Here is a 72,089-nt window from a genome sequence, read left to right as displayed (position 1 = left end):
GCTTTTCAAATGAGGTATGAGCACTATGAGTTCATAGTTATGCCATTCGGTTTGACGAAGGCACCAGTAGTTTTCATGGATCACATGAATTGAGTTTTCATTAATAACTGGATAAATTTGTCCTAGTTTTCATAGATGATATTCTCATCTATTCGAAGAATGAGCAGGAGCTCCAAAACATTTGAAAACGATGTTGGAAACACTAAGAGTTGAGAAGCTTTTTGCCAAATTCACCAAGTGCGAGTTTTGGTTGAACAAAGTAACTTTACTAGGACATGTTATATCATCTGAAGGAATTAAAGTTGACCCCGTCAAGGTACAAGCTGTACATGAGTGGAGATCACCAACTACGCCTAACAAGATTCTCAACTTTTTAGGCTTAGCAGGATACTATCAGAGGTTTATTGAAGGATTTTCCACGATAGCAAAACCGATGACACAATTACTTAGAAAATAAGCTAAATACAATTGGAAAGAGGAGTGTGAAAAGAGTTTTTAAGAGCTTAAAGGAAATTGACTACAGCACCAGTGCTGATAGTCCTAGAAATGGATAAAGAGTATACCATCTACGCAGATGCGTTAGAGAGTGGGCTAGGATGTGTTTTGATGCAAGAAGAAAGAGTTATAGTCTATGCATCACGACAACTTAGACCCCACGAGATAAATTATCCAACGCATGATTTAGAGCTTGCAGCCGTTGTGCATGCCCTGAAAATTTGGAGACATCATCTCTACGGAGTTAGATGTGAGATTTTCACGAACCACAAAACTTTGAAATACTTTTTCGAGCATAAGGATATTAACACGAGGCAAAGGTGATGGCTCGAATTAGTAAAGGATGTTAACTGCGACATTAATTATCACCCTGGCAAGGCCAATGTAGTAGCCGATGCATTGAGCCGAAAGGTCTCGTCAAAGTTAGGATGTCTTCTCACGAGAGAGGATGAGCTTATAAAGGACTTTGACAAGATGAAGATAGAGATGATAAAACCACCAGGGACGATAGCGAGTATTGTTGCGACGATGCCTAGTTTGAGGAAAATGGTGATTGAAGCACAAGGAAAGATGAGACAATGAACAAGTTACGAGAAAGGATAAGAGCAGGAGATCTCAAGAGTTACCAAAAAAGCATCATACAATGCTATCTTATTTGAGGGGAGAATATGCATTCCCCGCGATGATGAACTTAAGAATACGATCATGAGTGAGACTCATGACACGCCTTACACCGCCCACCCAGGAGACACAAAGATGTATCAGGTTGTAAAAAAAATAGATTTTTGTGGGACGGAATGAAATGAGACATAGCTTCGTTTGTAGAGCGATGCTTAGCTTGTCAGCAAGTGAAAGCATTACACCAACGACCATATGGGAAGTTAAAACCGTTGGAGATTCCCGAGTGGAAATGGGATCACATAGCGATGGATTTTGTGACAGCTTTACCCAAAAGTCAAAGAGGAAATACAGCAATTTGGGTGATTGTAGATCGACTAACAAAATCTGCACATTTCTTACCGATCCTAATCGCGTATGGACCAGATAAGTTAGCACAATTGTACGTTCGTGAGATTATAAGATTGCATTGAGTACCGGTGTAGATCACCTCAGAAAGAAAAAAAAAAATTTACATCACGTTTTTGGATGAGTTACAGAAAGAGTTGGGTACAAGGATGAATTTTAGCATAGCAGGCGATAGAAGATATTATAGGAACTACTATCCTTGATAGAGGAGTACATCAGGAGAATGTGTTGCCACTAATTGAGTTTGCCTATAAGATGTGAGACAAAGTTTCGAGATTGGAGACAAAGTTTTCTTGAAGGTTTCACCCTCAAAAGGGGATGAATAGATTTGGAGTTAAAGGACAGCTTAGACCCAGAGTTATAAGTCCTTACGAGATATTGCAAAAGATAGGTCCAATAGCGTACAGGTTGGCTTTGCTACCTAGCTTTGGAAATGTGCATAACGTGTTTCACGTGTCACAATTGAGAGGATATATATTTTCGACCCAAACCATGTGGTTTACTAAGAAGAAATGATCTTAGAACCAGACTTGAGTTATGAAGAGAGACCTCAGATGATGCTAAATCATAAAATTTGGCAATTGAGTAATAAGTCGATTGCATTGGATAAGGTTCAATGGAGATATGATAGTTAGAAAGAAGTGGAAAGAGAGCTTGAGGATAAGATGTGAGAGAAGTATCCGAAACATTTACAGGAGGTACAAATTTCGGGACGAAATTTATTTTAAGGGGGAGGGTATGTAACACCCGGGCTTTTGATGACGTGTTTAATTGCTTAAGTTTGAGTAATTAGGGTATAGATCCCTTGTTTGATTTACTTTGTAAAGAGATGAAGAGTTATATGAAGTTTTGTTGTTATATTTTAAAGATGTTGAGATGTTCTTTTGATGATGTGAGGATGATGTGGGATTTTATATCCGTATTTGAGTTTGAGTATTTGAATAATTCTAGATAATTATTTGAATGAGAACGGTGAACTCGGAAGTGAAATCTGAGTCCGTTAAGACGTTTTTGAAATTTTTGACTTTTTGACGATGAATAGTAAAGTACGGCTATTTCGTCTTTTTGTCGACTTTCAAAATCTTACGTGCACGTCGTCGAGAAATATTCTTAGTTTTTCGATACGAGTCCAATAATGAAAGTTTTTATTTTTGGACGACGAGTGAATAGTAAACCGGGATTTCTCGATAAACGAACCGAGCTCGTTTATCAGAATTTCGAGAACGAGCTTGTATTTTCTATATTTATATAGAATTACGAGTGTAATGAAAGTGAGTAGAGGTTGAGAGGGCGAGTAACGAATAATATGGGTAGTTAGTCGTTAAAACGAGATGAAACGAGATATTTAACGACTAACGGGTTAATATCCTAAATATCTAACCTACCCTACCCCTAACCACCCCCCAACTGCCCACTATCCCTCTATCTCACCTAACTCACGCTATATCAGCCCACACCACACACACAACTCACATATTCACACACACAACACCTAAAACACACACTACACACGCCATTTTCCATTTAAGCTTGGACGGAGCTTTTGACCTCCGATTTGAGCACCGAGACGAGCGCCGATCATCTTTTCGATCACGTATCTAAGTAGGTAAGATCTCTACCTACGTTTTGATGGTTTTCTTTTCGATTTTCGTCGACGTCGAAAAACGTCGATTCTCGACTTTATTTTGAAACGACGTCGGATCGTCGTGAAATTTTAGTATGTTGTTCTTGGGTAGATGTTGAGCATGTTTAATGAAGGGAGTAAGAACGGAACGAACCGTAGCTATGAAACCCATGAGGGCAGCCCCGTTTTTCACATATTAGCTTGTCTTTCGATTTTTGTTTGATCGTTTTGACTTGATATTTGTGCTTAGGGGTATGCTAGAATCGATATATATTAAATTCGTATTTTTCCAAGCATGAAAATTGTATAAGTTTTTAGAGTATGATTATTTAAATTCGTGAAGTTTGGGACGTTGCATAATGAATATTATTGCGTATATGTGTTCTACGATATCACATGAGCATGCTAATTGATTTACAATTTATGGATGATAATTGTTGAACGAAATTAAAACTGGAATTCTGTCAAAATTTTACAGCAGTTTCAAGCTTATGTTTCGATGAGTTTTCATTGCTTGATGGCTCTGAAATTTTAGTATGTTTATCTATGATATGTGTATTTCGTCGCTGCAAAATTTCATGTCTTTTGGATGATGTTTGCTATTTTAAAGATATTTTGAAAAACCCTTGACAGAATCTGTCAACTGTTGGTAGACTTCACAAAAACGTTTATATCTATTAATCCATGAAGGATTTTGCATCACCGTTTTTTTTAAACGAAACTAGACTTCAATACTTTTCTGAAAACATAAGATTTCGATTTTTATGACCTCTGAAATAGAGCAGTTTATTATTTCAAAAATGCCCTGTTCTGCTGTCATATTTGTCCAACAGTAAAAGTGTATGAGTTTCATTGTTTATTTGGCAGATCATATGAACGTTTTCTCTTGTGAAATTTTAACCAAATCTTCAAGGATACCTTTAGTTTTGGATGATTAAATTTGATGGAATTTTATTAAGGTTTGCCTTGGTTTCTAATGGCCTAAACAAAATTGGCAGAAACTGTCAATCTTTGACAGCCTGCACTAAAAGAGCAATATCTCCAAAAACCTTTAACCTTTTTGGTTAACTACCATTTTTAGAGTGAACTACACTTCATGAAGGTTTTGAGATCAATTGGTATGAGAGTTTATGATGATTGAGTTGGTTGTTATGAATTCTTAAAGATGACACAAAAACAGCAAAACTTTCTAGAAAACAACTTGATTATATTTGTTTTGATGGATGATACGATATGACTAAATGGTGTGAGTTGTGAGAGTTATGATTAACGCACATAAATGTTGGTATCTGACACTCGAACAATTGGTGTCGAGTATAAATGATAGTTTACTGATAAAGAGTTTTGATGATTTTGAATTGTTTGGTTTGCGTTGAAAAGATGTCAAGATGTTAAGTTTTGAGTCGAGAGACGAGTTCACGTAGTGAGATTCACGCGATGAAATCTCGTGGCTGACATTATATATGAATGGGTCATGCCGAAATTTTTAGTGAAATTAGGATTTGAGCATAGTCAATTCTTGTTGACCCGTGACTCAAATACATGCCTAATGGAAAGTTTAACTTTCTAATTGGTTAATTAGACGAGATAAGAGCGAATAGATCTGCTAAGAAAGTGGACTTTTCGATGTGTTAAATATTTCTTTTAATTGAAGTGCTGTTAATTATAACATAAGGATGTTATAATTAATGAGTAATGACGAGAGATAATAATTGTTATATTGATTAACAATCAAGAGAGATGAACATTAGAGATACTAATGTTTCATAAAAGAGATTAGATTATTAATCGAGGTTTCTTTTATAACTTCTCACCAATTCTTCATAACGATGAAGGTCCTTTTTGGGAAGTAACGACTTGAGGGAGAGAGTGACGTTACTCATTGATACAGAGACACAACGAGGTGGGCATTACTTTTACTATACGTATATAGAGATCCCCTGCTTGTCGTAGGCCTCTTATACGAATGAATGCTTGAGATGATTTAACTGTTAATTTCAGTTTTATATATCTATCAAATGAGTTTAATGTTACATTTGAGCAAGTTATTTCGTTACAAAATATTTGAGTTAAAGTTATTTCAAGTATTGTCTTGCCATAAAATGTTTAAATTTTAGTATGATATCTATCTGCTTTGGCTTTGCCAATGATGAAATCGAATTCGGGTCCTGAGCAGTTGATAGCTATCCTGCCAGGGCTAGTGTACACCAGTGACCGTGAGTCATCTAGCGGGTTGGCCGGTCAAGTGACCGTGAGAGGTGGCCACCTCTCCGGCACAAAGTTCCAGATATGATAGATTACAAAAGAACTTAGTCTGATCAGACGAACTTTAAGAATCACAAATGAACTTAGTAAGCTTGGGCCTTTTTAGCGAAAAACTCCCTTGCTGTACTGTTTATGATGGCATGACAATTTACAGTTTTGAAGCATGTATTTTTATACCTAGGCATACGTGCCCACTGAGTGCTTTTGTACTCAGCCCTGCATATGTTTTCTAAATGTGCAGGTTGAGCTGATGTGATGATGGTGCTGCAATGAGCGGAGTCTCCAGGGTTGTTAATAAATAGTTAACCTGTCTAGAATATGTCTTCATACATATGTCTAGCTACTTTCCGCTGCAAGATGTTGTTGATGTTATAGTATGTTATGTCATACTTTGAGTCTTAAGAGAATGGTTTCATACGATGTATAACTTGATTAATGATATTAATTAAGTTTTATGCTGTCTTTCATAGACTGTTTTCAATTGAGTATTAATGAATAAAAATGACGAGTTTTATTAAGATGAGTAAGTTTTACGGCTATAAATGACGCCCCTTTTCTTCCCCTTCTTCTTTAACCCCATCCCTAGTCGTGGATCACTCGGCCTAACTATCCATAGTTAGGGCGGGCTGTGACAGACAAAACCAAGGTCCTAGAGGAAATCAGGGGCAACCACAATACGCTAGGGCCTATGCCATTAACCAACACCAAGCAGCAGGAGATCACGGAAACGTGGCAGGTACGATTAATGTTGTCGACATGTCAATTATAGCTCTATTCAATACTGGAGTATCCTATTCTTTCATTTCATATGCTGCTTGTAAGATATTAGAATTGACGCCACAATCGTCCATAACAACGTTAGAAATTAGTACAACTGACGATGAAAGACTGCTACTAAGGACGTCACCGCGAACTCAGAGCTCGATATAGGCGCCGAAACATTTAGACATACTTACATGTTATTCCTATGATAGAATTTGACGTAATCCTCGAATTGGTTGACTTACTCAAGTCAGCGCCACGATACTTTTTAACAAGAGAATGATCCCTCTTCAATCTTTAGGAGAGGACGAGACAACCTTCCACGACATAACGACGCACCAGATTTTGAGGAAAATTTTCTAGTTTGCTAAACGATGTCGCGCTGTTAGGGAATTGAGTACATATATGATTTAGTGCCGCATAAGAGTTGAGTGGAATGAAAGTCTAGTAACCAAACTAGATGACCCAGATATGCAATTTCGAGGACGAAATTTTTATAAGGAGGGAGGAATGTAACACCCCGCCTATTTATATTAAATTTAGAATTATTTTGAACTTAGATTAAGATGATTTATGCCGGAGAAATGAAAATGAGTTTATTCCAACAAAATTATTTTCAAAAGCTTTTATAAAATTTAGTCTTTTGAATTTATATGCATTGCATATTTATTTAATTTAACATTCAAGTATTTTCAAGAGCTTTTAATTAGCAAACCCTGAAGCATTAAGTACAGTCTCGACGATTTTATCATGAGGGATTTTGGAGTGTCCAATTATCACTCATAACCTATTTCCTCCATCAGTCACCTTACTTACCTACTGCAGCCCCAAAATTCAGGCTTTATACCATGCGTGGCAGAGGCAATTAAATGCCCCATTTTCAGCCTCCAATCTCATCCCCAAGTCAAATATTGCAGGCAAATCTCCATCAAATCTCCTCAAATCTCATCCCCACGTCAAATATTTCAGCCCAGCTGCCCTATTCACAACCCATGCTGCTACACTACTCATCAATCCATTCAATTGTTAACTCATCATTTTTTCTTTAAATGATCTTTCCTCAATTCACAATCATCCAACATATTGCATCTCTCACAAGAAAAATCCGAAGCTCAAGAATTCCAGCAACTAAGCATGTTCAGAATCTGATCCAACAGACACCTTATTAAAGGTTTCACCTCCAAATTCTACTCTATAAATTGTAATGTTTCCTTTCGTTCATTCACAGAGAAACACATATGCATACATTCATTTATATATATATACAAACTCATATATGTGTTTAAGCAAACATATCAAATGTTTTACAATGATTAAAATCGAAAATGAATAAAAGAGAAGAAGAAGAATGCTATATGTTTGTTGGGTGTGTGAGCCGAGTCTGGGGAGTGATACGGCGGTCGGCGGCGGCTCATCGCTGTTGTCCGTCCGGCGCAGCAGAGCGAGAGGGAGGTGGCGGCACCCTCGCCGTTGCCAAGGAGGGAGGCGGACGAGGGGTGGTGTCTGGGCGTGAGCCCATAGTTGGTGCGATGAGGGAGATGAGAGAGGGGAGAGCCGAGCGTCGTCAGCGGCTGCCGCTGTTGCTCCGGCAAGCTTCGGCGGCGATGGTGGTGCCGCAGCTGGCGAGGCGAGGACGGTGGCAGGGGAAGAGGAAGAGTGAGAGGGAGACTTGAGGTGAGGAAAGGAGAGAGGTCGAAGGGAAGAAGAGAGGAGGCGGAGCCGTCGGCCTCTGGGGGCGATGGCGCGGCTTACGGCTGTGCGGTCGCCGGAGCAGCAAGAACAGCGGCGCTCCTCGCCGTTGAAGAAGAAGAGGGATGGGCGTCTGTTTGAGGGAGAGAGATGTTGTGCGTGCCGGGGTGTGGAAGAGAGGGAGGAGCGGTGGCGGCTGGGGCTGCTATCGCCGGAGGTAGAATCGCGGTGGCGGATTTCCGCCGGAGGAAATTCGCGAGAGAGAGAAGAAGGGGGGGGGAGGGAGTTTTGGGCTAGGTTTGAGTTGGGTGGGCTTGAAATTGGGCTAGTGCTGCTATTGGGCCGATTTCTTTTATTTGCTTGGGCCAAGTCAGTATTGGGCTCAGTTTATTTAATTAGTTATGGGCCGATTTTTAATTTGAAATTGGGCTAATTTTATTTATTCAACATGGACTCAGTTTTAATTAATAGTTGGGCCTTTATTTATTTAAAATTTTAGGCTGCCTTCTATTAATTAAATGGACTACACTTATATTAATTAATTAGATTTAATTAGCTTGATTAATTATTTTAAAGATGATTTGCGTAATAATATTATATTATTATTATGTGCATATTTTAAGTAATTACTTATATGCTAAGCATGACATGACATTGTATTTGCATCATGCAATAAAAGTATTTATGATTTAATTGGTTTTATTTATAATTCCAATTATTAAAGAAAGTCGAGTAAGAATATTGTTGGTGTTCTTAACTCAAGAGAAATGTTTTCAATTAATTATTTATTAAAGTTTAAAAACCCGGCTAAGTGAATCATAGAATATTAAGCACTACACCATGACTTAAATATTAGATTCAGGAGACCTATTAAGATTATAGATTTCTTGTAGGCTTTGTGGATCGTGAGGACTAGCACTGCTATACCAATTCAGAGTTAAGAATAAACGACAGGCTTTGCCTATTCAGGTGGGCTTATTTACCAAATGTATGGTTTAGCTATTGAGCTTAAATGTTTCAATGAAATAAAAAAAACTGTTTATCCGATAAAATATTTTGTGCACTCTGCTCTGTTTAAGGCTCGCAACAATGAATCGATCGAGGTTCTCTTTTGACCTAACACGTTATTTGAGAATTGTGTACACCTATTAGCTGACTCGGTGGGTTGATCTCCATTCGGGCACTAATCATGTATGAGGCGTTATAAGGGTGCTCGACGGGATGTGTTCCGGAGCATTTGGTCCCAAATGGGAACTTGACTGGGTTACGCCCTCAGTTCAAGTAAGCAGGAGTAATGGATCTGTCGGTGGCTAAAAGGTCCGAGATCACAGCGAGTAACGGAAAGGGAGTGTGACAATTGCGCGCAATATAATAAAATGTTTTAACATGCTTAGAAGTTCTTTCAATTTAAAACCTTCTAAGTCATGTCATGTATAATTGGATAAACTGCTCTTATGATTATGAAATGTTTATAAAAATGCTAGCCCACTAAGTACATTAGTACTTAGCCCAAAATTACTTTCAAATGTTTTCAGGTTGATTGGTCGGTGCTGACGGGGCAGAGCTGAGGCTAGAGTTCAACTCCGTATTTTGTCTTCCGCTGTTACACTAGCTCTTATTTGTCTTTTGTTTCTCCAACTTAAGACTTTTATGTTAAATTCTGAATTATGTTTCTTATCGAGTTTAAATTCTCAACTTCTAGCTCTATGTTATTAACATTGGTTATCGGAAGCATGAAACCGAACTTGTGATCCTAAGGCTTAGAATGTTGTTGATTGATTAATATCACTTGATTTTTGTCTTTCTTCACTCAAAGGCTGTTCCCCGACTTTTATCCTATTATTTGAATTTCACAAGGTCATTCCCTTGTTCATTTCTATGATTTTAATCGCACCCCGATTATAGTTTATTCCTTCAAGAATTGGGGTGTGACAACGGGAGAGTTGAGGCGGCGAATCTGAAAGTAACATTAGTTCCGGCCGTTTGTAGATCGTTTAGGTTGTTCCGGTGATGGCTCAAACAAAGGGTAGTAATACCGGTGAGATTTGATATGAAATGCCATTGTAATTCATGTGAATTTTTGATTTCTTGAATTTAATGAAAGTTAAATGCATCGTTTTGGGGGGGTACGAACTGTCAATTTTTTTGGTTTGGTTGAAGGAAAATTGATTCTTGGTGGTCCCTAATTTTTGTGGGGATGGAAAATAGACTAGTATCGTATAATTATTCAATATTTTGTGGTTGTTGAAAATCGATTTTCCCCTAGTATTTGATGGATTATGGATTTGAGTGTGTGCGTCGCAATTTTTTTTTGGGGTTTGTTGTTCTAGTTTGGATTTTTTTTGGTAGGTATTTATTGTTTTGCTTTACTTGTTAGTGTTGTAACAATTTGTGTGTACTGTAAATCTTAAGGAAATCGTACTAAAAAGGACAAGGGGAAAAACATTGTTGACGGGTCGGCAATCCGTGATGGTAGTATCGCTTCAAAAAAAGGTGACGAATTTTTCTTGGCTAGTATTAATTCAATGAATGATTTTGCCTTTTTTGGTGGCTAGTGTGCTTTTTAACTGATTTATTATTGTTTAGGGACGCCCAAAAGCAAATCAAAAGGGAAAGGTGTGAATGATGCTAGTGATTTCATTGAGGGTAGTCCTCGTGTTACAAGAGGTATTTTTGGAATTAATTGAACATTTCAAATTCTGTATTATGATTTATGTGTTGGCCAATTGTGTACGAACATATGAATATCTATGTATTCTGTGCGAATTTTCTTAGTTATTTTCATTCGGTTATATATATTAGGCATGGTTTAATGCGTGATTCGTGTTATTTGAGGTAAAATTCGTTAATTGGTTATTGTTTATGCCTAGGGTATATATTTTTTACTCTACGGTGTCGTGTGAATATTGTGCGTGGTGGGCATGAATATTATTTTGAAAATATACGTAAATGTCCATAAGTGGGCTATGTCACTGTCATTCTAATAATATATTTGTTTTGTGTGAAGTCGTTATTTCATTACTCCCACTGTTACATATCAGTAGCTTCATTTATGTGTTAGCAAACTGGTGACTAACATATGAATTTGATTTATTATTGAGTGATTTTTTTTAGGTATTTTATATTCGTAATGGTTCATTGCGTGATTCGTGTTATTTGGAGTAAAATTCGTGCGCTATTTTTTAGTTTTGTTTAGTTTATATATTTGTATTATAAGGTGTCGCGTGAATATATATGTTTGTGGTGCTAATATGCCAGTTACAGTGCGTGAATTTTTTGACATTCGGTATTTTGTTTTTTTTTGAACCATACTTGTTTTTCGTTGATTTAGTAATATTGTTTGTAGTGTTTTTTGTATGAATATTTATCAAACTATACTACCTGCTCATTCAGGTAGTGTGAAGGGAAAAGAGAAAGTGGCTACTGACAGAAACGGGAAGGAGGCGAATTTAGGTAATGCACATTTGAATGAAGGTGTGATATTACAATTATTTAATAATAAAGAATTATGTTATATAGTATAAAGTTGTACATTATACTGAAATATAGATTATACAATTAATTTGTTATGCAGTTCGTACGAAGTATCGGAATGATCCTGCATTATTAGCTTTTAAGCGATCCATACTTGGGGTTATGTTTAAATACTGGAATATGTATTTCATAATTATTTGTATTCATTGACTTATGTGCTAAGATGAGGTGCCCTATATGTATAAGATGAGTTTGAAAATTTTGGTTGAATGTTAGTATGTTTAACTTAAAGCATATTTTTCTTGTCAGGTGAAATATTGAAGAGGAAATTGGGTGAGACGTCGGGCAAAGATGCTGCTGGTAGTTCGGTTGTTCCTGATGTTGGAGTTGTTTATCCGGTAGCTCCTGCCAAGAGGAAAAGGATTGACAAGCGAAAGCTTGCAGTGGGAAACTACAAGAAGTTACAAGTGAAGAGCTATGATGATTACCCGTCTCTGTACATTCGGAGTACGCCATGCGTTCTATTGAAAGCTGTTAAGGAAATGAACGACGTCCAGAAAGAGGCTGTTAAATCATTGGGGTTCGGGTCTGTCCTTGATCTTACAATCCAGGAGATGTCGTCAAAGCTAGATTATTGGGTGCTAGATTGCTTCCATGCCCGAAGGTTGGAGATCGTGCTTCCATCTGGGAAGACAATTGAGGTGACAGATGAGGATGCCTATCGCGTGCTCGGATTTCCTCGTGGTGATAGATCGTTGGAACTTCTGGATAAGAGTGAGACTACAAACTTGTATGATGAGTGGGTAAGCTGTTTTCTGGATAAAAATCGAAAGACTATAAAAATCAGTGATGTTAAAGACGCGATGATAGCTTCTGTGGATGGGGGGCGATGGTTCAAGCTGCATTTTCTAGTGATGGTTACACATTGCCTGATAGAGAGCACCACGCATGGATCTGTCATTCCTAGGGTTATTAAGAGCCTAAATGATTTGACGGCTGAGCGTGACTTCAATTGGTGCGAGTATGTAGTTGATTCTTTGGTTGAGAGCAAAGGTAAATGGGAAAAGGATACACAATCGATGTACACTGGGCCTATTATGTTTCTCGCGGTAAGATGGCAATATCGACTTTTATTTTCTTGGTTTGGTTGCAAATTTTGTGTACTAATTTATGTAAAAACTGCAGGTGTTTTACGTGGATAGGGTTACATGGGCAAGAGTACGTGTAAGCAGGAGCTTTCCTTTATTTAAGAATTGGTGCACAAAGAAACTGAAAGACAGGGAGCTTGATGAGATCTTCTGTGGTGGTTTTGGTGATGGTATTATTCTCGATCCAATTGAAGTTGAGGATGAGTCCATTACTGCGATTATTGGGAAAAAGCTTAAAACGTTTGAACGTGTGAGGGATGAGATACTGCTGGCCATTAACTCAGCGGACGAGGAAACTTTAGCTTCGAATGAGTTCATCTTGAAATTAAAAGAAGCAAAGAATTTGCTACTTCATGCACCTATTACACTGACAGCGTTGCCTATCGACAAGGTTATTAATTTCGAGGATGGCAATGTAGAAGCTGATGATCCTAGCACGGGTGATACATCCTTGGATGCTGAAGTTGCACATGAAGTTGGACAGAGAGAGACCTCGGATCCCGACACTCGCACTCCGGATCAGAACATTGCATGGTTTGACGATGTTTGGTATGATCCCGAATTTGTCAAATCAGCCATAGAATTACTACCAAAGACGTCATCAGGGTCAGGTTTCATCGATGAGATTCCCTCTTTTAGTATTGGAGCAACACAACTGATGGAAGTGGACCCGAAGAATGGTGTGAATGTGGTTGATACTGAAACCGAAGGCTTGGTAAATGCAGCGTCAAAGGTGGTGTTGTGTTGCTATAATTCTATACTGTTTGGCAGTTTTTTTTCTTTTTTTTTCAAAAGTAATATAAGTTTAATTCGTGCCTTCTCACATGTTTGAGTTATAGTTGCTTATTAGGTAAAATATTTTGGTTGTACGAATTGATTGTGTTACAAAAATGTAAGTTAAATTAGTTATTATTGATCGATTCAGGGTGCCTTGATTGGTGGAAGCACTGGATCTGGTGGTCCTATTCCACATGTGCAGACACGTGTCACGGACGGATCTGTGGTTGTTGAAGTATGGTTTTGTAGTTTATTTTTTTTTCTTTTTTTTTACTGAACTGAATTGGTGAAAAATATGATTATTTCCAGGAACAAAACATACGAACAGCCGGCGGATCGATCGGAGTTCCATTTTCTGATGGGATTGATGTAAGTGTTTGACATGTATTTGTCGCAGCCCGCCCTAACTAGGGATAGTTAGGCCGAGTGATCCACGACTAGGGATAGGGTTAAAGAAGAAGGGGAAGAAAAGGGGCGTCATTTATAGCTGTAAAACTTACTCATCTTAATAAAACTCGTCATTTTTATTCATTAATACTCAATTGAAAACAGTCTATGAAAGACAGTATAAAACTTAATTAATATCATTAATCAAGTTATACATCATATGAAACCATTCTATTAAGACTCAAAGTATGACATAACATACTATAACATCAACAACATCTTGCAGCGGAAAGTAGCTAGACATATGTATGAAGACATATTCTAGACAGGTTAACTATTTATTAACAACCCTGGAGACTCCGCTCATTGCAGCACCATCACCACATTAGCTCAACCTGCACATTTAGAAAACATATGCAGGGCTGAGTACAAAAGTACTCAGTGGGCACGTATGCCTAAGTATAAAAATACATGCTTCAAAACTGTAAATTGTCATGCCATCATAAACAGTACAGCAAGGGAGTTTTTCGCTAAAAAGGCCCAAGCTTACTAAATTCATTTGTGATTCTTAAAGTTCGTCTGCAGACTAAGTTCTCTTGTAATCTATCATATCTGGAACTTTGTGCCGGAGAGGTGGCCACCTCTCACGAACACTTGACCGGCCAACCGGCTAGATGACTCACGGTCACTGGTGTACACTAGCCCTGGCAGGATAGCTATCAACTGCTCAGGACCCGAATTCGATTGCATAATAACTGGCAAAGCCACATCAGATAGATATCATACCAAACATTGAAACATTTATGGCAAGACAATAGTTGTAATATTTTCCAGTTCAAAGATTTTGTAACGAAATAACTTGTTCAAAGGTAGCATTAAACTTGTTTGATAGATATATAAAACTGAAATTAACAGTTAAATCATCTCATGCATTCATTCGTATAAGAGGCCTACGACACGCAGGGGATCTCTATATACGTATAGTAAAAGTAATGCCCACCTGATACGCTTAATGAAATAGAAGTCTTTGCTTGTTCACTCTACACTGCCACTCAAACCTTCATTATAATGAGGTTCCCAAGTAAGATTGAATAATAAGTAAGTAAATAGAAAGTAAATCTTGAATGAAACTTCTATCACTTGAAAGTTGCATCCTCTAATCTGAGTATTCTACTTATATGGAGTTAACTAAAAGCAAATAGTAACATCACATCTCTTGGGATATCTCAACTTGAGAAAAGCTTAAGAGTAAACTAATCCATTCTATATAGATTAGCTTACAATTAATAACTAAACATCAATCACTTAGCACAGTTCTATTAATAACTTGCTCAAGTAGGAAATCTCAAATATGTAATCATATATGAATCTCAACTTTGAAATATCATATAAAATCATCCTCTTTAAAGAAAAATACAAACTTTACATTTTTAGAAATCTCTCAGAGTCTATTTTTATTATAAAGTTACAAAAATACAATACATCAAGTGTATTAGAAGTTATATCACAAAAGGCAGAATCTACCACTGAACTTCGCTGCTTCGCGCAGTACATTTCAGAAAATAATTTAGCATATCTAATGGTCTCGGATTTAGCTGAAATTTTGCAGAGAACGACTACACATGATGAAGTTATTACAGTAAAAATTTCAAGTTATTTGGACTACGAAAACATCATCAAAAGTACCCCGAAACATACTGTTCTGTCCAACCCGAAATCTGACAGCAATGCTCATTGACATATCACTCATATTTTCCTCAAATAACAGCTATAGGAACACATTAGCATGCTTTAGCTTAACTTAATTCTAAACAATTACTAACTTGAAACATGTAGTAATCAACATGATACAAGAGGCAAAATCGTTTTCTTCCACAACAGCCTATTTCTCGAAATAGCAAGAAGAAGAGATAGGAGAATTTCTTCTATTCAACTATCAATAAGACTTAATCCAAGATTTCTCACCTTAATATACGTTTCTGGATGAATATAGGTGTGATTTTTTTGGAGTGATTCTTGGAGCTTGGATCGACAAACATGGAGGTTGAGGAAAAGAAGAGGGATACGGCACCTTGGTAGAAGAAGGGAGAAAAGGAAGGTTGTCTTTCCTTATAAGCTAATTCATAAAGTCCACTATACTTATCCAATAAAATACACCTATTATTAAAATCTATAAAATTGCTATTATAGAAATAGCACTATATAACCTTCAATCAAGCACTTTAGGAACAAACTCTTCTTATAACTATCGAGCCACACATCACATACAAAATAAAATATGAGTATGTGTGGGTTTAAAATTCTACACCTTAACTAACTCACAAAATAATTCTAACATTTCCTTTCATAACTTAATAATATAAAACCTCACTTGAATAATTTGAAAAATAATCTCAATAATTAAGAAATAATAATAAATCTAATATTTATGCTTTAATAATAAATCATCACTTATTAAAATAAGAAAGCTCAAAGATAAATAATTAAATAACATCCGTCACTTCAATTAGTCGAGCAATAAGTCGAATAATAATATTTCTTATTTATCACCATTCTCATATCTGAAAACAATAGAATAATCCCTTTAACTAGGAATTATAAACTTGCTTCAAAGAATAAAATTAATAAAGGATGCAAATTAAAAGCTCAGGATTTTATAATAATATCTCATCTCATCTCTGTGATTCTACTTCTCTTTCTTCCTTTAGATAATAGAAAATAGAAATAATATTAATAATATATACTGTAGTGAAAATGCTGGGTGTTACAGTAGGTTAGACCTTTTAGGATATTAACCCGTTAGTCGTTAAATATCTCGTTTCGTCTCGTTTTAACGACTAACTACACATACTCTTCGTTACTCGCCCTCTCAACTCCTACTCACTTTCATTACACTCGTAATTCTATATAAATATAGAAAACGCAAGCTCGTTCTCGAAATTCTGATAAACGAGCTCGGTTCGTTTATCGAGAAATCCCGATTTACTATTCACTCGTCGTCCAAAAATAAAAACTTTCATTATTGGACTCGTATCGAAAAACTAAGAATATTTCTCGACGACGTGCATGTAAGATTTTGAAAGTCGACAAAAAGACGAAATAGCAGTATTTTACTATTCATCGTCAAAAAGTCAAAAATTTCAAAAACGTCTTAACGGACTCAGATTTCACTTTCGAGTTCATCTTTCTCATTCAAATAATTATCTCGAATTATTCAAATACTCAAACTCAAATACGAATATAAAATCACACATCATTCTCACATCATCAAAAGAACATCTCAATATAAAAAAAAATAACAATAAAACTTCATATAACTTCTCATTTCTTTACAAAGTAATCAAACAAGGGATCTATACCCTAATCACTCAAACTCAAGCAATTAAACACGTCATCAAAAGCCCGGGTATTACAGTATTGTACTTTAGTTACTTACGATATTGGGAGTTATATAGTAATATTTCTTGTTGGTTTAAGGAAAAATTCGTAAGATAATAAGCTGTTATGTTAAGTGGAGTTATATAATAACATTTAAAGTTTAATTTTAGTAGAGCTTGAATGTAAGCATCATTAGTATGTTAACCTTGTGAAGCAATGGCAATTAATATATAGATTTATCTTAAGTGGATATAGATTAAAGTACACATTATTTATATATTAACCGGGTGATTGATTTTTGTTAAGTAAATGAATTTTTCCATTTGCCATACACAGCCTGCATTGGGGACTGATAACTCAAATAATGGTGGTGATGGTGTGAATTCGATTGTTGAGGTATTTAAAGATATTAACTTGCGTATCAAAAATCCATCTCATGATTTGTGTTGGAAGTATTTATGAATGTTTTTATTGCCCCTAAACAGCCTGCCGTGGGGAGTGCTATCTCTAAGAGTGTCGATGTTGGTGGGCAATCGAATTTGGAGGTAAGTAAATTTATTGACATATAGCAAATGAAATCAGTCTTCGATTGATGTTATAAATAGTATAATTTAGTAATACTGTGAAGCTTACACATTTTATGCACGAATTTATTGTATTTTTGCGTGAATAAGTCTTAAATTTGGCATGCTTTGAAACCCTTTAGCAGGTTGGGTGCGAAGCAGATGTGGTTCTAGGAGACGCAATGCAGACCGGTCGTTTAGCGATGACAAACATAGCAAAGTGTGGGAAAGAAAATTTTGTTTTTGAAAATCCCAAAAATGTGGTAAAGAGGCTTCGTCGTGGTAGAATTTGACTCAATTCGATATGGTTGTAATATATGATATCTTAAACAGGATTTGCGTGTGTGCGTTGGGGCAAAAACACAGCAGCATACCGTATTGCGTCCTCTCGTACATAATGTATGTATGGCTACTGTAGCTATTTTTTGATGCTAGCCTGTATGGTATATAAATTAGTTACCTTACCACATTATAGAGATGTGTGGCATAATGCGAATATAATTACGGGCGCGAATTTTTTTTTGCATGAGTATGAATAACCTTAAGAGCGACATGAATATTCATAAATAAGAATTGTAGCAATTTCATGCATATGAATAGCCTTTATAGCAACGTGAATGTTCATGCGTATGAATAACCTTCTCAAGCTCTTTCTCATAGGTTGACTTAAGGTGCTTGCCACTACCTTTGGTCTTAACATGATCAGGAGGATGAATAGTTATTTCCTTAATAATACTGAGAAGCTTACTCATTTTATGCACGAATTAAGTATATTTTTGCGTGAATAATTCTTAAATTTAGTATGATTTGAAACCCTTTATCAGATTGGGTGCGAAGCAGATGTGGTTATATGAGATGAACTGCATAATTTATTGATTTTAGCAGGAGTAATTCGTTTACAACTATGGCTTATTCATTTATCTGTAGCTAAAATTCATAAGGATTAAATTAGTTAGAGAAGTTGTGTTTAACTTTGAGGTTCACCGAATGATATCAAATGACGTATATACACAGCTTGTTGCTCACCCCCCAAACCCTTCTATCTTAGTCTCCGAATTGGTTGTACTCTTGATATTCTTTGTGTACTCTTGATATTCTTTATGAATAACAAATGGTAAACTGAGAATTCTTGTTAATGTTGGTGTATATTTAGGTGGTTCCATTGCAACCTTCTCCATTGACAAATAGATGCAGGGGAAAAGATGCGCTTAAGAAATCTAGTTTCAACTTATCTCCCTACGTTGAAAGGAGTGTCAATGCAAGCAAGAGGCTGAATAAAAAAGAGAAATTAATGGGGATGTTTGCCATATACAATGCGGCCGAGGAAGAGTATAAATATATATATATATATATTAAATATTTTTTTTATCATTCCTCGTGCAAAATATGTCTATAATGATCTTTAATCTTTAATCTGCAGTGACGAGGTACTGTTCGCATGCGGAGATACTATCCTGCGAAGGATGAATTTTCGTACTCTACACATGGGAAACATTGTGGATATTGATGTGATAAACGCGTGGTGTTTGCTATTGAATTATAATGAGCTCTTGCGGTCTACCAATTCACCGGCTCGTTTTTTTGCAACAGTTGGAGTATGCGTAAGAAGCTTACTTCACCTATAAATATGGATTAACGTGTTACAAGTATTTTTGTGTTGGTTAAAGTATAAATGAATTAGCGTGGCTGACATTGTGATATTTTTTATGAATTAACTCCAGCTGGAATCAACAATACAACCTCCGTGTAACTTGGCATATAATAAGCGAAGAGATATTTTTTTTAGGCTTTTGGATGCTGAGATATCACGAATCGAGCATATGTCTATCGAGAATATAGACCTGGTAATTATGCTTATATATTGTTTCATATTATAATATATGAGTTTGATGTTTAAATTATGTGCAGTTTTTCTTCCCTATGTGTCGAGTGTTGAAGTATTACACATTCTGCGTGGACATGAAGAAGGAAAAGGTGTACGTTTTGGATAGTCAGAATGAATTGGTAGATATATGTCAGGCTGCCAAATATGTAACAGCTACTGATCTTATGGTATGAGCCAAATATGTACCAGCTACCAGCTATTTTTTTTTTATTGTACACTAATTCACCTTCATCATTTATATATGTATATACAGAAAAATATGCTTGCAGATTATTTGGCATACAAGGGACATGTGCATAAGAGCAATGTTGTGAAGCGATCTAAGTTGGCAATTGTACACATAAAGTGGGGGGACGCTAAGAATATCAATGACATGGGTGTTTATATGATGAGGCACATGGAGACATTCATGGGCGATTCTTCGTCGTTGTGGACATGTGGTTTGGCTCCAAAGCTGAAAAAACAACTTAACCTTCTGCGAGTGAGGTACTGTGCAACACTTATTGCGTGGAGAAGAACAGTATTCGCGACGCAATGGAAGAAAGCGCAAAATTAAGCTTTGGTTCTAGTTTTGATGATCCAAATCTCAACATCGACGTCACGTTGCTTGGAAAATGATCCACTTAATGAATTTTTTGAGACCATACAGATGAATCTTATATTTATGTAATGCGTTAGTACAATATTTTTGTGGCGATTTTGTCGTAGACATTGCACGTTATTGGCTTTGTTATTTACACTGAATATTTGGAGTAATAAATTTGGTAATTAGACACATGTATGTTGTTTTATTTTCTAAAGGTGTTGGTATAATTCATTACTTTAATGAATTAAGTCGTGGATTTTAATTTTTTATAATTCATACCGTGTCTGATGCATAATTAATAATTTTAGCATACATTCTTTGGAGTTCAGCTATAAGGGGCGAATATAATACTTTGAGAATGTGTGTGAATATGTTATTAGTTGTGTATGAATATTTTGCCTTAGCACATTATACAGATGTGTCATGTGGCATAATGCGAATATAACTATGGGCGCGAATATTTTTTGCATACGTATGAATAACCTGTATAGCAACGTGAATATTCATAAATAATAATTGTAGCAGTTTTATGCGTATGAATAACCTTTATAGCAACGTGAATACACATGCATATTTTATGCATGTGTATGAATAACCTTCTCAAGCTCTTTGTCATAGGTTGATTTAAGCCGCTTGACACTATCTTTGGTCTTAACATGATCAGGAGGATGAATAGTTACCTTACCACATTATAGAGATGTGTCATGTGGCATAATGCGAATATAATTATGGGCGCGATTTTTTTTTTGCATCCGTATGAATAACCTTAAGAGCAGCGTGAATATTCATAAATAAGAATTGTAGCAATTTCATGCGTATGAATAGCCTTTATAGCAACGTGAATGTCCATGCGTATGAATAACCTTCTCAAGCTCTTTCTCATAGGTTGACTTAAGGCGCTTGCCACTACCTTTGGTCTTAACATGATCAGGAGGATGAATAGTTATTTCCTTAGTAATACTGAGAAGCTTACTCATTTTATGCACGAATTAAGTATATTTTTGCGTGAATAATTCTTAAATTTAGTATGATTTGAAACCCTTTATCAGGTTGGGTGCGAAGCAGATGTGGTTATATGAGATGAACTGCAGAATTTATTGATTTTAGCAGGAGTAATTCGTTTACAACTATGGCTTATTCATTTATCTGTAGCTAAAATTCATAAGGATTAAGGCTTACTCTAATAAAACAATTAAAAACATATAATAAAACATCTAATAAAACCAAAAGAATTCGTTTTATGTTATTCAAAATATAGAAAATAAATAAAATGTTCATCAATGTAGCATACTCTAAAACTCAATGTATCTAATAAAAATTCAAATTCAAATATGATTATTATTCATCTTCACTAGGGCTGGTAAACCGGTTTCGGTTATCCGGTTAAAACCGTAACCGAACCGAAAAAACCGGTTATCGGTTAACCGATAACCGGTTTTTACCGGTTCGGTTCGGTTTTCGGTTATTATGTTTCCATTTTACCGGTTAATCGGTTTAACCGGTCGGTTAATCGGTTAAACCGATTAACCGATTTAGTCATATAATTAAATAATTTAGATTTTATAATTTAAATAGAATAGCTGAATAGGGCTTAATTCCATTCCCCCAAGAACGAAATACAGCAGCAGCTTCTGTTCTGGCTGTGCGACCCGCCGCTGCGACTCTGAAATTGAAGGCCGCCTCTTCCCACTGGACCACGTCGCCGGTACCCCTCGCCATCGGGCCACGTCGCCGACGTCTTCCCAGTTTTTTCCGCACCTGAGCACCATCTGCTAGAGCTGTACCTCTTTCCTAAATCGGACCACGTCGCCTGCTCATTCTCCGGCGACTGCACCTCCTCCCACCTCTTCGCCTGAGCGCCGGCACCTCTTCTCTTCCCACCGGACCACGTCTGCTCCTTCTCCGGATCCTTGGGTGGCAGCACCTCTTCTACACTAATTTTGATAATTATTAGAACTTAGGGATTTGGGATTTGTGAAATTGGGTGGCGGCTGATTTTGCTTTTTGTATAGATACAACCAACAAATAGCTTGCATGATTAAGGTGGGTGTTTGTGAATTGTGTGTTATTATCATCCCTGTGTTTGTGATTATCTTCCTTGTGCTTTCACGATTGTGGGCTGTAGTTTTATCAGATAGCTTGCAAATAGCTTGTAGGATTTGGAGTTGGCCGGTTAATCGGTTAACTAATTAACCGGTCCGGTTAAACCGGACCGGTTATTCGGTTAACCGGTCTGAAAATCGGTTCGGTTTTCGGTTATCATTTTGGCTTTTAATCGGTTCCGGTTAACCGGTAAACCGGTTCGGTTATAACCGAACCGGACCGATTACCAGCCCTAATCTTCACTGTCCTCCTCAATTACTTTGCCACAATTGCGCGAGTCGTGACGCACCCTAAGTCCACATTTCCGACACAGCCTCTATGGTTTCTTGGCCTTCTGAAGTTCTTTCTCATATGTTGACTTCAAACGCTTTCCACTACCTTTGGTTTTTACAGGATCGGGTGGATGAATAGTAATTTCAGTGGGTAGTTTGGAATCGTAGAACATCTGAAAGATTCTTTCCTTTGAATTTGCAGAATTCAAAGACCGAGGCTCGTTTGCATCTGCCCATTTCTTAAGTTCAGCTACGAGCGAAGTAGATAATTCCTCATTCCCATCAGCGATTGCAATGCATCTAAATACCTCTGACATTAGCGGCTTATTGCTTACTTGTGTTTGGCCATTTGAAATGAAATGTGCTCCAACATTCTGCCACCACCTATCAAGAATGTGCTTCTCAGGAATAGCTTTGAGACCAATGTTATGCATCACAACAAACATGTGTCTGCATACCAATCCTTTCTTTACAAATAATCTGCAAGAACAGGTAAAGGTATCGGCTACCATATTATAAGCAACATTGGACACCCCATTGGATCTGTCATCCACTGCATACATATGATCTTCGTGTGCTGTGTCCATGGATTTTATGTGTAACACCCCGATAACTTAGATTTATTTTATAAGTTTAATTAATAGTATTTTCTTGTATAGCTTATTTTTTTTTTAAATAATTACATGATACATATAGATATGCACCATTAATTTTATCTAGACTATTATTATTATTATTATTATTATTATTATTATTATTATTATTATTATTATTATTATTATTATTATTATTATTATTATTATTATTATTATTATTAGTATTTTTGTTTCCTATTAGAACTAGAACTCTTTAAAAACTAGTATAAATATGGGATCTATTTTCAAACCCTAAAAGAGACGGACACACAAATTAATTAGGGTTTTAGAGAGCAGAGAGGGCCAGAAACGTGTAGGCAGTTTCTCCCTTGGGACTTTCATAGAACGTTGTCCATCCAACGGTGAAAGCGGAGCGGGATACAGTTCAGAAGATCTGAGCTGGAGTCAGATTTTCGCAGGAAATCAAGTTCTGGCAGTTTCGGGAGAACGGCCATAACTTTCTCCACAGAACTCCGATTCAAGCGAAACAGGCGGCCACGGAAAGCTCTCTCGAAGATGAAGAAGTCGTATTTCTGGGTAAAATACGATTTGAGGACGTTTGAGGCTTAAAAAAAAGGCTTGAAGCTGACTGGTCTGTTCAGCTGCGATTTTGACGAATTCTCCTGAATTCTTCAGGTGCGGCGCTATTAAGACCTTCATTCCGGATTTTAGTTAATTGCCTTCGACTTTAAGGTGAGGGATTTTACGCTTATTCATATGGTTATATATGTTTTTATTATCGCGTTTGATTACTTTTTTACGTGCATCTTATGACTATGTTGTTATGTGCGATCATGAGACCTAAGCCATTGATCTATGATGTTGCGATCATGGGACCTAAGCCATTGATCTATGATGTTATGTGCGATCATGGGACCTAAGCCATTGATCTATGTTATGTGTGATCATGGGACCTAAGCCATTGATCTATGATGTTATGTGCGATCATGGGACCTAAGCCATTGATCTATGTTATGTGCGATCATGGGACCTAAGCCATTGATCTATGTTGATAAGTTGATCATGGGACCTAAGCCATTGATCTATGTATGTGTTTGGTCATGGGACTTAAGCCATCGACTTAAACTATGATTATGTTTGTCAAGGGGCTCCGGTCTCTTGGCGTATGTTTGCAAGTATGATAACGTGATTTGATTATATATGTGATGTATATGAATATTTTGTTATGTTCCTCACTGAGTATATTTTCAATATGCTCACCCCTTATCTTCTCAGTTTCGCAGTATTAGAGTCGAGGTGGTCATGGAAGTCGAGAATGACTAGAGATTTAGTATTTCCATAGAAATTTAAGTTGAAACATGTTACTTTTTAGTTTATCATTTTATTTCATGTTACTACTTTAGTTTTGGCAAGTTGATTTAAATTGGTTTAAACTTTTATAATTCAAGAAATTTTATTTTATCTATTAATTTTTCAAAGTTTTTAAATTGAAAAGTTTATGAAAATTGGGGTGTTACATTATGCGACAACGGTTGAATGCCTCGGTGATCTCTATCTGCACATCCAAAAAAATCTTCGTGGTATAGATGCGACTCGCATGCTGCTCTATATATGGGCGTGTGTGTCTTCAATTTAGGAGTGGTTGTCTGGTCAGTCATGCACAATTGTTTGTAGGAATGCCTCTGAGCCTGCATAGCACTTTCATAGTGGATGTAGAAAGAAGCCAAGTTAGAATTCCGATTCAAATATTTACGGAAAAAACTATTCTCACTTTCTGACATGGACGTAGTTCTGAAAAGTTCGCTCATCCTCAAATCACGTAAATATGCTCGAATCCAATACTTGCGCTTGGAGAACATGTCTGAAAACCACGAATTGTCTGCCAGACCATATTCATTTATGACCCCTAACCACTTTTCTTCAAACTCGCTAGGTTCGTCCAACTCCGACCAAGCCACTTTATATAATCTGCTCGTCAAATCAGCATTCTCACGAAGTGATATTGGAAGCTTCAGTGCTACCTTCATCATTATGTGCCACATGCAGAATCTGTGTCTTGTATCAGGCATCACGTTTTCAACAGCAATTTTCAATGTCGGATCTTGGTCTGTTATCAACATGGTTGGGCTGTGGCCCATGCAGTCGACAAATTGTTTCAAGATCCATGAGTATGAATGCACATCCTCCCTGGTTAGTAACCCGGCTGCAAATGTAACGCAACCGCCATGGTTGTCCTTCCCGGTGAATGGTACAAATATCATGTTGTATCTGCAAGATAAAATTTAATTAAAATTCAAACATAGAGTGATGTTCATCTGGTATGCATAAGTATGTGTATTAAATAATATGTTAAAGCACGTACCGAATTGTAGTGTATGTTGCATCAAACGAAACATAATCTCCAAAAATGTTATAGTTTTGTACACCAATGGCATCGCTCCAGAATATCGTCAAATCAGCATTCTCACGAAGTGATATTGGAAGCTTCAGTGCTACCTTCATCATTATGTGCCACATGCAGAATCTGTGTCTTGTATCAGGCATCACGTTTTCAACAGCAATTTTCAATGTCGGATCTTGGTCTGTTATCAACATGGTTGGGTTGTGGCCCATACAGTCGACAAATTGTTTCAAGATCCATGAGTATGAATGCACATCCTCCCTGGTTAGTAACCCGGCTGCAAATGTAACGCAACCGCCATGGTTGTCCTTCCCGGTGAATGGTACAAATATCATGTTGTATCTGCAAGATAAAATTTAATTAAAATTCAAACATAGAGTGATGTTCATCTGGTATGCATAAGTATGTGTATTAAATAATATGTTAAAGCACGTAACGAATTGTAGTGTATGTTGCATCAAACGAAACATAATCTCCAAAAATGTTATAGTTTTGTACACCAATGGCATCGCTCCAGAATATGCTCTTCACCTTCTGACATTCATCTAGCAGGTACTCAACCTTGAACTGGTCATCAAGATCACGATTAGTGATTAATCTGTCCAACAGCAACTGAGCATCGGAGCCATCCGGATAATTGTTCATTTGGTATGAATTTTTTTTGAAATCATTGCTTGTGCACCCCACATATTCATAGCCCCCAACCAATTCTTTGAATAGTCTAAATGCACGCATTGGGCCAATATTAACCTTAGCACATTTAAGCATAATCAGTTGATGTGAAGAATTGACCTTCCGATTGTATTTCATGAAATGGCGACAATCTTCAGAAATTAATTTGTGATTGTGAGCTTCATTGAAAACGCTAACATAGTATTCACCGTTGTCCCGTCTTTTCATTATGACATTTGCTCTACAATCACACCTGGTAGATGGTTTATGTCGCCTCTTTTTAGTTTTTGATTGCGTCTCTGCATGCTCATCATTGGTACCCGGGTTAATTCCTTCCCTGATACAAACAAATGTTTGATATATTATCTGACCATATTTGCCTTTCCTGGTCGTGCCTTTGCGGACATCGAACCCACATGAATATCCATACAATCCATATAAGTCAAATGCCTCGTCTAAAGAACTGAACACTTGCCATACATATGGCAGCCTGGAAACGTCATCAGCTATAGGCATATATGTTTGAGATTGGTTGTCTTGTCCTTGTTCATTCACAGCATCTGACATAAAAATTCATGTGATAATTCAAACTCCTGCTCTTACATTCACATAATCGACCAATATAATTTCTACTAACTTGGCAATTACACATAAAGTTAGAATCAGACATAGTGATATTGAAAGACACATTAACTAAATCACAAATCGTGCTTGATTAGACCAACCAATTTGGTTCTAACTTGGCAGATAATATATTTCAACCCAACAATAATGCATGATGCCAGACATTGAAGTAGTGGATTTTTATACTGGAAAATCAAGCACGATACATACATACATCCCACGTTTTCAAACGAAAGAATATAGTTTTTGATTCAAACTTAGAATATAGTTTTGGATTCCGAAATCGATCAATAACTGGCTACGAAACAATGGATTAATACAAAAGGTAATGGAAATTCGTCCAACTATTAGCAACAAAATAATTAAATGTTTATCTTTTAGTTATTCTGTAGTATAAAAAAATAGCATTCCTTGATTCTCCATGTGAGGCTAGATTTGAAGTTTGATTATTCACGCTTAGTAAGGAATATCTATGGTGGCAGTCTTTGAAATTCACGCTTAGTTCATAATTTTTTTTTGGTTCTGATTGTATGTGTTCGTGTGATATTGTAAATAAAAAGATAACAAATCATCAATTGTGGATGAGTAATACAATCCCTTAAATTAAGGAATGTATTATAACCGATAATTGTCAAATTACTTTTGTATCCATCTATGTAATCAGCGAATATTTCATCATAATTATTTGGATCAAATCTAGCCGTGTGATTAATTTGATCCATTGGTTGTAAATGGTTCTTAATATATATTATAACTCTAGTACTTATTTTAGCCTAACCCTATGTACTATAACCCTAAAAAAGATAAGAGATTGATTTATCATTGGAATTTGGAAGAGATGTTAGAGAAAAAGTAGTTTGAGTTTCTAGAGTTGATATAATATTTTGAAAGTTAAAAATTAGCTTCATAGTTGGAGGCACCTGAGGGAGACAAAGAATTCCACAAACCCAAAAAATGATGGGTCCATAAATAATACATTCTTCGTCCCAATAATGATGTTTCAAAAAAATGGAGCACCAAAATTTTAAAAATATAAATAAAGTTAATGAAGATAAAATAAATAATGAGATAGATACAGAGAATATTGAAAAAGTAAGAGACGGATAAAGTAAATACGTAAATTATTGCATGCGATTAACCGCATAGTATGCGGTTAACCCATGTATTCACGTATATGTCCCAGTTTTTGAAAGAAGAGACAAAGTGATGAAGTGGTGCAGCGGTAATGCCTTATTTCTCTCCAAGGTCATGTGTTTGAATCTCCTTGCCCCACTTTTGCGGTTTTTTGCGATTTTTTTTCCTTTTATTTATTTTTTTACGTTTTTTTCTAGTTTTGTTTCCATTTTTTTATGGTTTTTTTTCCTTTTCCTTTTTTCTTCATTTTTTTTATTTTTTGCATTTATATATATATATATAGGGTTAGGCTAAAATAAGTACTAGAGTTATAATATATATTAAGAACCATTTACAACCAATAGATCAAATTAATCACACGGCTAGATTTGATCCAAATAATTATGATGAAATATGCGTTGATTTCATATATGGATACAAAAGTAATTTGGCAGCATGCGGTTATAATACATTCCTTAATTTAAGGGATTGTATTACTCCTCCACAATTGATTATTTGTTATCTTTTTATTTACAATATCACACGAACACATACAATCAGAACCAAAAAAAAATTCCTTACTAAGCGTGAATAATCAAACTTCAAGTCTAAGCGTGAACTAAGCGTGAATTTCAAAGACTGCCACCATAGATATTCCATACTAAGCGTTTTTTATCAAAATTCAAATCCAGCCTCACATGGAGAATCAAGGTATGCTATTTTTTTTATACTACAGAATAACTAAAAGATAAACATTTAATTGTTTTGTTGCTAATAGTTGGACGAATTTCCATTACCTTTTGTATTAATCCATTGTTTCGTAGCCAGTTATTGATCGATTTCTTAATCCAAAACTATATTCTATGTTTGAATCAAAAACTATATTATTTCGTTTCAAAACATGGGATGTATGTATGTATCGTGCTTGATTTTCCAGTATAAAAATCCACTACTTCAATATCTGGCATCATGCATTATTGTTGGGTTGAAATATATTATCTGCCAAGTTAGAACCAAATTGGTTGTTCTAATCAAGGACGATTCGTGCATAAAAAAGATTAATCTTCTCAATATTACTAGGGTGAATATAATACTTTGACATGATTGGTGGGACTTAAGAATTATTCACGCAAAAATATACTTATTTCGTGCATCAAATGGGAATTATTCACGCAACAATATTTCTTATTAATACTTTAGCAGACATCGAAGATTGAGGTTGATTCACATCTGCCCATCTATGGAGTTCAGCTATAAGGGGCGAATTTAATACTTTGCGAATGTGTGTGAATATGTTATTAGTTGTGTATGAATATTTTGCCTTACCACATAATACAGATGTGTCATGTGGCATAATGTTAATGTGTCTTTCAATATCACTATGTCTGATTCTAACTTTATGTGTAATTGCCAAGTTAGTAGAAATTATATTTGGTCAATTATGCGAATGTGAGAGTAGGAGTTTCAATTATCACATGAATTTTTATGTCAGATGCCGTGAATGAACAAGGACAAGACAACCAATCTCAAACATATATGCCTATAGCTGATGACGTTTCCAGGCTGCCATATGTAGGGCAAGTGTTCAGTTCTTTAGACGAGGCATTTGACTTATATGGATTGTATGGATATTCATGTGGGTTCGATGTCCGCAAAGGCACGACCAGGAAAGGCAAATATGGTCAGATAATATATCAAACATTTGTTTGTGTCAGGGAAGGAATTAACCCGGGTACCAATGATGAGCATGCAGAGACGCAATCAAAAACTAAAAAGAGGCGACGTAAACCATCTACCAGGTGCGATTGTAGAGCAAATGTCATAATGAAAAGACGGGACAACGGTGAATACTATGTTAGCGTTTTCAATGAAGCTCACAATCACGAATTAATTTCTGAAGATTGTCGCCATTTCATGAAATACAATCGGAAGGTCGATTCTTCACATCAACTGATTCTGCTTAAATGTGCTAAGGTTAATATTGGCCTAATGCGTGCATTTAGACTATTCAAAGAATTGGTTGGAGGCTATGAATATGTGGGGTGCACAAGCAATGATTTCAAAAAATTTTCATACCAAATGAACAGTTATCCGGATGGCTCCGATGCTCAGTTGCTGTTGGACAGATTAATCACTAATCATGATCTTGATGACCAGTTCAAGGTTGAGTACCTGCTAGATGAATGTCAGAAGGTGAAGAGCATATTCTGGAGCGATGCCATTGGTGTACAAAACTATAACATTTTTGGAGATTCTGTTTCGTTTGATGCAACATACACTACAAATCGGTACGTGCTTTAACATATTATTTAATACACATACTTATGCATACCAGATGAACATCAATATATGTTTGAATTTTAATTAAATTTTATCTTGCAGATACAGCATGATATTTGTACCATTCACCGGGAAGGACAACCATGGCGGTTGCGTTACGTTTGCAGCCGGGTTACTAACCAGGGAGGATGTGCATTCATACTCATGGATCTTGAAACAATTTGTCGAATGCATGGGCCACAACCCAACCATGTTGATAACAGACCAAGATCCGGCATTGAAAATTGCTGTTGAAACCGTTATGCCTGATACAAGACATAGATTCTGCATGTGGCACATAATGATGAAGGTAGCACTGAAGCTTCCAATATCACTTCGGGAGAATGCTGATTTGACGAGTAGATTATATGAAGTGGCTTGGTCGGAGTTGGACGAACCTAGCGAGTGTGAAGAAAAGTGGTTAGGGGTCATAAATGAATATGGTCTGGCAGACAATTCGTGGTTTTCAGACATGTTCTCCAAGCGCAAGTATTGGATTCCAGCATATTTTCGTGATTTGAGGATGAGCGGACTTTTTAGAACTACGTCCATGTCAGAAAGTGAGAATAGTTTTTTCCGTAAATATTTGAATCGGAATTCTAACTTGGCTTCTTTCTACATCCACTTTGAAAGTGCTATGCAGGCTCAGAGGCATTCCTACAAACAATTGTGCATGACTGACCAGACAACCACTCCTAAGTTGAAGACACACTCGCCCATAGAGCAGCATGCGAGTCGCATCTATACCACGAAATTTTTTTTAGATGTGCAGATAGAGATTACCGAGGCATTCAACCGTTGTCGCATAAAATCCATGGACACAGCACACGAAGACCATATGTATGCAGTGGATGACAGATCCAATGGGGTGTCCAATGTTGCTTATAATATGGTAGCCGATACCTTTACCTGTTCATGCAGATTGTTTGTGAAGAAAGGATTGGTATGCAGACACATGTTTGTGGTGATGCATAACATTGGTCTCAAAGCTATTCCTGAGAAGTACATTCTTGATAGGTGGCGGCAGAATGTTGGAGCACATTTCATTTCAAAGGGCCAAACACAAGCAAGCAATAAGCCGCTTATGTCAGAGGTATTTAGATGCATTGCAGTCGCTGATGGGAATGAGGAATTATCTACTTCCCTCATAGCTGAACTTAAGAAATGGGCAGATGCAAACGAGCCTCGGTCTTTGAATTCTGCAAATTCAAAGGAAAGAATCTTTCAGATGTTCTACGGTTCCAAACTACCCACTGAAATTACTATTCATCCACCTGATCCTGTAAAAACCAAAGGTAGTGGAAAGCGTTTGAAGTCAACGTATGAGAAAGAACTTCAAAAGGCCAAGAAACCAAAGAGGCTGTGTCGGAAATGTGGACTTAGGGTGCGTCACGACTCGCGCAATTGTGGCAAAGTAATTGAGGAGGACAGTGAAGATGAATAATAATCATATTTGAATTTGAATTTTTATTAGATACATTGAGTTTTAGAGTATGCTACATTGATGCTCATTTTATTAATTTTCTATATTTTGAATAACATAAAACGAATTCTTTTGGTTTTATTATATGTTTTTAATTGTTTTATTAGAGTAAGCCTTAATCCTTATGAATTTTAGCTACAGATAAATGAATAAGCCATAGTTGTAAACGAATTACTCCTGCTAAAATCAATAAATTCTGCAGTTCATCTCATATAACCACATCTGCTTCGCACCCAACCTGATAAAGAGTTTCAAAACATACTAAATTTAAGAATTATTCACGCACAAATATACTAAATTCGTGCATAAAAAAGATTAATCTTCTCAATATTACTAGTGCGAATATAATACTTTGACATGATTGGTGGGACTTAAGAATTATTCACGCAAAAATATACTTATTTCGTGCACCAAATGGGAATTATTCACGCAACAATACTTCTTATTAATACTTTAGCAGACATCGAATATTGAGGTTGATTCACATCTGCCCATCTATGGAGTTCAGCTATAAGGGGCGAATTTAATACTTTGCGAATGTGTGTGAATATGTTATTAGTTGTGTATGAATATTTTGCCTTACCACATAATACAGATGTGTCATGTGGCATAATGTGAATATAACTATGCACGCGAATATTTTTTGAATACGTATGAATAACCTTTATAGCAACGTGAATATTCATACATAATAACTATGGTCACGACTTAAGTAATTAAAGTAATGAATTATACCAACACCTTTAGAAAATAAAACAACAGACATGTGTCTAATCACCAAATTTATTACTTCAAATATTCAGTGCACATAACAAAGCCAACAACGTGCAATGTCTACGACAAAATCGCCACAAAAATATTGTACTAACGCATTCCATAAATATAACATTCATCTGTATGGTCTGAACAAATTAATTAGGTGGATCATTTCCCAAGCAACGTGACGTCGATGTTGAGATTTGGATCATCAAAACTAGAACCCAAACTTAATTTTGCGCTTTCTTCCATTGCGTCGCGAATACTGTTCCTCTCCCACGCAATAAGTGCCGCACAGTACCTCACTCGCAGAAGGTTAAGTTGTTTTCTCAGCTTTGGAGCCAAACCACATGTCCACAACGACGAAGAATCGCCCATGAATGTCTCCATGTGCCTCATCATATAAACACCCATGTCATTGATATTCTTAGCGTCCCCCCACTTTATGTGTACAATTGCCAACTTAGATCGCTTCACAACATTGCTCTTATGCACATGTCCCTTGTATGCCAAATAATCTGCAAGCATATTTTTCTGTATATACATATATACATGATGAAGGTGAATTAGTGTACAATAAAAAAAAAAAAATAGCTGGTAGCTGGTACATATTTGGCTCATACCACAAGATCAGTAGCTGTTCCATATTTGGCAGCCTGACATATATCTACCAATTCATTCTGACTATCCAAAGCGTACACCTTTTCCTTCTTGGTATCCACGCAGAATGTGTAATACTTCAACACTCGACACATAGGGAAGAAAAAGTGCACATAACTTAAACATCAAACTCATATATTAAAATATGAAACAATATATAAGCATAATTACCAGGTCTATATTCTCGATAGACATATGCTCGATTCGTGATATCTCAGCATCCACAAGCCTAAAAAAAATATCTCTTCGCTTATTATATGCCAAGTTACATGGAGGCTGTATTGTTGATTCCAGCTGGAGTTAATTCATAAAAAATATCACAATGTCAGCCACACTAATGCATTTATACTTGAACCAACACAAAAATACTTGTACCACGTTAATCCATAATTATAGGTGAAGTAAGCTTCTTACGCATACTCCAACTGTTGCAAAAAAACGAGCCGGTGAACTAGAACTATTATTATTATTATTATTAGTATTATTTTATAAGTTTAATTAATAGTATTTTCTTGTATAGGTTATTTTTTTAAATAATTACATGATACATATAGATATGCACCATTAATTTTATCTAGACTATTATTATTATTATTATTAGTATTATTTTTGTTTCCTATTAGAACTAGAACTCTTTAAAAACTAGTATAAATATGGGATCTATTTTCAAACCCTAAAAGTGACGGACACACTAATTAATTAGGGTTTTAGAGAGAGCAGAGAGGGCCAGAAACGTGTAGGCAGAAGATCTGAGCTGGAGTCAGATTTTCGCAGGAAATCAAGTTCTGGCAGTTTCGGGAGAACGGCCATAACTTCCTCCACAGAAATCCGATTCAAGCGAAACAGGAGGCCACAGAAAGCTCTCTCGAAGACGAAGAAGTCGTATTTCTGGAAAAAATACGATTTGAGGACGTTTGAGGCTTCAAACGAAGGCTTGAAGCTGACTAGTCTGTTCAGCTGCGATTTTGACGAATTCTTCTGGTGCGGCGCTATTAAGATCCTTCTTTCCGGATTTTAGTTAATTGCCTTCGACTTTAAGGTGAGGGATTTTACGCTTATTCATATAGTTATATATATTTTTATTTTCGCGCTTGATTACTTGTTTACGTGCATCTCATTGATCTATGTTATGTTCGATCATGGGACCTAAGCCATTGATCTATATTATGTGCGATCATGGGACCTAAGCCATTGATCTATGTTGTGTGCGATCATGGGACCTAAGCCATTGATCTATGTTGTGTGCGATCATGGGACCTAAGCCATTGATCTATGTTATGTGTGATCATGGGACCTAAGCCATTGATCGATCATGGGACCTAAGCCATTGATTTATGTATGTGTTTGGTCATGGGACTTAAGCCATCGACTCAAACTATGATTATGTTTGTCAAGGGGCTCCGTCTCTTGGCGTATGTTTGCAAGTATGATATCGTGTTTTGATTATATATGTGACGTATATGAATATTTTGTTATGTTCCTCACTGAGTATATTTTTCAATATGCTCATCCCTTATCTTTTCAGTTTTGCAGTTTTGGAGTCGAGGTGGCCATGGAAGTCGAGAATGACTAGAGATTTAGTTTTCCCATAGAATTTAAGTTGAACTTGTTAAGTTTTAGTTTATCGTTCTTATTTTATGTTACTACTGATGGAGACGCGTCCAAGCTGGCCAAGGACAAGATGGATCCTTTGATTATTCAAAGTGGGCCAATCACAAGAGCTAGAGCCAAAAGAATAAAGGAGTCCATGATGCTTTTAGTTGGTGAAATTAAAGCCCAAGTCCAAGACAATTCTACATTGGGCCAAATGGTGAATATTATTCAAGTTGGTGGGCTTGAGGCTACTTGAAGTTTGGGCTCATTAAGCTATCATATTTTGGAGGCCCAAATTGAAGAATAAAGTCCACATTTTCGTCCAAATGGGTGCAGCCCACAAAATACTCATTTTAAGTTACTTTTTTTATGTTTAATAAGTGACTTTTGGTGTCCAAGAGACATACCAAGTGTTTTGGAGTTACATTTGTGATTTTATGTGCCTTTTTAATGGTTTTAAGTAGTGGTAAGGGAGTGGGGCTCTCAAGAGACCTTTTTGAGCCTATAAATAGGCATGTAATCACTTGTATTAGTGACACCATTGATATAAACGAAAATTGCTTATGCTTAGTGAGTTGAATTCTCTTTGTTGAGTTTTTCACTTGTTTTAGAACTTATCAAGACACTTGAGCAAGGTCTTGTGGCGTTCATCCATACCGAGGTTCTTGGCTGATTATATAGCCAACGGGTCAAGGTTTCTACGCTCTTTGGGGGTTGATCAAACTAGATTCTCGATCTAGGGAGTCCGCTGCCTACTCATATACGTCGGGTTCTTGGGTCATTATATCCAACGGGTCCTTCGTCCACTTCTATCCATATCATTTGGTTATCAGAGCAATCTGGTATTGATCCAAACTCTATCTTTTATTTTCTTCATCCTTTCATATATATCTCTTATATTCATCCTCATTGTCCTACAAAAATAGTTGCAAAAAAAAAAAAAAAAAATCTGCAAAGTTCCAATATCTTTTTGTTTTCCATTGTTGTTACTTCATATAAACAAAAAAAAAAAAAAAAAAACGAAAAAAAAATATATATATCTCAAAAAAAAAAAATCCAAAATTTCTATTTCACTTCAATTTTCCTTAGGAGTTTCATACACTTGTTCCAAAATATCAATTCTTGCATCCAAGGGCTGAAGTTTGGTGAATTCTACTTGTCTTGTTCTTTCTTGATTTGTTTTAGTTCATTTGAAATTCTTACAAACGAGAATTGAGTGGTAAAAGGCATTGAGTGGTGAGTTTATTTGAGGGGTGGTAAAAGCCTACGAGTGATACACGAGTGTTTGTGTGAGGATATATTTGTGTGAAACACGAGTGAATTGTGAGGTCATGGAAAACACAAATCCTATTGAATTTACATTGCAAGCCATGCAACAACAATTTGCAAGGTTTGGAGCTGTTATGGAAAATGTAACAGAACGATTGGAGAGGCTGGAATTTCAAGCACCACCGAGGAATGAGGAGGAAGGAGAGAGCGAAGGAGAAGATGATCGTACATCAACACATCGAAATGAAAGGCGTGGAGGAGGTAGAAGAAGAAGACATCAAAATGAAGTTGATGGTGACTTGGGAAGCATCAAATTGAAGATCCCAACATTCCAAGGAAGGAGTGATCCTGAAGCCTATTTGGAGTGGGAGAGAAAGGTGGAGCTCATCTTTGAGTGTCACAACTACTCCGAGGAAAAGAAGGTTAGACTTGCTGTAATTGAATTCACTGATTATGCAATAGTTTGGTGGGATCAATTGACAACAAATAGAAGGCGCTATCGAGAGAGACCAATTTCCACGTGGGAGGAAATGAAAAGCATAATGCGTAAGAGATTTGTACCTTCTCATTATTTTCGTGAATTGTATCAAAAATTACAATCTATGAATCAAGGTACTAAATCTGTTGATGAGTACTACAAAGAGATGGAGATTGCCATGATTAGGGCAAATGTTGATGAGGATAGAGAGGCAACCATGGCTCGATTCCTATGCGGGCTGAATAAGGAGATTGCAAACATCGTGGACCTACAACACTATGTGGAGCTGGAGGATATGGTTCACATGGCCATGAAAGTGGAGAGGCAATTGAAGAAGAAGGGAACCTTTCAAAGGAATTTTCCAACAAGTTCTCAATCTTCAAAGTCGAAGGAGTGGACTTCGTCTAAGTCAAATTTTGGGGCAGCCTCTAAACCTCAAAATGATGTGTCCAAATTCAAGTCCAACGAAGGCGAAAAGGGCAAAGGTATCTCTAATTCTACATCTTCTACTAGAAATAGAGATATCAAATGTTTTCGATGTCAAGGTGTTGGACATATTGCATCTCAATGTCCAAACAAAAGGGTGATGGTCTTGAAGCCGAACGGAGAAATTGAATCTGAAAGTGAACATGATGATGATGATAATGAAGATGTTGAACAATTGGAGGAGATTGTACCGGAACATGGTGAGCTTTTGGTGGTTCGAAGGGCTCTAAACGTGCAAATCAAACAGGAGGAAGAACAAAGGGAGAACATCTTCCACACAAGATGTTTAGTCCAAGGTAAAGTTTGCATGTTAATTATTGATGGTGGTAGTTGTACCAATGTTGCAAGTGGCGAGATGGTGGAGAAACTGAACTTAAAAACTGAACGGCATCCTCATCCATATAAGCTACAATGGCTTAATGAATGTGGTGAAATTCGTGTGACCAAACAAGTTCTAATTTCATTTTCTATTGGCAATTATAAAGATGAAGTTCTTTGTGATGTGGTGCCAATGCATGCTAGTCACATTCTTTTGGGGAGGCCATGGCAGTTTGATCGAAGGGTGACCTATGATGGATTCCGCAATCACTACACCTTCAAGCACAACAACAAATCCATCATGCTTGTTTCTTTGACACCTCAACAAGTTCAAGAGGACCAGCAGAAATTGTCTCAAGCAAGGAGAGCTCGTGAGGTTGAGGGCAATAAAAGTGAGGTAGTAAAAAAAGAGTCGAGTGAAAAAAAAAGTCGAGAGAAAAGCAAGAGTGAGGGAAAAGAAAAACAGAATTTTTATGTGAGAACAAAAGAAATAAAGAGTGCAATAGTCGAAGAAAAGAGTGTGTTCATTTTGGTGTACAAAGAGTCATTCTTTAGCACTAACGAACTAACCCCATCTTTGCCTAGTACTTTTGTGTCTCTTTTGCAGGAGTTTGAGGACGTCTTTCCCGAGGAAGAACCAAGTGGATTACCTCCTTTAAGAGGTATTGAGCATCAAATTGACTTTGCTCCCGGGGTTGTTCTACCAAACCGACCAGCTTATCGAGCCAATCCGGAAGAGACTAAAGAGATCCAAAGGCAAGTCCAAGAGTTGTTGGAGAAAGGAAAGATTCGTGAGAGCATGAGTCCATGTGCTGTACCGGTGATTGTTGTGTCCAAGAAAGATGGATCGTGGAGAATGTGCACGGATTGTCGAGCAATTAACAAGATCACGGTAAAGTATCGCTATCCTATTCCTAGGCTAGATGATATGCTTGATGAGTTATATGGGGCAATTGTGTTTAGTAAAATTGATTTGAAAAGTGGTTATCACCAAATTCGAATTCGAGAAGGAGATGAATGGAAAACTGCTTTCAAAACAAAGTATGGTTTGTATGAGTGGTTAGTCATGCCTTTTGGATTAACTAATGCACCTAGTACTTTCATGAGATTGATGCATCATGTTTTGAGAAATTTCATTGGAAAATTTGTGGTTGTTTACTTTGATGACATCTTGATCTATAGCAAAAATGTTGAAGAACATCTTGATCATTTGCGTGCTGTTTTAGACATTTTAAGAAAAGAATCATTGTATGCTAATCTTAAAAAGTGTTCTTTTTGCATGGATAAAGTTGTTTTTCTTGGTTTTGTTGTGAGTGCTAATGGAATTGAAATGGAAAAAGAGAAAGTGAAAGCTATCTTAGAATGGCCAATTCCTCAAAATGTGGCACAAGTGAGAAGTTTTCATGGTCTCGCTAGTTTCTATAGAAGATTTGTTAAGGATTTTAGCACGATTGCTGCACCTTTGAATGAGATAGTGAAAAAGGATGTTGGTTTTCATTGGGGGGAAAAACAAGAACATGCTTTTAATCTCCTTAAAGAAAAACTAACTTCTGCTCCTATTCTTGCATTACCTAACTTTGATAGAATGTTTGAGCTTGAATGTGATGCTTCTGGAGTAGGAGTCGGTGCTGTTTTGTTGCAGGATGGAAAGCCAATTGCTTATTTTAGCGAAAAGTTGAAAGGAGCTCAATTGAACTATCCAACCTACGACAAAGAGTTATATGCTTTGGTAAGAGCTTTGGAAACATGGCAGCATTACTTGTGGCCAAGAGAGTTTGTAATTCACACGGATCATGAATCTCTCAAATACCTCAAGGGTCAAGGTAAGCTTAGCAAGAGACATGTTAAGTGGGTGGAATTCATTGAATCGTTTCCATATGTGATCAAGTACAAAAAAGGGAAGGAAAACATTGTGGCTGATGCGTTGTCTCGAAGGTATGCTTTGATCACTACTTTGAGTTCTAAGCTTCTTGGTTTTGAGTCAATTAAGGAATTGTATGCCAATGATTCTGATTTTGGTTCTATATATTTAGCTTGTGAGCATGCTGCATTTGATAAGTTCTATAAGCATGAGGGCTATTTATTTAGAGAAAATAAATTGTGCATTCCTAAGTGTTCCATGCGTGAATTGCTTGTTCGTGAAGCTCATGGGGGTGGGTTAATGGGACATTTTGGTGTTCATAAGACTTTGGAAGTTTTGCATGAACATTTCTTTTGGCCTAAAATGCGTGTTGATGTTGAGAAAATTTGTGGAAGATGCATAACTTGCATGCAAGCTAAATCAAAATCACATCCACATGGTTTGTATAAACCATTACCTATTCCTAGTGCACCTTGGGAGGATATTTCCATGGACTTTGTTTTGGGTTTGCCTAGAACACGAAGGGGTAAGGATTCAATTTTTGTGGTTGTTGATAGATTTTCAAAAATAGCACACTTCATTCCATGTCATAAGAGTGATGATGCAACTCACATTGCTGATTTGTCTCCTTATTTTGGTGAATTAGATTCGAGGACGAATCCACTTGAAGAAGAAGGGAATGATGGAGACGCGTCCAAGCTGGCCAAGGACAAGATGGATCCTTTGATTATTCAAAGTGGGCCAATCACAAGAGCTAGAGCCAAAAGAATAAAGGAGTCCATGATGCTTTTAGTTGGTGAAATTAAAGCCCAAGTCCAAGACAATTCTACATTGGGCCAAATGGTGAATATTATTCAAGTTGGTGGGCTTGATGCTACTTGAAGTTTGGGCTCATTAAGCTATCATATTTTGGAGGCCCAAATTGAAGAATAAAGTCCACATTTTCGTCCAAATGGGTGCAGCCCACAAAATACTCATTTTAAGTTACTTTTTTTATGTTTAATAAGTGACTTTTGGTGTCCAAGAGACATACCAAGTGTTTTGGAGTTACATTTGTGATTTTATGTGCCTTTTTAATGGTTTTAAGTAGTGGTAAGGGAGTGGGGCTCTCAAGAGACCTTTTTGAGCCTATAAATAGGCATGTAATCACTTGTATTAGTGACACCATTGATATAAACGAAAATTGCTTATGCTTAGTGAGTTGAATTCTCTTTGTTGAGTTTTTCACTTGTTTTAGAACTTATCAAGACACTTGAGCAAGGTCTTGTGGCGTTCATCCATACCGAGGTTCTTGGCTGATTATATAGCCAACGGGTCAAGGTTTCTACGCTCTTTGGGGGTTGATCAAACTAGATTCTCGATCTAGGGAGTCCGCTGCCTACTCATATACGTCGGGTTCTTGGGTCATTATATCCAACGGGTCCTTCGTCCACTTCTATCCATATCAACTACTTTAGTATTGGCAAATTGATTTTTTAAATTAGTTTAAATTATGAAAGTCAAGAAATTTTATTTTTAACTATTAGTCCTTCAAGTTTTTAGTTTGAAAAGTTTATAAAAATTGGGGTGTTACAGAATTGGTAGACCGCAAGAGCTCATTATAATTCAATAGCAAACACCACGCGTTTATCACATCAATATCCACAATGTTTCCCATGTGTAGAGTACGAAAATTCATCCTTCGCAGGATAGTATCTCCGCAGGCGAACAGTACCTCGTCACTGCAGACAAAACAAAATATAATCTTTTACTTTAAACAAAATATATATATTTATATATATATATATATATATATTTATACTCTTCCTCGGCCGCATTGTATATGGCAAACATCCCCAATAATTTCTCCTTTTTATTCAGCCTCTTGCTTGCATTGATACTCCTTTCAATGTAGGGAGATAAGTTGAAACTAGATTTCTTAAGTGCATCTTTTCCCCTGCATCTATTTGTCAATGGAGAAGGTTGCATTGGAACCACCTAAATATACACCAACATTTACAACAATTCTCAGTTTACCATTTGATATTCACAAAAAATATCAAGATTACACAAAGAATATCAAAATTACAACCAATTTGTAGACTAAGAGAAAAGGGTTTGGGGGGGTGAGCAACAATATGTGTATATACGTCATTTGATATCATTCGTTGAACCTAAAAGTTAAACACAACTTCTCTAATTAATTTATATACCATATAGGCTAGCATCAAAAAATAGCTACAGTAGCCATACATACATTAGGTACGAGAGGACGCAAAACGGTACGCTGCTGTGTTTTTGCCCCAACGCACACACGCAAATCCTGTTTAAGATATCATATATTACAACCATATCGAATTCAGTCAAATTCTACCACGACGTAACCTCTTTACCACATTCTTGGGATTTTCAAAAACAAAATTTTCTTTCCCACGCTTTGCTATATTTGTCATCGCTAAACGACCGGTCTGCATTGCGTCTCCTAGAACCACATCTGCTTCGCACCCAACCTGCTAAAGGGTTCCAAATCATACCAAATATAAGAATTATTCATGCAATAATACTATAAATTCGTGCACAAAATGTGTAAGTTTCACAGCTATACTAAATTATACTATATATAACATCAATCGATAACTGATTTCATTTGCGATATGTCAATAAATTTACTTACCTCCAAATTCGCTCGCCCACCAACTTCGGCACTCTTAGCGATAGCACTCCCCACGGCAGGCTGTTTAGGGGCAATAAAAACATTCATAAACACTTCCAACACAATTCATGAGATTGAATTTTGATACGCAAGTTAATATCTTTAAATACCTCAACAATCGAATTCACACCATCACCACCATTATTTGAGTTATCAGCCCCAAATGCTGGCTGTGTATGGCAAATGGAAAAATTCATTTAAGATAAAAACATTCATAAACACTTCTAACACAATTCATGAGATTGATTTTAATATATAAATAATGTGTACTTTAATATATATTATCTTAAGATAAATCTATATATTAACTGCCATTGCTTCACAGGCTCAACATACTAATGATGCTTACATTCAAGCTCTACTAAAATTAAACTTTAAATGTTATTATATAAACTCCACTTAACATAACAGCGTAGTATCTTACGAATTTTTCAATAAACCAACAAAAAATATTACTATCTAACTCCCAATATCGTAAGTAACTAAAGTACAATACATATCAAACACTTACATCGATCCCATCAGAAAATGGAACACCGCTCGATCCGCCGGTTGTTCGAATGTTTTGTTCTTGGAAATAATCATATTTTTCACCAATTCAATTCAATAAAAAAAATTAAAACAAAACTAAAACTACAAAACCATACTTCAACAACCACAGATCCGTCCGTGACACGTGTCTGCACATGTGGAATAGGACCACCAGATCCAGTGCTTCCACTAATCAAGTCACCCTGAATTGATCAATAATAACTAATTTAACTTACATTTTTTTAACACACTCAATTCGTACAACCAAAATTTTTTACCTAATAAACAACTATAACTCAAACATGTGACAAGGCACGTATTAAACTTATATTACTTTTGAAAAAAAAAAAAAATAGGTGCCAAACAATATATAATTATAGCAACACAAAACCACCTTTGACGCCGCATTTACCAGCCCTTCGGTTTCAGCATCAACCACATTCACACCATTTTTCGAGTCCACTTCCATCAGTTGAGTTGCTCCAATACTAAAAGAGGGAATCTCATCGATTAAACCTGACCTTGATGAAGTCTTTGGTAGTAATTCTATGGCTGATTTGACAAATTCAGGATCATACCAAACATCGTCAAACCATGCAATGTTCTGATCCGGAGTACGAGGGTCGGGATCCGACGTCTCTCTCTGTCCAACCTCATGTGCAACTTCAGCATCCAAGGATGTATCACCCGTGCTAGGATCATCAGCTTCTACATTGCCATCCTCGATATTCATAACCTTGTCGATAGGCAACGCTGTTAGTGTAATAGGTGCATGAAGTAGCAAATTCTTTGCTTCTTTAAACTTCAAGATGAACTCATTCGAAGCTAAAGTTTCCTCGTCCGCTGAGTTAATGGCCAGCAGTATCTCATCCCTCACACGTTCAAACGTTTTCAGCTTTTTCCCAATAATCGCAGTAATGGACTCATCCTCAACTTCAATTGGATCGAGAATAATACCATCACCAAAACGACCACATTTTATCTCATCAAGCTCCCTGTCTTTCAGTTTCTTTGTGCACCAATTCTTAAATAAAGGAAAGCTCCTGCTTACACGCACTCTTGCCCATGTAACCCTATCAACGTAAAACACCTGCATTTATTACATAAATTAGTACTCAAAATTTGCAACCAAAGCAATAAAATAAAAGTGGATATTGCCATCTTACCGCGTGAAACATAATAGGCCCAGTGTACATGGATTGTGTATCCTTTTCCCATTTACCTTTGCTCTCAACCAAAGAATCAACTACATACTCGCACCAATTGAAGTCACGCACAACTGTCAAATCATCTAGGCTCTTAATAACCCTAGGAACGACAGATCCATGCGTGGTGCTCTCTATCAGGCAATGTGTAACCATCACTAGAAAATGCAGCTTGAACCATCGCCCCCCATCCACAGAAGCTATCATCGCGTCTTTAACATCACTGATTTTTATAGTCTTTCGATTTTTATCCGGAAAACAGCTTACCCACACATCATACAAGTCTGTAGTCTCACACTTATCCAGAAGTTCCAACGATCTATCACCACGAGGAAATCCGAGTACGCGATAGGCATCCTCATCTGTCACCTCAATTGTCTTCCCAGATGGAAGCACGATCTCCGACCTTCGGGCATGGAAGCAATCTAGCACCCAATAATCTAGCTTTGACGGCATCTCCTGGATTGTAAGATCAAGGACAGACCCGAACCCCAATGATTTAACAGCCTCTTTCTGGACGTCGTTCATCTCTTTAACAGCTTTCAATAGAACGCATGGCGTACTCCGAATGTACAGAGACGGGTAATCATCATAGCTCTTCACTTGTAACTTAGTGTAGTTTCCCACTGCAAGCTTTCGCTTGTCAATCCTTTTCCTCTTGGCAGGAGCTACCGGAGAAACAACTCCAACATCATGAACAACCAAACTACCAGCAGCATCTTTGCCCGACGTCTCACCCAATTTCCTCTTCAATATTTCACCTGCTAAGAAAAATGTGCTTTAAGTTAAACATACTAACATTCAACAAAAATTTTCAAACTCATCATACACATATAGGGCACCTCATCTTAGCACATAAGTCAATGAATACAAATAAGTATGAAATACATTTTCTAGTAGTTAAACATACCACCAAGTATCGATCGCTTAAAAGCTAATAATGCAGGATCATTCCGATACTTCGTACGAACTGCATAACAAATTAATGGTATAATCTATATTTCAGTATAATGTACAACTCTATACTATATCACATAATTCTTTATTATTAAATAATTAAGAATATCACACCTTCATTCAAACGTGCATCGCCTAAATTCGCCTCTTTCCCCTTTCTGTAAGTAGCCACTTTCTCTTTTCCCTTCACACTACCTGAATGAGCAAGTAGTAAAGTTTGATACATATTCATACAAAAAACAATACAATAAATACTACTAACTCAACGCAAAACAAGTATGATTCAAAAAAAAAAAAAAAATTCAGAATGTGAAAAAAATCACGCACTGTTACTGGAATATTAGCACCTCAAACACATATATTCACGCGACACCTAATAGTACAAATATATAAACTAAACAAGACAAAAAAAAACAGCACGAATACTAGTTCAAGTAACACGAATCACGCAATGAACCATTACGAATACAAAATACCTATAAAATCACTAAATAATAAATCAAACTCAAATGTTAGTCACCAGTTTTCTAACACATAATTGAAGCTACTGATATGTACCAGTGGTAGAAATGAAATAACGACTTCACACAACACAAATATATTATTAGAATGACAGTGACATAGCCCACTTGTGGACATATACTTATATTTACAAAATAATATTCATGCCCACCCCGGACAATATTCACACGACACCGTATCATACAAAATATATACCCTATGCGTAATCAATAACCAATGCACGAATTTTACCTCAAAGACCACTAATCACGAATAAAACCATGCCTAAGATATACAACGGAATGCAAAATAGCTAACAAAATTCTCACAGCAAACATTTATATTCATATGTTCGTACAGAATTTCAAATGTTCACTTAATTCCAAAATCACCTCTTGTAACGCGAGGACTACCCTCAACGAAATCATTAGCATCATTCACACCTTTCCCTTTTGCTTTGCTTTTGGGCGTCCCTACACAATAATAAATCAGTTAAAAACAACACAAGCCACCAAAAAAGGCAAAATCACTCATTGAATCAATACTAGCGAATAAAAATTCGTCACCTTTTTTTGAAGCAATACTACCATCACGGATTGCCGACCCGTCAACAATGTTTTTTCCCTTGTCCTTTTTTGTACGATTTCCTTAATTTTTACAGTACACACAAATTATTACAACACTAACAAGTAAAGCAAAACAATAAATACCTACAAAAAAAAATCCAAACTAGAACAACAAACCCCAAAAACACAAATGCGACGCACATTCTCAAATCTATCCATCAAATACGAGGTGAAAATGGGTTTTCAACAACCACAAAATATTGAATAATTATACGACACTAGTCTATTTTTCAACCCCACAAAAATTAGGGACCACCAAAAAATTTTACGGTTCGTACCCCCCCCCACCCCAAAATGATGCATTTAACTTTCATTAAAATCAAGAAATAAAAAATTCACATACAATACAATCGTATTTCATATCAAATCTCACCGGTATTACTACCCTTTGTTATTGCCATCACCGGAACAACCTAAACGATCTACAAACGTCCGGAAATAGGGTTGCTTTCAAATGCGCCTCCGCCACTCTCCCGTCGTCCAATTTTTTTTTTTTTTCAGAAATGAGTTCGAGGGTTTCTGAATCGACTGATTGGGGTAGTTCGCTTTAGGGTGTATATTCATTTAATTCGTCCATTAAATCATAATTTTGCAGCCTTTTTATTTTTTGATTCACGCAAGTAATAATGAGATCTCCATCTGCCATGAAATCGATATTCCCAATCAATGCAGCGTTATTTAAGGGATACGAATTGTATTCCAGTTTTCTGTATTTAATACGTCAAAACCACATTCCAATAGTACCCTCATTTTCAATAACGCATGAATAGCTTAATTACTTAAAATGAATAAATCGAAATCTTGACTGCAAGATCTGAACCGATAGATTAGTAATATCTAGGGTTAAGATTAGTCCTTAATATATATACTAAGAGGAGTTTATGGAATAACTACACCCTATATATATATATATATATATATAGGGGAGGGCTAGAATAAAAGCACTCTTAAGTGTATAAAATATAAATGATTTTCAGCCCTTAGATCATCAAGTTCTACGGTTGATTCGTAACTCTGTTGGATGAATTCGTGGTCCTGAGTTCGAATCCCAAAGGTATCAAAAATTTATTTTTCGCAATTCGTAACCATGTTGGATGAATTCGTAACCCCGTTGGATAAAATTCGTACATTAAAAAACGTTTATATTTTATACACTTAAAAGTGTTTTTATTCTAGCCCTCCCATATATATATATATATATAGGGCTGGGCTAGAATAAAAACACTCTTAAGTGTATAAAATATAAATGGTTTTCAGCCCTTAGATCATCAAGATCTACGGTTGATTCGTAACCCTTTTGGATGAATTCGTGGTCCTGGGTTCGAATCCTAAAGGTAGCAAAATTTTATTTTTCACAATTCGTAACCATGTTGGATGAATTCGTAACCCTGTTGGATAAAATTCGTACATTAAAAAACGTTTATATTTATATTTTAAGAAGTGTTTTTACTGTAGCCCTCCCCTATATAGGGGGCGGTTATTCAATAAACCACCCTTATTTTAAGAATTACAAACCAGCAAAAATGCATGAATTTTATGTATAACACGCATGAATAAACTGTATAAAGGCATGAATTGCGAAAAATAATTTTTTGCTACCTTTGGGATTCGAACTCAGGACCATGAATTTATCCAACAAGGTGATGAATCAACCGTAGATCTTGATGATCTAAGGGCTGAAAATGGTTCCTAATTTATATTTTAAGAAGCGTATATATATATATATATATATATATATATATATATATATATATATATATATATATTTCAGTATTTTTTTTTACTGTTTTTCTTTTGCATTTTTTTTATATTTTGCCTTTTTTTATCCTTTATGGTATTTTTTTTTGTTTTTCGATTGTTTTTCTTTTACATTTTTTATATATATTTTTGTGAAAAATATAATGTTTTTAAAATATTACATTCTTCATAACAATAATTACTTTTTTTATGACAATAATACTTGAGCAAATAACTAAAAGTATAAGTTCTTGTGAGTAAAAATAACAATTATTGTGAACAAATGTTTCAAAATTATTACATTTGTTTATGATAATAGTTACTTTTATTTATTAGAACTTGTACTTTCAATTATTTGGTTAAGTAATTATTATAGGCGAAAAAGTAGTTATTGATATGAATAAAAGTAGTGCTTATTTTTATTCATTGGAACTTATATATTTAGTTATTTAGTCAAGTAAAAATTGTCCTAAGAGTAACCATTGATATGATAAAAGGTAATGTTTTAACAATATTACATTTCTTCACAATAATGTTTATTTTTGTTCATAAGAACTTTTACTTTTAGTTATTTTCTCAAGTAATTATTTTTGTAAGTAAAAATAATTATTGATGTGAAGAAAATTAATGGTATTTTCACTCGCTAGAACTTTTATTCTTAGCTATTTGGTCAAGTAATTACTGTCGTAATAAAAAGTAATTTTTTTAAAATCAAATAAAAAGTTATTATTGTTACAATGAAATGTAATGTTTCAAAATTATTACATTTGTTCACAATAATTGTTACTTGACCAAATAGTTAAGAATAAAAGTATTAACGAGTGAAAATAACATTACTTTTCTTCACATCAATAACTACTTTCACTTACAAAAATATTTACTTGCTAACGTTACATTACATCATATCAATAGTTACTTTTCATTACGACAAAATATTGAATGATAGGAAATACTTATATTGACATAAGTATATATTTGTTCTAACAAATATATATGTTAGGCTTTATAAATGTAAATATTAGAGTTTAGTATTCAATGTTTAGGGTTTAGTATTCAAGGTTTAAAGTTTAGTATTCAGTGTTTAGGGTTCAGTCTTCAGGATTTAGGTTGTAGAAAAATATTGAATGATAAGAAATACTTATATTGACATAAGTATACATTAGTACTACAAATGTATATGTTAGGCTTTATAAAAATAAATATTACCATTACGGTTTAATATTCAAGGTTTAGGGTTTAGTATTCATTATTTAGGATTTAATTAGTATTCAGTGTTTAGGGTTTAGTATTTATTATTTAGGGTTTAGTATTCAGTGTTTAGGGCTTAGTATTCATTATTTAGGATTTAGTATTCGATGTTTCGGGTTTACAAAATATTGAATGATAGGAAATACTTATATTGACATAAGTATATATTTGTTCTAACAAATGTATATGTTAGGCTTTATAAATGTAAATATTACTATTAGGGTTTAGTATTCAAGGTTTAGGGTTTAGTATTCAAGGTTTAAGGTTTAGTATTCAGTGTTTAGGGTTCAGTCTTCAGGATTTAGGTTGTAGAAAAATATTGAATGATAAGAAATACTTATATTGACATAAGTATACATTTGTACATACAAATGTATATGTTAGGTTTTATAAAAGTAAATATTACCATTATGATTTAGTATTCAAGGTTTAGGGTTTAGTATTCAAGATTTAAGGTTTAGTATTCAGTGTTTAAGGTTTGGTATTGATTATTTAGGGTTCAGTTTTCAGGATTTAGGTTGTAGAAAATAGTGAATGATAATAAATACTTATATTGACATAAGTATATATACATTTGTGCATACAAATGTATATCTTAGGATAAATAAAAGTAAATATTACCATTAGGGGTTTAGTATTCATTATTTAGGATTTAATTAGTATTCAGTGTTTAGGATTTAGTATTCATAATTACATTAGAAAATATAATACTTTATATTGAATGAAATGTAAATATTACAATAACATAAGTATACATTTGTGCAACAAATGTATATTTTATACTTATTAAAAGTAAATTATTTCTATTAGAGTTTAAGATTTAGTGTTTAGGGTTTAATGTTCAGGGTTTAGGGTTTAGAAAATATAATATTTTATAGGGTTAATTGCCTGTAAATCCATAACGTTTACACGGAATTGGTTTTTGCTCCTAATTTAAAAAATCCGCCTCTAAATACATAACCTTTCATTTTTGTCTCGTTTTTGTCCGATGACCGGTTTTTTCTTATGCCGGCGCCGGAAATGACACGGTGGCAGCTGGAATCGACGATGTGGCAGCCGGAATTGACACCTAAGTATATATTTGACATGTGGAATAAAATTAAACAAAAAAAAGAAAAATAATTGACATGTGGAAATACCCCTCCCCCCCAATCGTCTTCTTCCCCCTCCCCTTCCCCCATCCGGCGCCCGCCGCCCCCTCTCCTTCCCCCACCATCTGTCGCTGCCCTCTCTCCTTCATTCCCCTACCATCTGCCACCGCCACCTCTCCTTCCTTCCCCCACCATCTGCCACCGCCACCTCCCCCATCATAACCTCGGCGCCACCAGTTTCCCCCTCCTCGAACCTGCGTCGACCTTCCCCCTTCCTCTGAAACTTCGTCGCCTTCCTCCAGATCTATGTCACCGCAGTGAGAATTAAGGATCTGTTGGAATTGAAGGGGGGGTTTCAGAGGGAGATAATAAGGTTGAAGTCGGTGGTGGGTTTATGTGTAATTGAGCGAGAATGGAATTGATCAGAATCGGGGCGGTGGTTGGCTTCTCGCCACTACTGTCGCTGTGAGCACTGTAGGGGGCGGGAAGAGGGGGAGAGATGCAGCTGGCTGCAGGGGACGGCGATGGTGACGGTGGTGGGGTGTGCGCTGCGGCGAAATTGATACGATTTTTGAAGCTTCGAATTCGGCTGTAGCAATTTCAATAGCTTCTTGCTACCATGTTTCACCTCTGTCATTGTGTGCGTGTGTGATTGTGTGAGAGGGTCACAGGGCCAGCGGCAATGGTGGCGGTAGGGGCAGCGGCGGCGAGTGTGGGAAAGGGGTGCCGGGATCTGGGAATGAGGGATGGGCAGACGGGATCTGGGGGAGGGGGAGGGCCGACGGGTCTGGGGATGCGGGAGGGGTTGACGAGCTCATGGGAAGGGGAGGGCCGATGGGTCTGTGGAGGGAAAGGGGGTGGCCGGCACCGGCGTGTGGTGGCGGCAGGCGGCACCAGCAGGTGGGGGAGGAGAAGTTAGGGTTTGAGAGTGGGAATATGATGATGTGGATGTTTTTTTTATTATTTTTTTTAATTTTTTTTTCACATGTTCTAAATGTGCCTAGGTGTCAATTTCCGGCTGCCACCGCATCAATTCCGGCTGCCACCGTGTCATTTCCGGCGCCGGCGTAAGAAAAAATCGATCATCGGACAAAAACGAGACAAAAATGAAAGGTTATGTATTTAGAGGCGGATTTTTTAAATTAGGAGCAAAAACCAATTCCGTGTAAACGTTATGGATTTACAGGCAATTAACCCTATTTTATATTGAATGAAAGAAAATACTTATATTAACATAAGTCTACATTTGTGCTAACAAATGTATATTTTATACTTATTAAATAACGTAGAAATAAATAAAATACATAAAAAATAATCAAATAATTATTCATGTAATCATTGTTGTAAGAAAAAGTAATTATTGAAATAATGAAAAATAATGCTGAAAACAAATTACTTTTATTTTTTTATGAATAATTACTTTTTGTCATAATAATAATTATTTTGAAATAATGTAAAAATAAAAAAATACGAACAAAAAATAAATAAAAATACATTATAAAAAATCAGAAAAAAGTAATTATTATTATGCCAAAAATTTAAAACTGAAAAATAGCAAAAATGAAAAAGATAAAAAACTGAAAAAAAAAAGAACAAAAAAAATGAAAAGCAAAGAAATAACCAAAATAAAAACCAAAAATAGGGCAAGGGGAATTCGAACCCCTCCTCTTCAAGAGAAAAGGGGGAGGCGCACTTATCCACTGGATAACATTAAAGCTTTGGTTTTGTTTATAAAATTCTACAATATATCTTGTTAATGCGGATCAAGGTGACCGCCCATGTGGTGACCGCATGAGAGACTAACTCAAGTAAATAAGGAGAAAGATAGACGGAATAGATAAAATAATATATTTTTTTTTTTTAAGTAAGACATCGTAAATGAAATGCTAATTTTTTTTTTTTTGAAACGTTATTATTAAGAATGAAGGGAGTAAAAGAAAAGTTGGACATATTTATGTTAACGGACGAAAATGACAATATCTGTGCGAGTAGTCTGCATTTTGTTGCCTGTGTTTTCTGAGATAAAAGGAGGAAAAAAGGAGCTGAATCGAGAAAGGCGAAAAGCAAAGTGAGCTACGATTTCTTATTTTTGAGGCTATTTATCCTTATTCCTTAGTTTTGGTGTTGTTCGTAGCGATTCAAGATATTTACATGGATGTTATATTGTGTTTTTGTTGAGGTTTTCTCTGTATCTCATATGCTCAAATTAACAGATGTATTTAGCGATACTTGTTGATTTCCATTTTATTTGAATCTAGTAGAAGCCTAGAACAAATTTTTTGAGCTGTGAATTGCGGTTTGTTTGAGGGATTTGCTGTTTTGATTGTCTTCTTATTCAAGTGCAGAAATGTGATAAAATTAGTTTGTATGAACTATGAAGACATTGTTACACGATTTGAAATTTGTCTAAAATAATCAGAAAGAAAGGGCAAAACCAACAAAAATCGAAGTATTGGAGATAATGAAGCTGTCTGTTATCAGATAAGGAAGCTAATTATGGATAATTTATTACAATCTTATAGTTTTCATTCATCTGATGTAAATCAAGCGTTTCTTTGCAATTTTTGTTCAAGTGTTTGCCTAGAATCCCGAGGAAGTGTTTGTTTATTTGTATGAGTTGGGATGTGAGAGCATTATGTGTGATCTTAGACCACCTCGCCCTTTATGAATGGAAGTATCTTAGCTTTCGGGTTTGAGAAGTTCATTGTTAAGTGACTGTTACATCTTATAGCAATCAGCAAATTAGAGTTTATTTGTGTGACAGGCAGTATTCTCGTTTCTGCCATATATCTCACCTTATAATCCTTACACACAGACACACATCTGATATTAATGTGCAGCTTGTGTGGTGCACAATACCAGAAAAGTATGATTATAGGGATCAACTGATATGGTACATGTTTGTCTTTCAAATTAGATGTAAAGTTGAATTATGAATGCAAAAGAACTTTTCTCTAACTTTAGGAATGTGTTTCTGAGTTCAGTTTATATAAACTAAAGAGGAATGACAGATGCTGAAGAACCCATTACATTCTTTAAGGTGGGAAAAAGAACATTCAACACAATATGATTTTTAAACAATCCTCATTAACAAAAATAAAATAATAACAATAATAGTACAAGAATCATCCAAATCTTCAGCTCTGAGATGTGCTTAAAAATCTTTGGTGGAGACCTTGAACTGATAATCGCTCTCAATGTTTTCCTTAAATTCAGGGGGCATGTTGTTTAAGATCAAATCTTGGAATGTTTTCTGCTGCAACAAGCTGCTCGGAAAGTTTGCCAGTTTGGGACAACATCTGATGTTGACCTCTTTGAGTTTCTTCATTGCGCCGTCTTCCACTTCCCATTTCTTGAGACCTTCGAGCATCCATAGTTTTAGCACCTCAAGATTCTTAAATCTGTCACTCGAGCAGACCATCGTCTCTCCAAGGTATGAGTTACCGAGCAGCCTTAAAACTGTTAAATCTGGGAGCTGTCCAAGGATTGGCATGGGATCTTCGGACAGAAATGACAATGATAATGTGAGAACCTTAATATGAGGTGGGAACTGATCCAATGGAGGAAGTTGTTGCAACTTCCCAAGTAACCTCATGTGAGAAAGTTTTACCAAGCCTGAAAACGGCTTTAAACTAAGATCTGAAGGTTTCCCAAATTCATCATTGGATCGCAGCCTCAATGACCGAAGATCTGTTAGCTTGGAAATCCAATCCACCAAAGCCTCTGTAGATGGACCTCTGCCTTGAGACTTGATGAAACGAAAAGAAATGCCCAATTCTCTCAAGTGTTGCAGCTTGCTCAAACCATTTTGAATTGGGCTCTCGTGGCTGACTGATAATCCCCAGAGAGTCAGGAGTTGTGGCAAGGACCTGTACATGTGCAGAAGCGTATCCTTGTCTAGATGAACATCATCGAGATTGAGATGCTGGAGCTTTTTCAGTTTCCAAATAGTGGGCGGGATTTTGTCTATTCTGGTATGCTTCAGGTCTAATGTTTGAAGATAAGGGAGTTCACCAACCGATTTAGGAAGCTTGTCTAAGAAAGTCCACCTCAATCCTAAGTACCTCAAATGAAACAAGTCGCCTAGATTATCTGGCAAACTGGGTTGGTATACGCCCTCAAGATCAAGAACTCTGAGCAAGCCGAGCCCTTTGCCCATTTTGCTAACAAGAGGGCTCACATGCTTTGCTTGAGTATCCTTTTTCTGTAGGTTGAAAGATATGTAAGACCTCACATGTCTCATTTGAGAAGGCTCGGGTTGGCCATTCCTGGCATCAGCATACTCGATGAGTCTACGCGTACCAAACCGACTATCTGATCCAGGATGAACATGGAAGAGGTGGATATCTTGAGCCTGTTCCAACAAGAGGTCGTGAATGGCACCTAGCAACTGGCACCTTCTAGCGCTTCCATCTGACCGTTGTTTGGACACCATTATCAAGCTGCGCTTGACCAGATTTTCAAAATACTCTTGTGCCACATCTTCTTGGAACTTGCCTTCTTTCTGTGGTCGTTCCACGAATCCCTCCGCAAGCCACAAGCGTTGCAGTCTCCTCACTGGAATGTCGAGTCCTTTGGGAAACAGTGTCATGTAGATGAGACACAGTTTCAGATGGTGATCTAGATCATTGTAGCTCAACTTCATAATGTCCGAGGCTTGCCATTTTCTATCGCTGTTGAGTGTTTCGGACCACTTTTCTCTGCCCTTCATCGACAACAGACTGCCGAGCAGAACTATATTCAAGGGCAGCCCTTGGCAAGCCTTAATAATTCTCTTCTTCAGAGGCTTTTCTGGATCTTTTAGTGTGCCCACCTTTGTCATGAACAAAGTCCAGCTCTCTTCAGGGTTCAGCTTCTCCATATTATACGAGTGCCTCTTTAGATCTGCATGCTTCGCCATTCGCTCATCGCGGGTGGTTATGATTATCTTACTCCCATTTTGTTGATCCGGGAAAGCATCTTTAATTCTTTTCCATTGATCCGAAGACTGAACTCCATCCAGCACGACCAAGTATCTCTGACCGGTCAGTTCCTGCGCCAGCCTCTCTTTGAGAGACTCCTCATTGCTCCCATCTTGCACTTCCGATTTCTTCACCTGGTTCAGCAAGGCGAGCAACACGTCCGTCGTCGTAGATTCCTTGAAAATGTTTGCCCAAGCAGCAGCCTTGAACTTGTTTTTGATGCTTCTGTTGCCATAGATGGCGCGAGCCAGCATTGTCTTGCCTGAGCCCAGTTCGCCTACAATGGAGATTATCTGGTGATCCGGATTCTCCAGCCTAAACTGGAGATCTTGCAGCTTGCCTTGGTATCCGACAATGGATAGTTCTTCCTTATTGTAGGAATAACTATACATGAGCTTCGAATGCTCCCACCTCTCTCGCATCATTGAGGCATTACTGCGCGAGAGCACTTTGCAGGAGTTGTTCCTGCGTAGATTTGTTGGCCTTTTGTGTATGTTTCCAACATCGGGACTGCTCTTGTTGCGCCACATGCTTGGGCTCCCAGCATCAGTTTCTTCATCAGTGGAAGTCTCTTGATGATCTTCTTGTTCATTATGTTGCTGCAGGCTTCTATCTCTGTTGCTGGTGCTGCCGGTTGTGCTTGTTCGACTGTTGAGCTTTTTAACCTTTGTATGAATGTTGTAGAGTTTGGAGTCGAGCATTTTGAGAGCTGTGAATTTCTTGGGGAAGAGGGCATGATTGATGAGGCATCCCAGTTTCTTCCTCTGGCGGTTGAAACGAAGGGCGAAGGACTCGATTGAGTCCTCGATGGAGTAGAGATGGCCAAGGTACTCTTGGCTCAATTTCTTGATTTCTTCAGCCTTTGGTTCCTCGTCTGAGCGCCAGCTCGTTTTCTCGATGGTCTCCTTCATCCGCTGGAGGCGGCGTCCGATGATCTTGTTGCTCGCAAATGACTCATCCACCAGCAGGTCCCTTAGTTTCTGGAGCACCACAGATGCAACTGCATCAACAGCCAGCTTCTCACCCATGGAGACCTAGCTTGGATCACAATTAACCTTGATCACACCTTGGTTTTATGATGAATGCACTATATTGTGTGGTTGGAGAGAGGGCTAGAAATCTGAGTTTTGAAGCTACAAATGATCACGATATATCACAAAGGTTTAAGGAGGGTTTGTGAGTTTTGTAGCTGCTTGGCTTAAAGATGAATGAGGTATATGCTGTGGTTATGTATATTTATGGAGAGAGGGAGAGAGATGCACTTTCTATACGCGTTTTCGTAGAAGTGAAGAGGAAGAGACAAGGTTGGTCGTTTATAAGATTGAATTATTAAGGCAATATCCTGGAAAATTAGTACCACTTTTGGATGCATGTGTGAGTAGAAAAAATAGCTGGTCAATAAGGACTTCTCTATCCTTATTGTTTACTTTGATTCTTTGTACTAAAAATAAAACAGAAATTGAATTATTATTTTCTTATTTTTATGGCTGAGGTATGCCTTCATGTCAAGGATGACAATACGCAGTGACGTAGCTGGGGGGTCAAGTGGGGGCACTGGGCCCCACTAGAATTTTTCAAAAAAATAGTATATATATATATATATATATATATATAATGTATTCTTTGTTTAGTATTTAAATGAAAATTCATTTTACTTTTTACAACAAAATTCTCATAGGATTATATGATGTAACTTTGTTGTTATTTTATATTTTCTTTATTTCTTTATCTAATAGGTGAGTTTGATTTTAAAAAAATTATAGGGGTAATTTTTTGTATTGGACTCAAAAAATTAAAATTTGAGTTTAAATGTAGAATTCTTTATAAACATACTTGTAATTTACTTTTTATATTGGATTCTCTGCTATATTTTTTTTGTAATAGCTTATTTCTTTAGCTTTTTCACACATTCAATTTTTTATTATTTATATTGGAGTAGAATTTAATAAGATATTTCTAACTCATGTTAATTGTTAGCTCAGACCCTGTACATGCAAGTGAATTATACTTCATTTATTTTTGTTAGATAATTTTATTTGTAATAACTTATTATTGAATATTTTTTTGTGAATATTAATTAATACGTGTTGGGCAAATGAATAAAGTTATTACTAGATATTTATAAATTTAAGCATGTAAGTCATTAGGATGTGTGATAGTCATATATAAATATTTCAAAAAAATTATTATAAATTTTAATTTATATATATATATATATATATATATATATATATATATATATATACTCCCATCGTATTAAATAAGTGTCATATGACATAAAATTATACTCACCAAGAAAAAGTATAATTTTACATGCTTTAAGATGAAGTATAAAAAAATGACATGAGTAAAATTGGATGTTTAGCCTACTTTTACTATTAAAATTTTACAATATGACATTTAAAAAGGAACAAGAAAAATTCCATAATATGCCACTTATTTAAAAACGGAGGGAATATATTAAAAATTATTATAAATTGGCCCCCACTGAGGTGAAATCCTGACTATGTCACTGACAATACGTGTAAATTGGATCCAATACATGTGGAAAATTTTGTTAAGGAAAGTTAAAAGAATGTAAAACTCTTGGAGGTGATTGGCACCATGGAATGAAGGTGAGAATGAAATGGTGATTCCTACCTTCATTCATTTGCTTGATATATTTTCTTTGTACGAATCATCATTCCTACATTCATGAGAATTACCATTCCTTTCACCTACCATGGTATTAGTCATTTCATTCCATTTCTTAATTCTTCTAATAAGTTTTGACATGTATATTTATATGAAACATACATTATTATTATTATTATTCAAAATATAAAAAGTATGTTTTGAATAAAAAATATTTAAAAATAAATAAAATATTATCAACTTTAGATAAGCAATAGTCTAATATATGGATCGAATTGATGCAATACATTACATAATCATATATAATAAGATTCTACGTATTTATTTTATATAATTTGTTCTCTTTCTTTAATGTTTCTTATTATATATATTTTTTTTCTTATTTAATCTTAACATAATTAAGTATTAATTAATTCAAACGTTTCAGTTCTATAAAGTTAAAAAAAAATAGAATTACAAATACTTCAATCTATCTATCGACAATCATTTTTTTTTTAATTTGTAAGAAAAAAATGTATATTCTATAGAACTATATATTACATCCACAGAATTACTATTTTAATTTAATTTTTTTAAAATTTTCTTCGTGGAATACATCAATAAAATATTTATCTACTCAATTATATTTTATAATTTTTTATACTTTTAAAGTGACTAGCAAAAAGAACGTACGTTGTACGTGTAATTAATCTTATTTTATTTGATAATTTATTATTTTAAAAAAATATATTAATTCATTACTTTTATTAGATAATTTATTGGATGGATATATTTATTTATAAGATAAATATCACTTTAAATCCCAAACAATTTTCGCACTATCAATTATATCCTAAACTATCGAAAATGATTTTTTAAATCATGAACTATCAATTTTGTATCAATTGTACCATTCGTCCATTTTCTTTGCTCCAAAAATTTGACGTGGCTCACCGAATGCGACGATGTATTTAGAATTATTCTTTTTTTGACCTACACTATGTAAAATGACGTAATTATATATCTTATTAATTAAAAATTCAAAGGATGAAAAATAGATTAAGGGTACATGTTGATACAAAATTGATAGTTCAAGGTTTAAAAAATTATTTTTAATAATTCAGGATATAATTGATAGTGTGAAAATAGTTTGAGGTTTAAAGTGATATTTACCTTTATAAGCCTTATCAATAGCTATAGAAATATATCACATAGATTTAGTGTAATATCAAATGAATTAACACATTCTTATAATATGTAAAATAATTTTAAAATAAAATATATAATAGCGGTAAAATAAACAATCTACAAGTTGTGCCTTAAGATGCCTTAGGCTCTTTTTCTATTATTATAGATGTAAAAGGTAAATTAGTAAAATAAAATAATTTCATTCCATTCATAAACTTTATTTCTGGCTACCAATCATATGATTGAAATTAAACAAAGAATCACAATTTCATTCCTTTGATATTCCTTGTGCATACTAAGATAGAAATCACCTAAGGTTTGTCATTCATTTCACATCTCCATTATATTCCTACTTTCATTCTATTCCACCCTCATTTCATTCTATAATACCACGGATAGATAAACACAACATTTAGACGCAAATCTCATCTGGAGATGCCAAAAAAAATGAACACATGATGTAGTAAAAATAATCGGCAAAACTACAACCTAGTACTTGACAAATTACCACATTGAAAAAACAGGTCAAGTGGAATGGAACGAACCGAAAAGAAAATTATGTCAAGTAAAGTGGGACGGAGGGAGTATAATTTAACAATCTTAATAAGAGAGAACTTTGCTACTATTGCAGGAATAGTACTATTCAAAAAATAGTGCCCAGGGCATTTTGGTAATTTTAGTTCCATTTGAAGGTTCTTTGCAAAAAAACAGAATTATGCTTTATCTTGTCTCCACCACAGATTTTTCTTTTTCACTTTCACTTTTTACTTCCTGCGTTTGCACACCTTCGTAACACCTTAATCCTGTCAGAATCTTTGCCAGTGAAAGTGCGAAATTGATCATAATCCAACAAAAAATCACACTAGACAAATCCATTACACCAACAAAACAAGGAGGTGAGCTTTGATTTCTGCACTGCTTTTATAATTTTCTTTTTTATAACCCTAGAATTTTTACAAGAAACTGAGCTCAGAATAACACAATCGAATTAGTCTTGGGGATGGGTTCATTGCTTTGTTGTTTGCTTTGACGGTGCCGATCGGGAACATCGAGTCTTGGCTGAGTTTGAGCTAAGTTGTGGCTCAGTTTCTTGTGTCGTTGTCTGCGTTGAGAGTACTAGCCGGCGTCGGTATCGGCATCAGTAGCGGCTTTCTTAGCTGCTGATAGTCGAGCTGAGGTGAGGAGAGTGGGTCGACAATGGGGAACGACAGTGAGGTCTACGAGAGAACAAGCTATTTTCTGGTTATTCATTGGAAATTAAGAAAAAAGGGGAAGAAGAAGAAGAAAAGGGATTTGGGGTTGAGATTTACTCTTTATTGCAAATATGAAACATATAGAGAGATATGAAGGTGTGAGAGAGGGTAGAGATTTACTCTTATAATTTCATTTTTTATAACTATGCTACATTTTAATTTTTCTTATTTATTGAGCTCCACAAAATATAATCTAAGCTCTGTTATAACCATGTATAATGTATTTAGGTTAAATTGTGAATAAATTATGTGTCCAAATTGTTATGCCTTAGTTATTTAACTGTAACTGATAATCTATAAATTTAGACAAGCTTCAGTGCATTTTTCTTTCAAACTAATTTGAATTTGGGTTTATATTTTAGAATTAAATAAATATAGAACTATAGTTCTTGAGAAGTAAATGTATACTATCAAGACCTTCATCATTAAATAAGGAGTACGATAGTTGATTCTTATTAGGTGACTTGCTCATATATTTTGTTTGATTTTTTGCTTTCTTATGATCTCCTACATTTTTTTAGTTTCTTATTTTGTGCTTTTTCTTCCTTTAGTGTTTCTACTACAAGAAAGCTATTCCGCCTCTCCAAATTCAACGGTGCGCTTGGTTTTTTTTCAATTTTTATTTGTGTTCTGATCTATGTCTTCATGTGTTTTGCGCTCTTTCATTGTATTTTAAAGTCATGTCGCAATGTTTCTTCATATAGTTATTGTTTTGAAGTTTAATGGGGTTCTATTCTAGGACTAGGAGCAGATTGGGTTATTGCCTTTAGCCTGTAGGTTTTTTAAGGATTAGTTACTTTGTGTTATAATTATTATTTTCGATTTCTGGTTTTCGACGGGCGCCCTGAGGGTCCATTTGTCTTTGCTCCGATCAAATTTGTTTGCTGGAACACTTTCATCCGTTTATTGCAGCTTCAGTAAGTTGCTTCCCTACTTTGATCTTCTAATAGTATTTTTTTTGTTTCATTTTCTTTTCATATTTTATTATATCACCAGTTAAATTACCGACTTCTCATATGTCAGGACTTTGACCGCATTTTTCAGATATATTATTATGGCAAAAAGAAGATGTGTGCTTTCATCGGAAGGTTACTTACTGTTGAGCTTTCTGTGTGTTTTTATTTTATTTTATTTTGTAACTCATTTGTATCACTTGCACACTTACCTTTATTTATTTCGAGTTTTTGTTTTAAAGTATGGTGTAAGGGAATTTAAATTATTATACAATGCATGTTGCCAGCTGTGTTGTCACACCTACTATTTACTTTTCAATTCTTTGTTGCTTTATCTGTTTTGATGCAAATTTAATATTATTTTTGTGTTCAGATGGCTCAAACGGCCCTGTCACAACTTCAAGACGTTTATGTTTTAGTTTACCTCCTCCGTCTGCAAATGATATGGCTATGCCAATTATCTTTGGCCCTGAGTGTTCACATGCTCTAACTACTCCGTTGAGAAGTTTGCGAGGTGCATAATATTTGTTGAATTATGTCTATATTCGCTATGTGCACTATTACTATGGATGTTATGATCCTCTCCAGTATTGTCTAATCTTTCCATATGGCGAGCCAGGTTGGTATGCTGGAATATCCAAAATTATTGACATTGATTTGAATTTGGACCCAACTGAACAAAATATATCATGAAAATAATACGGTTGATCCGCACATGCACGAAGAAGCTGACACCCTACTTGTTGCCGAATAAAATAGTACGTGTTTAATCGTTTTGTTGTATGTTCATTTGTTAGGTCTTCTGCAATGTAGTTTATGTTTCTCTATTACTATATTTTTCATATTATTTTTTGCATTCTATGATGTGTTGCATTGATTTCATTATTAACTTAGTATTATGTCTTTGTGCTTATATTAATATACTAGAAATTTTGTTGCTTATATGGGAGTTATTTAGGCCGACTTCTTTTTGTAGAACAATAGTATTTTTGTTGTTCATGAAAAATGGTTGGTGCGTGAATCAATTGATAAGAATATTTATTGATAATTTTGTGTTTTATATTGTACTACTTTTGATAAGGACTCATCTATCACTCCATGCAAATTTGTTGAGGAATTTCAAAACTCCTTCATATGTTGCTATGAGATAATATTATTGCTATCTGTTTCAAATACGCACCGACGATATAATAAATATCCTTAGAACTGATCGAGTAATTCAACAGTTTCAGATTGATACTTATGTTAAGATCGAGACACAAGACTAGATTTTTTTTCACCATAATCAGTCAAAGTTTGAAATGAGGGCTGAATCGTATCAAAGGATAGTTGAGAGTATAACATCTAATGGTGTTATTAGCGCAAAATCTGTTGGTAAGAGCGTGTTCTTCTTCCTAAGACCTTTACAGGTGGCCCGCGTGATCTACGTTGTCATTACATGAATGCACTGGCACTTGTCGCGAAATTTGGACGCCCAGATATTTTTCTCACAATGACTTGTAATCCAAAGTGGGTGGAAATTCAAAGTGAATCATTTCCCGTTGAGAAGAGTCACAATAGAGCTGATTTGTATGCAAGAGTTTTCAGGGCAAAAAATGATGAACTAAAAAAGGAAATTGTAAAAGACTCTTTGTTTGGGGTAGTTGCCGCTTATTTTTATGTGATTGAATTTCATAAAAGAGGCCTTCCACATGTTCATTGGTTGATAATATTACAACCACGATATAAGGTGACTTCAACTGAGGCCTATGATCGATTTGTATCTGCTGAGATTCTAGATCTTGACCTGACTCCACATCTACATTCTTGTGTTATCAATCATATGATGCATGGGCCATGTGGTGAACTCAACCCAAAGAATGCATGCATGATAAGGGGTAAAATGCAAAAGTTATTATCCTAAAGAGTTTAAGTTAAACACTGAACATCGGTTGGACTCATACCCCGACTACAAGGATAGAGATGATGGAAAAAAGGTTTTGGTGCGTGATAAGTGGTTGGATAACAGATGGGTGGTCCCTTATAATGATTATTTGTTGGCAAAGTTTGATTTCTATATTAATGTCCAATTTTGTACGGATGTTAGATCAGTGAAGTATCTTTACAAATTAATATGTGTGTAAAGGTAATGATCAAATAGCATACAATATTGTTGATGTTGAATCTACAGAGCCAATAGATGAGATTTCTGATTTTCAAAAGTCACGGTGGCTTTGTGCTCCGGAAGCTATGTGGCGAATTTATGGATTTGATATTTTTGATATGTGTCCATCAGTTTTCCAATTACATGTGCATTAATTTGTCGAGGTATCAACAAGTTTTCTTCGCGGCCAACCAATCTCTTCCGAAAATTGTAGATTCTGGTCATGCTAACAGGACACAACTTATAGAGTTTTTTTAGATGAATAAATTTGTTGAAGTTGCAGCACTAAATTTATTGTATCGGGAATTTGTTGAACATTTTGTATGGAGCTTACAAACTAGGAGGTGGACACCGCGCTCTAGGTTAGGGACAATCGGTAGACTTGTCTTCGTCAATATTACAGAAGTGGAACATTTTTATTTAAGGCTTTTGCTGAATCATGTTAGGGCTCCAACTTCTGAAATGCTATCAGCTTTGCGAAAATTATTTGCGATTATACTTGTTTTTAATTTCCCTTCTGATCCCAAAAATTTGTGGATTGAATTTTTAGGGCCACACTCTTGATGCTGTGATCTTCCATGATAATATAGATAGGTTCAAACATGTGCTTCAAGAGGGTAATGTTTATTCTAAAAAAAACCACCACTTTGTATTAAGATGTTAATGGCCTCTTCATTCTCTTGCTTCCTGTCTTTGATAATTATAAGCAAGTTAGGAACAAAAATATTCACATGATAAGGTTCTTAATTGTTATACAAATTATACAATACCATCTCTCTAGTTCAATTAGCATCTCATTCTCAAACCCATCCAACATAATTAACTGAGCATTGGTGGTCAGACTCAATCCTGAACATTAAAGACAAACCATCAACGATTGTGCCTAACAATTTATGTATGTATAATTTATCTCACCAAGTAAAATCATGCATACCGTAATATGGCACGACTGAAAAATTCAACAACAACAACAGTGTCCTATTCGAAATAGGTCCAATTTAGCATAGATCTCATCGGATACAGAATCTTCCCAAAATGTCACCACAAACGATTCCAACCTACATTTCCATGTAATATATTACTATAAACTAAAATAAACATATGTAGATAAATACAAAAACATAAACTCATCGTGAATCTAAAACATACTTTGTATCAATAGCAGCATACTCACGAATGACTTTACCCTGTCCTTTGACTGTGACTACCCGAGGTTCATGGGTAGCAATAATGACACAAGCAGTATCTAAGTAAGAGAAGAAAATGATTAATTAACATTTAAGTAACAATAAAATAATCTCATTCTAAAATATAATAAGTACAATAATTTTTTTCCTTAACTTACACAAAATATTGCAAAAATAAATATAGAAATATCATTCACAATTCTTCAATAATTAAGTTGCTTAGCTTAACTAATCAATGTCTTTGTTGAGAGGAATTTGTGGAACTCGCACCTTGGAGTTGCTCTAAAACTTAGTCCACCAGCAGGTATCGAATCAATTGGTTCTTCATTCACCAAAGTATATTTTCTGAACGTTCATTGCATGTCACAATTGGATTCCTGTATTGCTTTGGATCAGAAACATAAGCTCCTTTCACCATATAAACATTACCCTCTTGAAGCACATGTTTGAACCTATCTATATTATCATGGAAGATCACAGCATCAAGAGTGTGGCCCTAATACAAAGTGGTGGTTTTTTTGAGAAGAAAGTGTTGCGCTTACCCAAGCAACCTCTACAGATTACTAAAGTGGAACAAATGTTGCAGAATCAAGAGGTGACTTACTTTATATTGTACTTGTACAAGTAACATGAATTTAACATTTTTTTAATTTTTTTTTCCAGAATACATACTTTAATGTAAAAGTTAAAGCAATTGGAAAATGAATACCAAGACTACTTTTACATTGGTTGTCCATATGTTCCATAAAGACAGTTGCAACATATGGTACATAGTTCATGTGTTACTCAACTCCATGCAAGAACATGAGAATAGCAAATTGAAGGTGCTAATCTATTAATACCTTTTTTCTTAGTTTATATAGATTTGTACAAGTGTGTATATTAGAACACTTGATTTTACCACAGCTTCATATTTAGTCTCATGGTCGTTGATGCGACTGGACAAGTGGAAGTCACTTTTCTGGGGAAAGAAGCTCAAAAACTTCTTGGCCTAGATCCTTCCGAGTTTTATAAAAAACAAAATCTGGTGAGTATTCTACTATACAATGGTCGATTATTATCACATTTACAAAAATGAATAATACCCTTTTAAAAATTATAGGGACCCATAACGCAGTTGAATTTTCTTAGGCAACGCCTATGCAATATTGTCTTACTCTTAAAGATAAAAAGTCGAATATTTAAAGATGTTTGTACTTTCACTGCGGATGCTGTTGAGATTTTACAAGATGATGGTGCAATACCATCTGAGAAAATTAGCATTGAACCTGAAGTTCATCTCGAACAAGGTTTGTATAATTTTTTCTTCTATTCTATGTATTATTAAATTAAGATGATAATAATTTAAGTATTTTATTTCTTCAGGGCTGCTAAAAAGTGCGACGAGACAATTGGTTTTTCCTGAGTCATTAGGTGAAATATTTCCAACTAATTTTGTGATGACAACCAATTAATATTTGTTGCAATTAAATTTGAACATTTTAGTTAAATTAAGTTAAAAATTATTTTGATTTTTTATAATGATGATTGCTGCAATTAATATAGATAATGATAAAGACATTCGAGCAAAGGTTGTTGCCAAAGCTAAAGGCAAGGGGAAAATGTCCCAAGAAAGCCATATTGAACATATCAAAGGTGAAAATGATTATGATATGCTACTCTTGCTTGAAAAGATAATAATTATAATTTTGCAACAACAGATACAATTGGAAGCTCATTTGAAGATAGCCTTTCTTCTGATGATGATAAACCAATATCAGGTATCACATCCACTGTTATAAATAAATACTACTTGATATTAATTGCAAATTCATTTAATATAACTATATTGCTTCTCCATCACAGAAATCTTCAGGGGTAAAAAGAAAATTTGCTCTATTGTTCTATCCGAAGATTCAAGAAATGATAGTCTGGATTGTGTAGTGGAATCGGCTGAAAGAGGTGTGTCACCAAAATTTAGAAATTTATTTTCAAAGAATCTAGGTTAGACATGTGTATTTGATTTTTTACATATATAATAACAAAAGTGTATGTGATGAAAAAATGCACGCACCCAATAAGAAATTTTCTAGATTTAATTTTCATATTTTATATATTCATCTAAGAAATCTGGTTCAATTCATATACTATATTAGGTAACATTGGAAAAATCAAAAGAAGATTTGTTAGCAAAAGAAAAAAAGTTGTGCACTTTGATCTTTCTGAAGATTCAGGTATTCAATTATTATTATTAGATTTAGTGCATTTTGCTAAAGATTTTCATGATATGTTTTCTACCATAAAATGATAATCATGGCTTTAGTGAAAATGAGGATTCTTCTTATCACTTTGAACACATGTTGGTGAAACTTTTAATATTTTTTTTCATGAGTACTGAGTTTTTTACTTTATTATTGCAATGGAGAAATTGTATAACTAATATAAGAATAATGATTGATCTAACAATATTATATTGATTTTGTAATGTTAGATGATGTTGATCCATGCACATTTGGATATGCCTCTATCAAGTAATAGTTAGACATGATAGACAATATTTTTAAATCTTCTAGAATTTATATCCAGCAAATTGTATGTACTTTGTACAATTCTCTAGCTATGACTTTTGGCTCTATTACACTGTGTCGGTGACATTCTACTAGCATTTTGAGGTTACCTTTTGTATGTACATTGCATATGCCTCGGTACAGTTTTTGGTTTAATGCGATATGTATATATAACGCGTAATGTCTGAAAGGATACTTAAATAGTTTATATATAAATTGTATTGTGTAGATTGTTACTCCTAGCTGTAAAAATTAAATACTCCTAATTAAATGTATTACAATTGTGACCTACAAGTCATAGTATAATGTCTACACTTAAAAATGATTCGACAAGTGTTGTTATTGGTCCCATAATTCACAGAGCAATTATGGAAACACCGCGTCCTACGCGGTGCAGAATTTCTAGTACTTGAATATAAAAGAAATTTGAAGTTTGCAGTGAGCTGAAAAATGAATGTATAACGGAGAATCCTTCGCATTATCAACCAAGATTGACTATTCCAATCTTAGGTTGATTCAATATCTCTTACGCTCAGAAAGTTCTTGTCTCTTTTCTACACGCTTTCTTATTAGCGATGGTGACAATAGAAGCAAGTTGAGTCCATTTCTACTCATACATAATTTCTTTTTTTTTTATAGTATTTTAATAAAGAGGCAAATATTAAAATAATTATTTTAATTAAGTAAAAGTTAATTACAACCATAAAATTAATACTATATTAATTATAAACTCTTTTACTTATATACCCTTTTATTATTTTATTTTAAAATTGATCAAGCATTTCAAAATCTAAAAACATAATTTAGAAAGAAAAATCAAATTATAAAGATAAAAACCCTCACCCCTCCCAATTTCCCCCCACCCAATCCCCTCCTACCTTTCCCGCTCATACTTCACGCCGCTCATTTTTTAATTATATTTCTTTTAATTTTATATTTCTTTTTACGTATTTCTATTATAATTTCATCAAGGGTAAAGTAGTCATTTAATACAAAAAATTATTAGAATTAATATATTTTTATTTTTATGGCTAATAGTAATTTTTTATTAAACAAAATGGTTATTTAGAAGTATTAGCACTTTAATAAATCATAACGTATTTGTAAGTATATGTGTGCTTAAACTTTACTAAATTCGTTACTGCTATGTGATAGCAACGAAACTTGGGGGAAAATACACCTTAGAGATTTCAACTAAAAAACAAATACAATGGCGTGTGAAGGACCATCTGATATTTTGGGGGATCTGCATTTTACTTTTACAAATAATAGAGATTTAGATAATAATAATAAATAATAATAAAAAAATAAATAAAAGAAGAAGAAGAAGAAGAAGAAGAAGAAGAAGAAGGTGTATTTGAGGGATCTGCATTTTACTTTTACAAATAATAGAGATTTAGATAAAAATAAATAAAAAAAAATAAAAAGAAGAAGAAGAAGAAGAAGAAGAAGAAGAAGAAGAAGGTGTATTTGATTTTTGTTGAAAAGTGATGGTTTTTGGCCCTTAGCTCAAACTCAAAAATTGATACTAGAATTAGACGTAAGGTGAGGGACACAGATTATAGGAATATGAATCTCATGATTCAGTTATTAAATAAATATAATTAGATGACATTAGGGCTGTAAGCTCGCGAACTATTCGGAGCTCGACTCGAAAAAAGCTCGTTCAAATTCGTTTAGAGAAGTTCGATAAATAAACGAACCAAACTTGAATTTAGTAGTATTCTGCTCGTTAGCTCATGAACAAGTTCGTTAAGTGAATCAGCTTGAAAAATATTAGTGGATACAACTTATATTTATCCATTAAAATTAATAATAATTGTATTAAATCTTTAATTATCTCTGCTTGTTATAGAAAATAATTAATATATTTATTATTTTGAATGAAATAATTTATTTTTAAAAGAAAATAATCAATATTTTGAATATCAATTTTAAAAAGTTCGTATTGGTTCGATTAAGCTTGTGAGCCTCAAAGTATTCGGTAAACAAAGTTTAGGATTCGATTCAATACTAAACAAACTAAACTTGAGCACACCGCTATTCGGTTCAGTTCGGTTCGATTGCACCCCTAGGTGACATACTGGAAAAAGAACATCAGTAGCCCATTTCTTGTGCATCACAACGAACCTGCAATTGCATTGCATAAAGTCCAAACCGCAGAAACAATCACAAGGCTTTGAATAGTTTAGACATCACGAGGCATCAAAATTCCTCATTCTGCAGACAAACTACATAAACGTTGGGAGCCATGGATAGGTGAACACCACATTTAGACCCAAATCTAATCTGTAGATGCCAAAAAACATGAACACATGATTCAGTGAAAAAACTACAACCTAATGCTACTTGACAACTACATTGAGACATATTATCCATCCATTTTTGAGTGGATAATATTATCAAAGTAAAGGCAGGCTTAGATAATAAAAGAATATTGATTGAGACAAAAAAAGGCTGAAAGTATCTATTTTACTAGGATTTTAGCTCTAGCATGTCCCTGAGATATCTGGAACTGCTCTGTGATACCTAAATGTGCCATGAGAAGCCAAACATGAGTGAGCAGCTCTCCCCCCTTGCGCAGCTGGCGGGCATGGTGGTTGCCGCCACAATTTGTAGCCGCGTACGCTAACATCTCCACCCACACTTTGCTTATAATCTCCCACCTCTGCACCTTCTCTTCTAAGAGCGACTTAGCCAGTATACAAGCATCAAACAGCACGCTTTTGCTCCGGTCACCCTTCACTTGAGCCGGTGGCACTTGAGTGTCGACATCACGCAACTTCCTGTAAGCATCATCTTTGGATATAATCGCGTCTCTCCCACTCAGAAACTCTCTGGCCTCAGCACACGTGTCTCGGAATCTTATCATCCCTATCCCATTTGGTAGCATGAAAGGGCACACTATGAGGAGATACAACATGTACTCAGATATAAGCTTGCTGTGGCCTGCAGTTTGCTTACTTTGAGTGCCAGGAGGTTCGAGAGAATAGCAGATGTCTGTGGCAATGTGCCAGAGGAGGATCCTCTCCTCAAACTCTCTCTTTCTAATCCAACCAACAGACTCAGATATCGATGGGTACTTTTCAAGAGTGAAACTTCCCTTTCTGCTCCATATAGCTGCAGGATCACAACCACTTGTGTAACTCTTCAACTCCCTAAACAATAGCTCTTTCAGATCATCGGAGACGTCGACGAAGGACTTGTTCCAATGCTTTTCTACGTGATTATTGATTTTAGTAAGCTTTCTGATGCTTCTTAGGAGCAATGCAGATTTTTCCATGAGGCAAAGATCAAACAGATTGTGTTGAGCAACTTTCATGGACCACCTCTTCTTGATTGGCTGCTGAAACCACTGAATCGCGCGACCAAAAGCAGATGCTCTGTCTACTCTGCTCAACCTATGCATCCAATCTGAGTCTACGAGAGCCCCGACAGCGTATATCTCTAAGCAGATGGCCACCCAAAGCAACAAGTGAGTGATGCCCAAGTCGAGATTCGAGTAGTTGCTCTTCTCGGTGGTGAGCTGAAACGCTAGCCAGGCGAAGAGGGTGAGAGAGAAGGTGATCATCCGAAGCACACAGCCACGGAGATTGTACACGATGGAGGCCTTTGTGTAGAGCTCATCAAACATGAAGCCAAGCTCAATCTCAACAAGATGAAAAGCTTGCTTCTCCGACAGCCTCTGGAAGATGTATTTGCTGCAGTCGCGATCTTCAAAACTCAAGATGGAGCCTGCAAAGAGGCGCTTAAACGTGGAGAACAGATGATAAGCTTCAGGTACACCAGGTGGGTCGGGGAAGTCGTGGCGAGGAAGAACAGGCATATCCATAACCGAATCCACCGCAACATTGTAGCCCTCAGCCTTCTTCAAGGTGTATCTTTCCATGAATTTGGCGTAGTCGGGACCTGGATTAGGCTGTGGAAGCATAGAGTCGCGGAAATTCTCACTGCTGGCAGCACAGAGCGTGGACACGCGCTCTCCATACTTGATTGAGCCGGCGGTGAAGACGAGTAGGTTGAGATAAGGAAGCCAGTCGGAGGCGGGGAAAGCAACAAGCAGTGCATAGAAAGCAAGGCCAGTATGAATGAGCATTCCCACCAAATGCCGCAGCCACAGCTCGTTATCTTCCAGAGAATATGCGGTGATGGTGTCGGGGCCACCTAAATGCACGAGAAAGAATTGAGCCCAGAACAGATTCAGTTGAATTCCGGGCTTATCATTCATACTCTTCTCGCAAGCATCAAGAGTGTTCTTGGCGATGACGCCGAGGGAAACCACTGCCACCCAATCTGCCAATACGTACGCACACCAAATAATGATTCTTATCCAAACCTTGCATACATACTTCCTGCGATTGCCCAACAACACCAGTAAAATTTGCAATGCTAGGCTCAGGATAACGAACATCCTCACTTGCCATTCATTCAAGAAGTTTATCCAACCTACTAGGAATACTTCCATAACTTCTCCCCTGCCACCAACAACTACTCATTTTAGCCAAACATAAAATCACCTTCAATTTCAATCACTTCATCAACAATGCACTAATATGTATGCTAATTCAACATTTACAACACCAATAAACAACTTACATCAGCCAAAACAAGTGTTCTGTAGTTTGGATGATTTCAACTTTTTGGGGAAATTCTCATCCCTTTGTAATACCTGCATATCAACATAAAAAAAAAAAAAAAAAAAAAAATTCAAGTTCAAAGAATGCACAGTACCTGCTGAGAGAATAATCAAACTCTTTTCAAATACTCCTAGTTTATATGTTTCTTAGTATATACTTGGTCCGTCCCAAAAAATTGTGACCCAATAGAGATGACACATATTTAAAAAAAAATTGTGCTATGCATAAAAGTATTTGCCTCGAGGAGGAATCCTAGAATTCCGTCTGTTTTATGGGTTTGGAAAAGCGTGGATTTTCAAGAACGAGAATCCTATGATATGTTGGGAATCTCTTATGATAATCATCCGCGCTTGAAACGTATTTTAATGCCTAAAAGTTGGATAGGATGGCCCTTGCGTAAGCATTATATTTCCCCCAATTTTTATGTTTGAGTGGAAATTGGGTCTCAAATCTTTTTTGTAAATAGTAAGAAAAATGGTTTGTAAAATTATTTCCAAATAAGGAAATGTCACAATTTTCAGGGGGAGATATCAAAATAAAGCAGCAAGTTGAGCAAAAGGATTGAAGAGCAGACAATGGAGAGGTACCTTATGAGAGCATAATCAAAGAAGCAAGTTCAGCAAAAGTATTGATGATCTTTAATATAAACCAGAAAGCGAACAATGAGATATATAAGTAGCAGTTGACGTCTGGTTTCTGGGAAACTATAAAGAAACTGCAGTTATTTTTCTTTATTTATTATTACATGAAAATACTAGACGGCGTGCATAGAAAAGTAAGAAGACTTTGACACAAAATGGTCTTTCACTCCGACAAGATAAAACCGGAAGCAGTAAATTCCAGCTACACCACTCCAAACATACCCGTTTTTAATTTATTTGTTGGGACCAAGAAGAAGAAGACTTTTAGACTATTGCTTATATAAAGTTGATAATATTTTATTTTTTTTAAAAATAT

The 72,089-nt window shown here is 35.7% G+C and overlaps 7 protein-coding genes and 3 long non-coding RNA genes across 11 annotated transcripts; 4 read left to right on the top strand and 6 right to left on the bottom strand.

The window, feature by feature from the left end:
* The first annotated feature begins 2,321 nt into the window (after positions 1-2,321).
* LOC131006977 (uncharacterized) lies at positions 2,322-5,863 on the top strand. The gene is made up of 3 exons (XR_009095845.1): positions 2,322-3,127; positions 4,981-5,048; positions 5,652-5,863. It is a non-coding gene; the product is annotated as an uncharacterized LOC131006977 (long non-coding RNA).
* Positions 5,864-13,816: 7,953 nt separating this feature from the next.
* Positions 13,817-15,979, bottom strand: LOC131006976 (uncharacterized). The gene is made up of 3 exons (XR_009095844.1): positions 15,613-15,979; positions 14,648-14,705; positions 13,817-14,042 (listed from the first exon to the last, which is right to left on the bottom strand). It is a non-coding gene; the product is annotated as an uncharacterized LOC131006976 (long non-coding RNA).
* A 3,361-nt stretch (positions 15,980-19,340) lies between these two features.
* LOC131006975 (uncharacterized) lies at positions 19,341-19,640 on the top strand. Its single transcript, XR_009095843.1, has 2 exons — positions 19,341-19,432; positions 19,497-19,640. It is a non-coding gene; the product is annotated as an uncharacterized LOC131006975 (long non-coding RNA).
* A 9,704-nt stretch (positions 19,641-29,344) lies between these two features.
* LOC131006974 (protein FAR1-RELATED SEQUENCE 5-like) lies at positions 29,345-31,723 on the top strand. The gene is made up of 2 exons (XM_057934114.1): positions 29,345-30,128; positions 30,223-31,723. Exons 1-2 carry the CDS (start codon positions 29,377-29,379, stop codon positions 31,601-31,603), a joined length of 2,133 nt encoding a protein of 710 aa, XP_057790097.1. The 5' UTR covers positions 29,345-29,376; the 3' UTR covers positions 31,604-31,723.
* Positions 31,724-32,480: 757 nt separating this feature from the next.
* Positions 32,481-33,159, bottom strand: LOC131006973 (uncharacterized). The gene is made up of 2 exons (XM_057934113.1): positions 33,022-33,159; positions 32,481-32,932 (listed from the first exon to the last, which is right to left on the bottom strand). The coding sequence occupies exons 1-2, from the start codon at positions 33,151-33,153 to the stop codon at positions 32,567-32,569; spliced, it is 498 nt and encodes a 165-aa protein (XP_057790096.1). The 5' UTR covers positions 33,154-33,159; the 3' UTR covers positions 32,481-32,566.
* Positions 33,160-35,982: 2,823 nt separating this feature from the next.
* LOC130997442 (uncharacterized) lies at positions 35,983-40,362 on the top strand. The gene is made up of 2 exons (XM_057922793.1): positions 35,983-39,859; positions 40,301-40,362. Exons 1-2 carry the CDS (start codon positions 35,983-35,985, stop codon positions 40,360-40,362), a joined length of 3,939 nt encoding a protein of 1,312 aa, XP_057778776.1.
* Positions 40,363-40,615: 253 nt separating this feature from the next.
* On the bottom strand, positions 40,616-41,878 carry LOC130997361 (uncharacterized). Its single transcript, XM_057922683.1, has 5 exons — positions 41,717-41,878; positions 41,436-41,552; positions 41,300-41,365; positions 40,865-41,040; positions 40,616-40,784 (listed from the first exon to the last, which is right to left on the bottom strand). Exons 1-5 carry the CDS (start codon positions 41,801-41,803, stop codon positions 40,616-40,618), a joined length of 615 nt encoding a protein of 204 aa, XP_057778666.1. The 5' UTR covers positions 41,804-41,878.
* Positions 41,879-43,378: 1,500 nt separating this feature from the next.
* Positions 43,379-45,976, bottom strand: LOC130997278 (uncharacterized). Its single transcript, XM_057922580.1, has 6 exons — positions 45,949-45,976; positions 45,516-45,596; positions 45,342-45,422; positions 44,563-44,643; positions 44,402-44,461; positions 43,379-44,252 (listed from the first exon to the last, which is right to left on the bottom strand). Exons 1-6 carry the CDS (start codon positions 45,974-45,976, stop codon positions 43,402-43,404), a joined length of 1,182 nt encoding a protein of 393 aa, XP_057778563.1. The 3' UTR covers positions 43,379-43,401.
* A 6,829-nt stretch (positions 45,977-52,805) lies between these two features.
* Positions 52,806-55,640, bottom strand: LOC130997184 (putative inactive disease susceptibility protein LOV1). The gene has a single exon (XM_057922470.1). The coding sequence runs from the start codon at positions 55,638-55,640 to the stop codon at positions 52,806-52,808; it is 2,835 nt and encodes a 944-aa protein (XP_057778453.1).
* Positions 55,641-68,603: 12,963 nt separating this feature from the next.
* On the bottom strand, positions 68,604-71,848 carry LOC131006972 (uncharacterized). 2 transcript variants are annotated; one of them, XM_057934111.1, is made up of 3 exons: positions 71,720-71,848; positions 71,092-71,164; positions 68,604-70,970 (listed from the first exon to the last, which is right to left on the bottom strand). In XM_057934111.1, coding segments are annotated over exons 2-3 (2,010 nt in total). In that variant the 5' UTR covers positions 71,094-71,164; positions 71,720-71,848; the 3' UTR covers positions 68,604-68,962. The 2 variants fall into 2 exon arrangements, with proteins under 2 accessions (XP_057790094.1, XP_057790095.1); XM_057934112.1 differs by lacking the exon at positions 71,720-71,848 and adding an exon at positions 71,371-71,673.
* Positions 71,849-72,089: the final 241 nt, after the last annotated feature.

This window comes from Salvia miltiorrhiza, chromosome 1 (assembly GCF_028751815.1).
Source record: "Salvia miltiorrhiza cultivar Shanhuang (shh) chromosome 1, IMPLAD_Smil_shh, whole genome shotgun sequence".
Classification (NCBI taxonomy): Eukaryota; Viridiplantae; Streptophyta; class Magnoliopsida; order Lamiales; family Lamiaceae; genus Salvia; species Salvia miltiorrhiza.
Note: the sequence above shows the minus strand (reverse complement) of the source record. Positions and strands in the feature narration are given on the sequence as shown.

Bases quoted from the DNA above. Each gene is read 5' to 3' on its own strand.
- LOC131006974 (XM_057934114.1), top strand. From the start codon at position 29,377: ATGCCTATAGCTGATGACGTTTCCAGGCTGCCATATGTAGGGCAAGTG. The intron at 30,129-30,222 runs GTACGTGCTTTA...TTTATCTTGCAG, and splicing joins GCAACATACACTACAAATCG to ATACAGCATGATATTTGTAC.
- LOC131006973 (XM_057934113.1), bottom strand. From the start codon at position 33,153: ATGTGTCGAGTGTTGAAGTATTACACATTCTGCGTGGATACCAAGAAG. The intron at 32,933-33,021 runs GTATGAGCCAAA...ATGTATATACAG, and splicing joins GAACAGCTACTGATCTTGTG to AAAAATATGCTTGCAGATTA.
- LOC130997442 (XM_057922793.1), top strand. From the start codon at position 35,983: ATGGAAAACACAAATCCTATTGAATTTACATTGCAAGCCATGCAACAA. The intron at 39,860-40,300 runs GTGAAATTAAAG...CACTTGTTTTAG, and splicing joins GTCCATGATGCTTTTAGTTG to AACTTATCAAGACACTTGAG.
- LOC130997361 (XM_057922683.1), bottom strand. From the start codon at position 41,803: ATGAATGTTTTTATTGCCCCTAAACAGCCTGCCGTGGGGAGTGCTATC. The intron at 41,553-41,716 runs GTAAGTAAATTT...ACCCTTTAGCAG, and splicing joins GTGGGCGAGCGAATTTGGAG to GTTGGGTGCGAAGCAGATGT. The intron at 41,041-41,299 runs GTATGTATGGCT...GTGTATATTTAG, and splicing joins TGCGTCCTCTCGTACCTAAT to GTGGTTCCAATGCAACCTTC.
- LOC130997278 (XM_057922580.1), bottom strand. From the start codon at position 45,976: ATGGCAATAACAAAGGGTAGTAATACCG. The intron at 45,423-45,515 runs GTGACGAATTTT...ATTATTGTGTAG, and splicing joins TAGTATTGCTTCAAAAAAAG to GGACGCCCAAAAGCAAAGCA. The intron at 44,644-45,341 runs GTGATTTTGGAA...TTGCTCATTCAG, and splicing joins TAGTCCTCGCGTTACAAGAG to GTAGTGTGAAGGGAAAAGAG.
- LOC130997184 (XM_057922470.1), bottom strand. From the start codon at position 55,640: ATGGGTGAGAAGCTGGCTGTTGATGCAGTTGCATCTGTGGTGCTCCAG.